General features: G+C 34.7%; 1 protein-coding gene across 1 annotated transcript; it reads right to left on the minus strand.

Annotated features, from left to right (window-relative positions):
* Window positions 1-10,257: 10,257 nt before the first annotated feature.
* On the minus strand, window positions 10,258-53,263 carry LOC145269138 (uncharacterized). The gene is made up of 3 exons (XM_080124745.1): window positions 53,005-53,263; window positions 37,136-38,469; window positions 10,258-14,801 (listed from the first exon to the last, which is right to left on the minus strand). The coding sequence occupies exons 1-3, from the start codon at window positions 53,261-53,263 to the stop codon at window positions 14,022-14,024; spliced, it is 2,373 nt and encodes a 790-aa protein (XP_079980871.1). The 3' UTR covers window positions 10,258-14,021.
* Between the last annotated feature and the right edge of the window lie 2,516 nt (window positions 53,264-55,779).

Below are 55,779 nucleotides of genomic sequence, written 5' to 3' on the forward strand. Positions count from 1 at the left end.
TCTCAACCCAGCTGAGTACCGGGTCGGATCCGTCGAATTCCGGTATCAACTTTAGATCGAACCTATCCGCCATTGAAGAAAAGAAAACTAAGTTCGGAGTGGGGGGGCCGAAATAGCTTGTAAGAGTATCTTGTGTAGGAGACGGGGGGGTCTCGTCGTGGGCGACGAAGCGTTTCACTGAAGAACCACAGCAACACACAGCAAACCAACAAACAATGACAGCCACGGCGCGAAGGTAACTAACAAAGCTCAGCTGACTGCACGAATAGAAACGGAACCCAACGGTCACTGTACTAATCGCCACGAACGTCAGAACCCGACTGCCTCGCACCTCCAATGGACCGATTTTTATTCCTCAAGATGGCCTAGCTAATTTGCGATCCTGCGAGATTCCGTCTCTAATAAAAGCAGGCAGGCGCCATCTTGAAACTCTTTCTTCCGCTGCCCCGACCACAGGATCAGCCACCACCCCACACGCCAGGCACACACGGACCCTCTTGCGCCGAGGGCTACGGTTAGTCTCACAATGTAAATAAAAATAATTCCGCGATTATGATTTGATAAATACTGAAAATTTAATTAAAATTGGTTTTCTGATTTTTGGTGAATTTTTAAGTAAAGGGAGGGGTCAAAATGTTTCTACATTTTGAGCATCGGCATTCGTTTTGCCCGTACCTGTTTCATTATCTTTACATGCGGAGTCCCATTAATGAAAACAACACAACACGTACACTTGGTATACTGCCATCTTATTTTATTCTCGCGCTATTATCCACAAATACAAGTCTGTCACCGCCAAGGGACGTTACTCTAGCGGTGTAACCTGAGATTAGTTCCTCATGCCTAGTATTTACAAATATTTTAAATGATGTTAAATATTTAAATATTTCAAATCGTACTTTTTTATGTTTAAAAATAAAATGGACCTTTACAGAATTGTCGAATTTCAATGACGTAAATATTTTTAAAAAATAAGTATTTTTGAGAATTCTTTTTTCATTGCAATTCAATGGATTTATACTATATATTCAGAAATCATTTTTTACACAATATAATAAAATGGGATTTTTCTATTTTTCAGTTCAAGAGTAAAAAAGAGTATATTTGTACATAAAAAGATTCAATATTTGAATTTTTAAAAAACTTTTCAGCTTTATAATATTTTAATGCTTAGCTTAATTTTAATATATTTTTCAGATTTTGTAAAATAAAATATGGGAGGGGGAGGGGGACATGTATCAAATGTTTTATCCCTCATATTTTTGACAAAAAAACTGCATTTTAAATCTAAATAATATACAAAGTGAATAAGTATCCAAAATTTAATGATAATAAGCTTTGTAGAGGACTAGGATATATGAATCCTAATCCCGTTACAAAAGGAAATAATGAAACGGATGGAAAGAAGGAAACAAAGACTCAATTGCTGGAATAGATAAACGTGTCGTTTATTTACTGGTGAAAGAATGAATGTTTTAGATATAACATGTTCATGTCTGTGCGGGTGTAACCATCGTTTGTTGCAGGACTGGTGGTGTAGAAAAAAAAAGGAAATGTGTGTTCATCTCACTATCGTTTGTTCGCACGTGGGAAGAGAAGTGAGTAATATAGTTTGAAATGAGAATGATAGTCCAGTGTGTAGACAAAAACAAAGGATAGAGGGTTGACATCAGTTAGCAGTCAGCTACGCGAAGGTATTTTCAGGGACAAGTTGTAGATAGAGAGAGAAAGAGTGTCAATCCAGTTCATGGAGTTAGAAAGCGTATAAAGTGTATATACTGTCTGTTAGCTCGTGCCCCCTACATAGTAGCAGGGAATGTGACGTGCGTGGGCACCCCAACAGGGGGGCGAATGGTCCGACAACCGCTCAGCTTGAGAGCTAAGTCGAAAAAGGGCTGGAAACAGCTTGTCTCTTGCTTTTAAAATTTTTTTCCAGTGGTCTTTTGCGCATGTGTGGATTTCCTTTGAAAGGGAAGTGACGTTGTTCATGCGTGCATGTATGTGAGTACATGTGTGTACGTTAGCGTGTGTGTATATACACGTGAGTGTGAGTGTATGTACGCAAACATGAATATATATACGTGTGTGGACGTGGGAGCATATGTTTGTGTGCGCGTATGTATATGACAAGTAATATAGCTTGAGATGTGAACGCATGTTTTCGTGTTGGATTACTTAAGGGGGTGGCTCATCAAGAATTTGTTTACGTTGGACTTGCAGATGACAAAATTGTAATCAGCTGGAAAGCAGAGAAATGGAAGAGAGTTCATCAGGCGTGCAGTTCTAAGAAAGAAGCTTTGTTCATGGACTCTACGTTTAGGTTTAGGCACAGATAAAGAATGATAGTGGTTTTAGCTAGGTGAGTGTTTTTCATGAAAGTTTGGTGAGGAGAGAACATAGATTGAAGCTCAGATGAGCATCTGCCATGAAAAGAACGATAAAGCAAACATGATTGCAATGTCTCTTCTGTCTTCTATTGGAAAGAGGTTGCAGGGAAGAGAAAAAGGTATCCCCCACTATGAAGTTTATTTTGAAGTTTGTTGAGGCAGAATAAAGTCTTTCTAGCAGCTCCTGCTCAGATGTAGCTACAGTACTCCATCCTTGGACGTACTTGGCTCATATATAGGTAGAGAATCGCATTAGCAGTGAGATATCTACTGGATCGATAGAAGGATCCCACCATTTTTCCGGCAACTTTGCTAATGGATTTGATGAACATGTTCAATGTTAGATCAGGAGTAAAGGTCAAGTCCAGAAGCTTGTCAAAACTTGGAGCTCCCCTCCCCAAGACGAGAGCCATTCATTTCAATTGATGCCGGATGTGGATCAGAGCGTTGATGATGTAAAGATAGAATCTTGGTTTTAGATGCATTAAAATTAATCAACCACTTCTTTCCCCATTACACCATGTGCTCAAGATCAGAGGAGAGAGAATCAAAGAAAATTTGGTCATTTACGGCCTTTGTTGTGTTGCCACAGATAGTAGGTTCGCCAGCATAAACGTCTACGAATAATCTTAGAATGTGATTTGGAAGATCATTTATGTAGCTCAAGAAGAGAGTTGAACCCAGGGTGGACCCCTGAGGAACTCCGGCATTAATACGATGAGTTACTGATTTCTGCCCACTAACCACTACTCTTATGAACCTATCAGAGAGAAATGATTTAATAATTGAGAAAATATTTCCAGCTATATCGTAGCTGGAGATCTTGTGAAGTAGGCCTTTCTGCCATACCCTATCAAAGGCCTTTGATATAACAAGAGCCCTAGAAAGGAATCCTCCATCAAGAGATTCGCTAATCCTATGATATAACCATAAGCATATCTGCTGTAGATCTAGCAGAACGGAAACCATATTGTACGTCACTAGGAAGGTTAATTTTGCTGAGGTGGTTGACTATTTAAAACAGATTCCAGCAACTTACTCATGATGCACAGAAGACTTATTGATCTGGACTGAGAGAGAGATGACCGATCACTTGAATTCTTAAATACGGATGAGGTTTTCTAAAATGTTGGGAAGCAATTCTCCTTAAGACAATGCTTAAACAGCTTTGTAAGTATGGGAACTAGTTCTAGTTTGAGCTTTTTCAGCATATTTATATTTGGAATGTCGTCAGGGTCATTTGCTTTACTGGAATCAAGGTTTTCGATTAGCTTGGCAACATCACGCACAAATATTTGTATGTCACATAGAGTAGAATTACTTGCAAAGTTCTTGACAAAGAGTTTGGCTTTGTCTGATGCTGACGAGATTACCTCAGGTCCATTGATGATGGTTGGGCTAGAGCACACGCTTCTGTTCAGGATTCTGTTTGCTATTTGCCAAAACTGGTGGGAACCAAGCCGCTGCTCAGCTACTTTGGTCTTAACGGACTGAGCATACGACTCTCTCTTATTCTTTATTACTCTTTTACAGTGATTGCTGACAGTCCTTGAAGCGGCTTTAGTCTCAGTACAGTTTCCTGTTTTTCCTTTGATCCTCTTTCCATAAAGGCAATATTATCTTTTAAAAAGTTTCACCTCTTCTGATGAGAAGCGTTTGGCTTCAAAATGCCATGGTCTAAAGAGGTTTCCCTATCCCTAAATATTGTATTCCCTTTTGAATTAATAGCATGATAAAATTTCATTTTAAATTTTTTATCCCTTTGTTAACTTAATTCATTCTATAAAGCTGGTTGAGTATATTTATCATACAAGTGAATGTTAAACGTAAAAAATAACATACATGAAAAGTAATTATAAAATGCTTACTGAATAGGTGTGCAATGCTGGTATATGGATATGCAGAATAGATTTTCACATAGTGCCAAGGAGTCGAAGTCAAAGATATCAAAGAAGTTGGAGTCGGAGTTGGCATCCTATGAATTCTAGGAGTGGGAGTCAGACTTTTACCATCCGATTCAGCAACTCTGCTCACAACACACACCAGCCTAAACCTAACTCTACCCCTTACAGATCCCACACCTACTTAACCCTAACTCTAATCCTAAACCACAACCGACATTTTGCCTTACTCTACCACTAACCTACAACTTACACCTGTAACCCTAAAGCCTACACTTAACATAATAAACTTTCATCTTTCCCCATAATTCCACAAATATAAACTTAACACTAATCCTAACCCATAACCTACTCTAAATCCAATCCTTACCTACAACTCGAGCAATTCCAAATCTAAATGTAACCCTTATCTACAAAGTACATTTAACTTGCCCACAAAGCATGTCAGCCCAACCTAACCCTAATCCACAATCCAAACTTAACCTGAGCTAACTCTACCAACAACCCACAATAATAACTCTACCCCAACCCAGATCACACACTTTAACTAACTTTAATTCTAACCTACAATCCACACCAACTTAAACCTATACCTGCCTAAATCTTACTCTACCCCTTATCCACTCTTACCTACCTCTAGCCCTAACCACACCCACATTTAACTTAACCTAACTCTTAGTGTTACATAGTATCTATATGACGTGTATATCTATGATATAAAGCTGAATGTCTGTGTGTGTATGTGTGTGTGTGTGTCTGTGCCTGGTCACGAATAGGCTCCTATATGGTTGACGATTTAAAAAAAAATGATTACATATAATGATAGATGTATCGAGACACAGGAATGCGTATGTTTGATCTGGCAGAACAGTGGTTCATTAAAATTGTGGGGTCTGCGTTAACGCCTGGTCCACAAAGTATGGAAATAAAAAATTAAAAAAGAAAAACGTTTAGAAGTGTTTTTGATATAGATGTACATAATAATACTTTGATAAGCATGTTTTAACTTAAATAGGGATGGTATAATAAAATTGTGGGGTCTGCATTCGCACCTGGCCTCCATAGAATGGAAATAGGCACAAACTTTAATAAAGACTTTTGATATCTATCTGCATAAGTATACTTTCATAATTATGTTTCAGTTTGAAGAAATATGGTATAATAAATTATGGGGTGTTCGTTTGCGCCTGACCTCCATAGAATGGAAATATGTCACAAAGTTTAACAAGGTTTTTTAATATAGATCCACAGAATATTGTTATAAGTGTTTCAGTGTGAACAGGTATGGTATAATAAATTATGGGGTTTATCTATTTTATTTTTACTTTCATTATATTTTGCTTTGGTTTTGATACCCCCAAATTCGAAGCTATCTCTTTACAACCTTTCCTTTTCATAACCTATCATACTTTCATAAATCAGAGTCCATTTTCTGTAGGCTGTTTTTGAACCCAGTCAACGACGGGTACTTTTGCTAGTATATATATATATATATATATATATATATATATATATATATATATATATATGTGTGTGTGTGTGTGTTTATTGTATAGCAGCTGTCTATATAACTGTGCATCTTAACGAGTGTATATTAGAGATGTACCAATTAATCGGTAGGTCATCTGTAATGGACCTAATCGATCACTTTGCCAAGTAATTGGTAATTGCCTGAGTTGCTAATTAATCGGCCGATTAATTACTTTTCTCTTTCCTATTATATTTAAATCATTTCATTACTATTGAGTGCCTCATCACATATTTATGACACATTAACATAGTAATTGCTAATTTTACATCTGTTAAGTGTCCGGCCACTATTATGACTTTGGCTTTATTAAATAAAATTATGAAATACAAAGAACAATTTCCAATTCTTAAATGAATATAACTACACAATTAGATAAGAAAAAAATTAAAACCAACTACAAAGTACAAATCGTAATTCTTTACATTATAAGCTGAAGTTCTGCACCTGCTGCTACTCTACTTCTTTTATTGTTGCTGCCGGCTTCGTCTGCTCTCATAGTCTCCTCATTACTTAAAGTTGAATAATTTTAAGTTGTAATGTAGAAACAGTAGAGTTTCTCCATTCTCAGGACACAGCCTGTTTCTCGTAGGTTCATACATATTACCACCTGTACTAAAGAGCCTCTCACTCTCCATAAATAAAGGAGATGCACTTAAATATGTTGAAGCTACTTTTACTCAGTTTTGTTTCATTTTACTTCAGTCGAAGTTCTCAGAAATCAAGGGGCCCATTACCTGGGGCTAACACATGGAATCTATATGAGATACACAGATATTCGAATGTTCCATTTAAGTTCTTTTCTCTCAAACACTGAGTTAGTAAAGAAATTGGGAACATAAATTTCCTCTCCCCCAATGAACCATTTTTATATGATGCAGTATATCTTTCATTTTGGTCTCTTGGTCTTACTGGATTCCAGGACAAGAATTTATCTAGTCTGGTGGAGTATCCTGCTTCGTGCTATTACTTGAGGTAACATCACTTGGAGAAAGTGCACCATTCCTCGTAAAAGCTAATGTGGGTTAGCCATAGTGAGGAGATCTTATTTGGGCAGTGAATACTATGTGATTTTGAATATTTAGTCAGGGTTTAGTTCAATGGAAAAAGTATCCTCATGCTATGTTGTTCTGACGAACCCCTGTACAGAGAGACCTTAGACACTCGAGGAAAGTGTCTAGTAGGCATTCAAGTTTTCTCCGCAGTGTAAGGTTTCCTGTGTCTTCCAACACTGAAATGGATCATCACCTCTTGCAAGTAATACATAAGGACGAAGTTCTTTTGTGCACTTTAGCATGAGAGATTTACTTTGTGCACTTAAGCATGAGAGATTTACTCCTTTTCAGTTTAGGTTGTAATTCTTGTATTTCTATTGTAGTTGCAGCCTTCAAATTTAACTCGGCTTCTATCTGCTCTGTTTTGATTTGTTACTGTAGGTTTATTCGAAGTTAATTCATCAAAAACTTGAAAGAGATAGTTTTACTTTCACTTTGATGTTTTTGACCCTCAAAAGAGATTGAAAGAATTATATCCTACTGATTCAGCTTCATTATCATCAGTAGAAGATGTAGAATCAAATTGTAAATCTTATATTCCATATCATTCTTTTGAAATTTGAATTTGAATCTTGGATCTAGTAAAGTAAACACAAAAGTTTTATCATTTACATGGGATGAAAAATCTTGTTTCCATTGTTTTATTGAATTATTCGTCAGTGATAAGGATTCCACTAAAATCAGAATTAAATGGGACAGCTTTTGAAAAAAAATAACCTCCGAGCTAAATTTGTAGATATTATCATTGATATGGCTGAAGTTTTGTGACTTGCTTCTTTTGTAGATATTATCATTGATATGGTTGATGTTCTGTGACTTGCTTCGTTGATGAACTCAGAAAACTGGATATTTTTCGAACAAGTCGCCATTAATAAGTTAAGGTATGGATCTTATCAACAGCACACATTACAAGAGATTTTCGTTGTTCTTAATTCATTTTCAGCATTTGTTGAATTCCACCATGTGGTCACATCTTGAATGAGTTTGTTTCTCCAAATTAAGCTGATCCTCTATTTCAGTTAATTTATTTAATTTGATAATTGCTAATAGAAAGCGATTCAATTGAGAGACTGTATTTCTGTTTGATGGAGTGGATGTCTTCACAGCCTGAGTTATAATGTATGGTAGTTATTCTAAACCACATTCCCTGACACCAGCAACCATATTTGCTCCTGAATCTCGCAAGACTAAAAAAAACTTTAGTGAAGATTTTATGCTCACGAATTCTTTCATTCTACAATTCTTTGCTTACTCTTTACCTGTTTGTGTACAAGGGAATGAAACAATTATCTCTGCGCTGTTCAAAGTCACTTGGAAGCCAATGACCTGTCACACTCGGAAATGGTGCATTATCTGTTGTAGCTGTCTGTCATTAAATGTTACTAATTTCCGTAAGAAACAATTGAATTTTTATTTTACTTTTGTAAATATATCGAAAATTATTTTGCAGTAAAGTCCTTTTTTGAAGGAATGCTGTAATTTGCACAAAGTTTTGCAATAAGCATTTTAAAGCCAATGTCAGATGGTATAGAATCTACAACAATCGTTTAACTTATCAAATAAAAGATCTCTTGTAATTTATGATCATTAACTTAAAATAAAAAATCTCTTGTAATTTATGATCATTAACTTAAAATAAAAGATCTCTTGTAATTTATGATCATTAACTTAAAATAAAAAATCTCTTGTAACTTATGATCATTAACTTAAAATAAAAGATCACTTGTAATTTATGATCATTAACTTAAAATAAAAAATCTCTTGTAATTTATGATCATTAACTTAAAATAAAAGATCTCTTGTAATTTATGATCATTAACTTAAAATAAAAAATCTCTTGTAACTTATGATCATTAACTTAAAATAAAAGATCACTTGTAATTTATGATCATTAACTTAAAATAAAAAATCTCTTGTAATTTATGATCATTAACTTAAAATAAAAGATCTCTTGTAATTTATGATCATTAACTTAAAATAAAAGATCTCTTGTAATTGATGATCATTAACTTAAAATAAAAAATCTCTTGTAATTTATGATCATTAACTTAAAATAAAAGATCACTTGTAATTTATGATCATTAACTTAAAATAAAAAATCTCTTGTAATTTATGATCATTAACTTAAAATAAAAAAGCTCTTGTAATTTATGATCATTAACTTAAAATAAAAAAATCTCTTGTAACTTATGATCATTAACTTAAAATAAAAGATCACTTGTAATTTATGATCATTAACTTAAAATAAAAAATCTCTTGTAATTTATGATCATTAACTTAAAATAAAAGATCTCTTGTAATTTATGATCATTAACTTAAAATAAAAGATCTCTTGTAATTGATGATCATTAACTTAAAATAAAAAATCTCTTGTAATTTATGATCATTAACTTAAAATAAAAGATCACTTGTAATTTATGATCATTAATTTAAAATAAAAAATCTCTTGTAATTTATGATCATTAACTTAAAATAAAAGATCTCTTGTAATTTATGATCATTAACTTAAAATAAAAAATCTCTTGTAACTTATGATCATTAACTTAAAATAAAAGATCTCTTGTAATTTATGATCATTAACTTAAAATAAAAAATCTCTTGTAATTTATGATCATTAACTTAAAATAAAAGATCACTTGTAATTTATGATCATTAACTTAAAATAAAAAATCTCTTGTAATTTATGATCATTAATTTAAAATAAAAAATCTCTTGTAATTTATGATCATTAACTTAAAATAAAAGATCACTTGTAATTTATGATCATTAATTTAAAATAAAAAATCTCTTGTAATTTATGATCATTAACTTAAAATAAAAGATCTCTTGTAACTTATAATCATTAACTTAAAATAAAGGATTTCTTGTAACTTATAATCATTAACTTAAAATAAAGGACCTCTTGTAACTTATGATCATTAATATCATACACTTTCTTTATCGTCAATATTGATTCTATAATCATTTGGTTTTTCTCTTTTGTAGTTGCTGCCACTTCTGAAATGTCCCAGAATATGCATTTTGTTTCTTTTTATTTTATCTGCAATTTTTGCTTCTTTTGAATGAACTCTTCTCACATAGTTTAACGTATTAAATGTTTTAAAGTTTTGGATGATTTGCCACCTTTTGATTTGATAGTTTCATTACACTTGCAGGCAGCTGTATTCTTATTCTTAGGATTGACATTAAATACTTCCAGTAGAAACTGGTTGCCATAATGGTTGATGGTTGTTGTCAATATTTTGTTAATTTTGTACGCATTTAACTTACGTATGTCTGATATCTAACAACTAATTTATCTCAATAAAATATACATTATCTAAACTAGAAAAATAAAAAAAATATATGTAATGGTAGCAAGATTCCAAAAATGAGGAACAAGAGTATGACTGATAAATAATTTATTTTTGGTTCGCATATCATCGCAGTTTACTGCACAATTCTTCATTGTTAAAACTGAAAATGAATTAATAATTTTCTTTGACAGTGATTTAAAGTACCAAATAATAATGTTAATTTGATAGGAAAAGAAAGAAAAGGAAATTTTCCATATGCTTACACCAGTGCAATTGTAAAAGTCTACATGTAAGCACGTCATGCCTGTTATTTGATAATATGGTGTAGATGATGTCTCTTTGATAACTTTTCACTAGCAAACAAAAAAGGGAGTTAACTTGTCTTCGTTTATAATATAATTTAATTAATATTAGTATCATTTATGACAACAAAATTTGCTGATACATCAACATTATAATACCTATTATTTAGCTAATTTGCTAATCGGTATATAAAATTAATTTTATTGGTGAATAACCTTTATCAGTAAATTTAATAAATCACTCTCATTGTATAAACATAAACATGCAAATCAACTTGGGATGTCATTCAGAAACTTTTGAATGATATTACTAAAGAAATACAAACCTCAAATTATAAAGGATCGGAGATACAGGATTCGGGGTGTACTAATAAACGCCACCAATACCAACATCACTTAGACAACACTAGCGACAAATTACCCATAGAAGAGCTGGTTAACACTATTTATGAAGCATCTGACTTTACATATTTTAATAAACACTAGAACAGTAACGGTTGGGCATGCAAAGAAAATTCACCGATGAACAGAATATTGACCCCAAACTGAAAATATACTAACAATTTTTTATGCCGCAAAAAGTCTGGGAAGGAAAGCGTTGTGTGGACTCACTCATCTGCAATATATACATTTTTCCGAATGGTATAAATATACCAAAAGATAAGCAACCTGTGTCTTGGAGCATGCCATATTGGTGTAAAGTCTCTGTCTCTATGTATTTTGTCTTTCCGAAACCATATCAGTATCCGGGTTAACAGTTTAATTGATTTCTATGGTGATGTTGTGCTTTGGATTGCCTCTGCTTTATCAAGGAACCAGTTTTTTCTAACAATATAGAACTCTGCAGCATATCTAACCTGATTCTTTTACTTTTTAAAAAATTTGTTTTTGTTTGAGATGAAGCATCCAGCCAGATGTCAGAGATTCACTCGCTGTATTAGAAACTCCAGCTAAGAGATGTTTTAAGATTCTTTTTAATGTTTGCGAATTTCTATTGCACTTGGTTCAATGGATAGATTTATAAATTCTTTTTCATGAGTGCGATTGCTCCTATATTTGCACAAAAGAAATCTTCCTAGGATTCCAATTTCATTTCATGTCGTACATAAAACCTTGATATGTTGATATCCTATTCCTCTCACGTCTGTTTAATCCAGCATTTTTATAAGCACTAACTTGTACCTAAATTAAACTTTAACTGGGCTTGCAATTTTTCCCCCCTGCCCCCTATAACTATGTCAGGTAAAAATGGGATAGCCATAGTGTATAGTGTATTGTGTATGATTATTTCCAACTGTTCTTTTTGGTATATGTTGCTATTGCTACACTGCTTTCTGACTCAATGTGTTTGGAGATGTCTTGTTAAATTTGATCACCCAGGAAAATTGAGCACCGCATTTCAGAATAATGATTGTTCGATATAGTAACATAGAGTTCTGCAGTATATCGAACCTGATTCAATGTTATCAGACTTTAAATACTATATTTTTAATATTTTTCCTCTCATTAATTGACTAGTTAACTATCTTAACATGTTGTGGTTTCTTAATCTTCCTGATTCCCGGACAAGAATTTGTCTACTTTTGTTGTTATCGTTACTATAGCAACAACATTATTATATGACATAATCATGTTGACGCACAGATTCTCATCACTGAAGTTAAACAATGTTAAATCTGATGCATAACCATGTGAGAATTCTAGGTGATGTATGTGCTCTCCGCTTATCTCCGCATTGTTTCCAATCATCCTGAACATATTTCATCCTTTGTCGTACATAAGACCTATGTACGACATGGTACATTTATGGTATTTAACAATGTCGACTCAGGAGAGGTGTGGTTGGAGATTGTGCACCTCTTGCCACAAAAATGGCATGCAGAGGCAGCCTGGTGAGAATCTATAGTCTCTCAAGACTGAAGGAGCCTTTTTTTTTTTTTTTAAATAGGCAACATTGCTTGAAAAAACAAAAAAACAAAACCATAGCTGGGGGCTTCAAACAAAGGCGCTTCAAATGCTATGATTTGAATATATAGTACAGATTTACTTGTAGAGGGAATATTCTAATGCCAGCTTGTCACGAAAATCCCTGTAAAGAAATACTTTAGACAATCAAAGATAGTGTATCTTATGAATTTAAGTTCTAACTTTTTTTTAATTATTACTTCAATTAATAATTAATTTAAGGAGTCAAGGGAGCTACTTCCTCCTGGAGTTAACAATTTCATTAAGATTTGGATTTATAAGGATAAATATAGTGCCAACTGCCGTTCGTTGCAACTTAGTTTTCCAGATGTTTTTTTTTTCGAGTATTTCTTATGATTTTTTTTATTAGGTGCCTATCACATCCAATATAAAGTCTATTTTTTATGTTGTTATTCTATCATGGTTTTGGTCCTGATATTATTGTTTGCATTCAGTTCTATTTAGGCCATAATCATTTGGGATAGTGACATCAATAATAAGGTTTGTTCCATATTACAATATCTGACTTAACAGCCTTGTCTTTTATGTATCTGCCCACCTATTTGTCTTTTTCATAGAACATAGCCACTTTTCCATTTGATGTTATTGATGGTGGTTTATGTTCCTAGATGTTCGACAATCTGTCAAGTTGCATCTTTTCACAGATCTTTCAAGGGATGTATTTACATACTTTGTTGTGTTGGATAGTGTAAAGACCATCTGCAAATATGATTGAGCATCCAGACATTAGGTGGCTCGGCCTCGCAATCACTGGGTGGCAAAACCTACACTGATCAGTTGCTTGTAGGCCAGCCATTTTTTAACACATTTGTGAGTAAGCTTTGATCTTGACTGGCTACAATGAGTCTTTCCTCATCAAATGAAAGTCTCCCACTCTGGAGTCATCAGAGTGAAGCATCCCTGTCTCTGTATATACTCCTAGTTAAGCTTCTTCAGGAACTTTCCTACTCTTTTATGTTGTTTCTATTCTTGTTTTATAATTTCGATGTTTAAGGATAGATCTTGTTTGCTTTTATGGTTGACAACTGTAATTTGTTACAGTTTGCTTTTACAAGAATTGTTTCCCAGTATTTCTTAAGATTTTTTTTCATTAGTTACTCCTATCACAATTGTTCTAATGTATATTTCTTTCAGAGATCATGTGATTTTAAAATTATTTTTAGGTTCTGATATTATGTTTTGCGCTGAGCTCTGTTAAGTCCATATTCATTTAAAGTGATGACATCGATAATGAGCACATTCCCTTAGGGGTCTTTTAAGAATAGACGTTGCTCACTATGACTGCTTTCTGTATTTCATGCCAGCTTCGTCTTCCAGGTATTGTTTACACATATTTTTTCAGATTTTTATTATTAGGCCAGTTGCTTTTATTATTAGGCCAGTTGCTTTTATTATTAGGCCAGTTGCTCCCATCACAACTGGTTTAATGTTGATTTCTTTAAGGAACCATGTTTTTAGATAATTTTTTAGGTCCTGATATTTTGTCATATTTTCTGTTCAGCTCTATTAAGGTCATAATCATTTGGAACTGTGACATCGATAATGAACAGTTCTTTAAGGCTTGTTCTATTTTACAATGTCTGGTTTGATGGCTTTTGTCTCTGCCCGCCTGAATGACTTTTTCATAGAACACTTACCAGTGTATCTCTTCCTGTGTTTTGTTAAATCAGAGTTGCTTGCAAATGCTGAGGAACACACTTCACAAGCAAATGGTTTTTCACCTGTGTGAATTCGTATGTGCATTTTTAATTGAATTTCTTGTGAAAATGCCGAGTTGCACACTTGACAAACGTAAGGTTTTTCTCCTGTATGTGTGCGTAGGTGAATTTTCAATTTAGATTTTTCAGCAAAAGCGAAACCACACACTTCGCAAGAATAAGGCTTTTCGCCAGTGTGTTTTCGCATGTGTCGCTTCAGGTCAGAGTTGCTTCTAAACGTTGAGCCACACACTTCACACGTGTAAGGTTTTTCACCAGTGTGTTTGCGCATGTGGATTTTGAGAGTATACATGTTTGCAAATGCAGTGCAACACACTTCACAATCATAAGGTTTTTCGCCAGTGTGTATTCGGATGTGCGTTTTTAAAGTAGCATTTTTTGCAAATGAAGAGCCACACGTTTCACAGGTGTAAGGTTTCTCACCCGTGTGTGTGCGCATGTGCATGCTCAAATAAGAGTTTTTCATAAATGCTACACCACACACTTCACAAGCAAACGGTCTTTCACCAGTGTGTTTGCGCAGATGGATTTTCAATTGTGATGGTAATAAAAATAATGCGCCACAAAACTCACAATTATAACTCTTAGATGTGCGGCGTTTTTGCATTATTATTGCTCCAAACTTTTTCTAAGATATATTTTTGACTTTCTTTTAATATATATATATATATATATATATATATATATATATATATATAGTCTCTCTCTCACTATATATATATATATATATATATATATATATATATATGTGTGTGTGTGTGTGTGTGTGTGTGTATGTGTATTTTCCTTTAAAAACTATATATCGTCTATATTATAAAATCCATTGGTTTTAATCTGTAGCCCTGTGAATGAATAAAAGAGTTTCGTTAATCATACGATGAAACAATACAATAAAACAATACGATGGTAAAAAGTTCACAATTTGTTTAGATATTTGATATATTTTCTAATTTCATTTATTCATATGAAATTGGTTTTAAAAAATTTAGAAAATTTTCATGCTTTATACGAGTGTCACAGGAAGCATAAAAATCAAAATAATAAATAGAATATACATATTATAATTGGATTCTTCTGATTATGGTTATAATCTTGAGTATCATTTTTACGTTTTCGTCTATCTAACCTTCAACCTTCTTAAAGTGTAGCTTGTGGAATTTAACAATGTTTTTCACAAAATCAGGAATTTGGACGAAATTTCCAACAGAACCTTTTATTTACATCATGGAGGTTACATTGTGGCACAATGACGTAGCCCCTTTTAAGGGAACTGGGGGCTTCTACATTAATAAACCTTGTGCCTAACTTGGTCTGTACTTGTGAGGCGCAGATGTGCTAAGCAGGTGTTTGTGATTTTGAAAATTATCTGGTATGACTCAAGCCAAGAATGACAGGTTGTTTATAATATTGAACCAAGGCAAAACGATATAAAACCTTAGAATTTTAAAGGTCAAACCCGAAAGAACTCATGGATACAAAAGCAAAACAATGTTTAAACGTTTTGTATGAATGCTCCCCTCTCTCTCTTTCTCTCTCTCTCTCTCACTCTTTCTCTTCTCTATTTCTCTCTTTCACTCCCCTTCTCTCTTTTTCAATGAAAAAAGAGAGAATTAAATATAATTCTATTATTTTAAGTAGTTTACATTTGTATTCTGGAGTCGGCGGACGCAACATAGCATGCATCTGGTTTCAACTGGTCTTTATAAAACTATGCTCCTCATTGTTAAATCTTAAATAAATTATATTTTTATAAAAATGCATTTGTTCACTATTTTTGTATAAGCATTAAATTTCAGCATGCCATTAATGCCAACGATGGGAAGATGCCTGTAACGACGCAATGAAGACAAGAAGCGACCCATGCCAGCTGGTTATAGCTGACGACATCTCGACCTGTTGTGTTGATGTTTCTATGTGCTATGGTTTAGGTATCTTACGATATCGTTTATTCCCCTGGGGAGCTGGTTGCGTTCCAAGGACGTTCCCCAATCGAGGGAAGTGAAAGTATCATAGCATGCTCTTGTTCCAGCAGCTGTTGGTGAAAGTCAGTTTAAGTGTAAAATTCAATAAAATATCTATTGAAACAAAGAATATTGCGGACTTGAAGAATTTGATGTGTTTATTAAATATAAATATGTACCTAATGACCCCGCTGACCTTTTACCAGAGGTATACCTACCACCAAGCTGAAAACTAATTAGAATATTGAATCTTTGAAATACCTTTGATAATGAACCAACCGATTTCTTGATATGAAAATACCTTCAATTTCTTTCACCCAGAGTGAAAGGATTGTATTCTTAGTCGCTTTTTGTGTCAACCATAACCAAGAGATCCGGTTGTACAATATGTCGTCATGATCATCTGCATTGTTGAATATCAAGGTTCATGTGGTCGATCTCATTGATAAGTCAAGAAAGCAAGATTCAAACTGTTAAATGCAGCAGAAATGCACTTTATTAGTAAGAAAGAGACAACCCTAAAATGAATTGGAATATTTCCAAAATGCTTCATGGAAGTGCATACCACAGAGGACTTTTTTTGACATGGACAGATTAATTTAATCGAAGGACAGAATTCATAAAGTCACTTTGTATAAAATAGTCCTGTACTTATTTCTCAGGACGACCAGCTTCCCAATCTCATTAGAATACTGCAGCCCACATATCTGTATGTTTCCTCTACTTTAAATAAGGTATTTTTATCAGAGTATTATATAGCCGAATAATATTGCAAATCGATAGTTTTTTTTGTCAGACAATGGGAAAATTTCACACCGACTGTGCAAGTCATAACTCTTATTCACGATTCAATTTTGAGAACAATTATAACATATAACATATATATTATAACATGGATGAAAATAGAATGAAATAAACATTCTAAATATATTTATTTTAATATTGCTTAAGCGTTAACTATTTTTATACCACAAATAAAAATGAAAACAGTGTAAAAACCGATAAGACCAGAAAGGAAACCGTTTGGGGAATTTTTTATTTCATATATTACATTTCGATTAAAATGTGCAGGATTAATTATGGTTTGATATTGCTGAAATGTTATGACTTATTTGACTTTGCATTGATATTTCTTCCTATTTAAATTTTCATTTGATATTCCTGAAATGTAACAGCTGCTTTATTACATTGGTTTCATATTGCTGAAAATTCACAGCCTATCTAAACTTTGATTTGATATTGTTGAAAATTCACAGCCTATTTAAACTTTGATTTTAGATTGCTGAAATTTCACAGCCTATTGAAATTTTAACTTGATATTCTCCTTGAATTTGATCTGAATTTCTATGATCATGAAAAGCAAATTTGCCCTGAGAAAAGTTAAGAAAGAATATGTAGAAATTGATAAGATATATCAACTTACATCATTAAGTTTCATATATATATATATATATATATATATATATATATATATATATATATATATATATATATATATATTATCAAAAGTTGACTGGGTACAAAAACAGCCTACAGAAAATGGATTCTGATTTATGAAAGTATGATAGGTTATGAAAAGGAAGGGTTCTAAATTTGGGTTGAATTTGGGGGTATCAAAACCAAAGCAAAATATGATGAAAGTAAAAATAAAATAGATAATCCTCATAATTTATTATACCATACCTGTTCCCACTGAAACACTTATCACAACATTCTGTGAATCTATAATAAAAAACCTTGTTAAACTTTGTGACATATTTCCATTCTATGGAAGTTGGGTGCGAACGAACACCCCATAATTTTATCATACCATATTTCTTCAAACTGAAACATAATTATCAAAGTATACTTACGCAGATAGATATGAAAAGTCTTTATTATAGTGTGTGCCTATTTCCATTCTATAGAGGCCCGGCACCAACACAGACTCCACAATATTATTATACCATCCTTATTTAATTTAAACATACTTATCAAAGTATTTTTATGTACATCTATATCAAAAACACTTGTAAAAATTTTTTTTAATCTTTAATTTTTTTTATTTCCATACTTTGTGGACCAGGCGCGAATGCAGACCCCACAATTTTAATGAACTACCATTCTGCCAGATCAAACATACCCATTCCTGTGTCTCGATACACCTTCTATCATTATATGTAATCAGTTTTTTAAAATAGTCAACCATATAGGAACCTATTTATGACCACACACACACACAGCTTTATATATATATATATATATATATATATATGCTAGCAGTTCAGCCCAGCTTTGCTTGGGTCCTATGTACTGTTCATAACTTTATGTGCATATATAAATTAAAAAGTTTGACTAAAGTGTTTAGACCTAAAATTGGCCGAGGAGTTTGGTAAAATCTGCAATGTTCAACTCTTTTTTTTTTGCAGACAAATTTTCGCCTAAAAACTGATGAAAAAACTTGCTGTATGTCTGAATACCCTTTTTGTAAAATTTCAAATGTTTAGACCAAAAATTGGCTGAGAGGTCAATTTTTTTAAAATTTGACCCCAATTTTGACCCCTTAACATTTATTGTTATGGGTTCAAATCAAGTTAAAAGTTTGATTCATGTCCAAGTAACCTACATCTAAAATTTCAAGTGTTTAAATCCAAATTGGCAGAGAAGTTTGGTAGAGTTTTCAAAGGTCAAATCGTTGAGCTTTGACCCCTTGACAGCCAAATTTCTAGCCGAAAACTGATTAAAAAGATTTTCCCAAATCTCAATATACCTTATGTCAAATCGCGAGTATGTAGACTGAAAATTGACAGAGTAGTTTGATAGGGAAATGTACACAGACAGACATAATTTCACTTTTATAGCTATATAGATATGTATTTGAAAATATTTCATATTATTTGAATTATTGGGAGTATTTGTGTGTTATTTGCACAATGTGATGTAATATACAAATTACTTGGTTGAATTCAACACTCTTCTGGGATTAAATCTTTAATCGCCAGTATGGGTGACAGAGAGATTCCTGAGTTTAAACACAATGACTGATTTTATGTTATATTTTATCCGTGGGCATCCTCACACATGAAACATGGTGATGGCGGTGGGATGTACAATAAAGAGAAGAAAAAACAAAAAGGTGGAAAGGTAGCAGAAAAAGAAAGAAAAAACAGATAAGTAACGTTTAATTTTTCGGTGTGAAAATTACGACGCCACGAGGTGGTGAGGAAAAAAATGTCGGAAGGAGACATGAGTGCAATAAACAGATCGGTAGCTGGCATAAGACCACCACCACCCCTTTGTATGGAGAAGAATCTGACAGAGAATTGGAAGCTATTAAAGCTGAAATGGCACAATTATGCTATTATTACGTATCTGACAACCCAGTCGATACAATATCAAATTGCACTTTTGCTTCATACGTTAGGGATGATGCTTTGAAAGTGTACTAAGGGTTTCACTTTTCAACGCCCGAAGATGAAAGAATGCCGACGGAAATTATTCAGGCGTTGGATAAATATGCTATAGGGGAAACAAATGAAACTTACAAGTGTTATGTTTTTCACACGAGAAAGCAAGGAGAAACGGAGACCGTGGAATTTTTTATTACAGCACTTCGGACGTTAGTAAAAACATGCAATTTTTGTGACAATTGCGTTTCCTCAGTACTCAGAGATCAAGTAGTGCTGGGAATACGTAACCCCCAGACACAAGCTGAGTTACTTAAAATAAGACAGTTGGATTTACAAAGATGTATAGACATTTGTGAGCTGTCTGAAAATGCTACGTTAAAAGCCAGTATCCTAAGGCCTGAGAGAGTGAACCGAGTGGAGTTCAGACACAAGAAAAAGCCAGGGGAAAAAACTGTGAGAGAATGCAGAGCGTGTACACTGCAACATGGACCGAACAAGGAAGACATGCTACAACTGTAATGGAAAAAAATCATTTTTCTGCGAAATGCAGACTAGCAAGGAAAAAGAAGGTGCAGACTGTCAAAATGCAACAATACGAGGATCCAGATGACAGTAGTAGTTCTTCAGACTATGGGCAGGTAGACAGTGTAACAATAAAAGAAAAAGTTAACGCTGTGAATCATGAGGTGATAAATGATGGTGAAAGGAAAGCCAATTATTTTTCAGCTTGACAGTGGAGCATCAGTAAACATACTAATGAGAAGCATGTAATGGGGAAAACACTGGAGCCTTCAAATAAGACACTGGTCATGTGGAATGGAACAGAAGTAAAGCAATTGGGAGAGTGTCGAGTCAAAATGATAAACCCCAAAACTGGACAAAAATATGCAATTAAGTTTGTCATTGTAAAAGAGCATTTCCATCCTTTATTGGGAGCGATTGCAATTCAGAAGATGGCACTCATCACAATCAACCAGGACCAGTTCAAAATGATAGCCAAAATTTCCCAAGTGGATGAATCCAGCAGCCAGAACTTTGACATCATTATAAACGAGTTCAGAGATGTATTTAAGGAGGAATTGGGTCAGTTACCTGGAGCGGTACATTTGGAGGTGGATACAGCAGTAAAACCAAATGTAGCTGCAGCACGAAGAGTGCCAGTTGCAGTGAAAGAAAAATTAAAAGTTGAATTGGAGAAACTGGTTAAAAAGAAAGTTATTGAACCAGTAAGTGAGCCAACTCCATGGCTAAGTGCATTGGCATTGGTGATGAAGAAAAATGGAAATCTAAGGATTTGCATAGACCCAAGACCACTAAATAAAGCTTTGAAAAGGGAACATTTCCAACTACCTACATTGGATGATTTGCTGCCAGAACTGGCTGACAGCAAAGTATTTTCCACCCTGGATTTACGAGATGGATTTTGGCATTTGAAATTGGATGAAGTCAGCAGTCGTTTGACTACGTTTACCACGCCATTTGGTTGGTTTCGGTGGAAGGTTTTACCATTTGGGATTACTCCAGCTCCAGAGATATTTCAAAAGGCCCTCTTTAACAATGTATGGGATTTAGAGGGTGTGATCAACAAAGCAGATGATCTTCTGGTGATTGGGAAAGGTAAAACAATGGAGGAAGCAACAGCTGATCATGACAAAAAACTGAGAAAACTGTTGCAGAGATGCTGTGATCGTGGGATTCGATTGAATGTTGGAAAATTGAACCTACGACAAACATCTTTCCTATGTCACACAATAACCAGTGATGGGTTACTTCCTCACCCTGGGAAGGTAAAAGCTATAAAAGAGATGCCATGCCCAACAGATGTTAAAGGCGTGCAAAGATTGGCTGGATTTATGAACTACTTGGCAAAGTTTCTGCCACATATTTCCGACATGATGGCCCCAGTTCGGAATTTAGTGAAGGCAGATGTGCCATGGACGTGGTCCTAAATTCATAAACTCAGGAAACTGTTGCAGAGATGTCGTGATCGCGGGATGCGATTGAATGCTGGAAAATTGAACTTATGACAAACGTCTATATCTTTCCTGGGACACATAATAACCAGTGATGGTTTACTTCCTGATCCTGGGAAGGTAAGAGCCATAAAAGAGATGCCGTGTCCAACAGATGTGAAAGGAGTGCAACGATTGGTTGGATTCGTGAATTACCTGGCAAAATTTTTACCACACATATCTGATGTGATGGCCCCAATTCGAAATTTAGTGAAGGCAGATGTGCCATAGACATGGTCCCAAATCCATGAAAAGGCTTTTGGGAAAATTAAAGGGTTAGTGAGTGAGGCACCAGTATTGAGATACTATGAACCCAACAAACCTTTCATCATTCAATGTGATGCAAGTGAGAAAGGTATGGGGGCTGCACTACTGCAGGAAGGTCAACCTCTAGCCTATATCAGCCGTGTGCTGACTGACACAGAAACCCGATATGCGCAAATTGAAAAAGAACTGTTAGCAGTAGTCTATGCTTCCGAACGGTTTCATCAATATACGTTTAGTCGACAGATAACGGTACTGACCGATCATAGGCTATTAGAAGCTATCATGAAAAAAGGGTTGGGAAAATGCCCCAAACGACTGCAAAATATGCGGATGCGATTACAGGCTTATGATGCTACCGTTCTGTACCATCCAGGTAGGAAGATGTTCCTTGCAGACACGCTATCAAGAACATATATCTACGGAGTGAACAGCGAAGATATGGACAATGAAGATGATGTCAAGGAAGCTGAATACATTCCTGTAACAGAGAGGAGGCTGCTTAAACTGCACTCAGCCACAAAAGAAGACCGAAGCATGCAGCAGTTGCAGCAAGTAAATGTGGAGGGATGGCCAGACGAAAAAATACATCTTGACCCAAAGGTGAGACCGTTTTTTGGTATACGAAATGAAATGACTGTACAAGATGGGTTAATTTTCAGGGGTAATCGTGTAGTGGTTCCAATTACCCAGCGGGCTATACTGAAGGAGAAGCTGCATTTTACACACCTAGGAATAGAAGGATGTTGCAGAAGGGCAAGAGAATGTTTGTATTGGCCAAACATGAACAGTGAGATCAGAGACTATGTTTCAAAATGCCCCACATGCAGAAAATACGAAGTAGCCAATCCAGCCGAACCATTAATGGCTCATGAAGTTCCTGACAGACCCTGGGCGAAAGTGGGAGTGGACCTGTTTAAGTTTACAGATAGAGACGATCTTTGTACTGTGGATTACATGAGCAACTTCTGGGAAATTGATCATCTTCAAAATACAGAAGCTTAGACAGTAGTAACCAAACTGAAACATCATTTTGCACGACATGGGATACCAGATCAGGTGGTAACTGATAATGGGCCTCAGTTTAGCAGCCAGGAATTTTCCACTTTTGCTAAAAAGTGATGTTTTATACATACACCTGTCAGTCCATACAATAGCAAGGCGAATGCTAAAGTGGAATCTGCAGTAAAAATGGCAAAGAACCTTTTCCGGAAAGCGATGGAGGATAAGGCTGATCCATACCTAGCAATGTTGGATCATAGGAATACACCATCTAAGGGTCTCTTATCACCAGCTCAGAAGCTGATGTCAAGGAGAACAAAAACGCTTCTCCCAACTAGAGAGGAGTTACTCAGACCAGAATTGGCCAAAAACCTCAAAAAGTGTGTCAAACGAGACAGCAGGAGACAAGAACAGTTTTTAACCACAAAGTGAAACCACTTCAACCGTTACACCCTGGAGATGTAGTACGGATGAAACCCCACATAAAGGGTCAGAGAGAGTGGAAGAAGGCAATGGTATGGGAGAGACTGGATGAGCGGTCATACAATGTAAAAGTGAATGGGGAGCTATATCGACGGAATAGGGTCGACTTGAAAAAACTGCAGAAGCACCCCCACTTACCATGCAGAGTGCAGAGTGAAATAGGAATGAAGGTAACTGCATAGAAGAGAGAGCTGACACAGACCAAGCTGGGTATGAAGATGAATTGGGAGAGGGAGTTAACCTGACACCACCCCAAATAATATCAAGCCCCAAACAAACAAAAGCAAGCCTATGGACAACACGGTCGGGAAGAGTAGTGAGAGATCCTGTGAGATTCAGGGACTATGCAAAATAAAGTAGGGAAGGGCAGAATAATCCCTGTTAGGCAGGAGGGTAGCCTGCCCAATGAATGCCTAGGTCACTTTTTTATATATATTTTATTTTAATTCCGTTCAGACATTTTTTTGTTGTTGTTTGTTTTCTCCTTTCTTTGAGAAAAGGGAAGATGTTGCATGAACAGCAACAGGTGTTACACCATTTGGAGTAACGCGCCTTGGAGGTGACCGGTGTAAGAAGAGTATGAAATAAAGATGGTTGCCGAGTAAACACAATGACTGGTTTTATGTTATATTTTCTCCGTGGGCATTCTCACACATGAAACACTAGTGACACTTGGTTGACTCAAATCTATGGATTAGTGTTACTGGGCGCCCATTGCAGTACAAACATAAAATCCAAAGAAAATTGACTCATAAAAACAGCTTTGAATGAATTATAATATAATAATGAGCAGAGAAGTTTGGATGAATTTCCTGACCATCGAAATTCATGGGTCTTAATTAATCGATCCAGATTTCTTCTAATGTCTTAACTAATGAACCCCTTGTTTTTACAAGAACTCTAAAAATATTCATGAAGATTCTATGTTTTCCTAATTTTGTAAACATTCCAATTTAAAATAAATTATCTCTTTAGTAAATTTATGCTTTCTAACCTCATTATTTTATTGCGTTTACAGTATGACAATATCTCTCGTTTTTCTGACATTTGAATATAAAACCTGCACATGTGTTTTACTGAAAATATTTCTCTGAATCCGTTTCATCCCCAAAATACTTATCTTCTTACAAAACACCTTCAAGTAAAATATCAAAAACCGGCATCAACATGTCCCTAAAATCTGATGACCGCTTCCCCAAAGATACTAACAGCTATTCATACTAGGATTGATATTAATAGATAGATAGATTGATAGATAGATAGCAAGCACTTGATCGTTCTTTCTTTTTTTCTCTTTTTCACTTTGTCTTTCTTTTCTGACCCTTTCTTTTCAATGTATCACTTTCTGTTCTCTGTTTGAATAAATACACATGAGATACATTTGAAAGCCAAATTACAATGCAATATTATGAAAAATAGACAAATATTTATTTGTTTAAAATTAATATTTTGGGGTCATACTCCTTCCTCAGAATTTTATACATAGTTTTTCTGTTTGTTTTTTCTTGACATGATATTAAGTTGAAGAAAAAATCATTTTGTATAAAGTCTGCATGTTGTCTGTCTGCCATGCTATTTTGAAATGGCAGAATGATACAATCATATTGTAGCCAGCTGAAAAGCAGGGAAATGAAAGACTTTCCACAGGCAGAAGTTTGTTCATCGAATCTATGTTTATGTTTAGGCTAAATAAAAAAAAAATATAAAAATATGATAAAAAGTGAGAGGAAATTATTGATAGTGATTTCAGTTAGACAAATGTTTTCGTGAAAGTTTGCCGAGGAGGAACCATAGATCAAAGCTCAGATGAGCACTTGCCATGAAAATAACATGAAGCAAACAACGTTTCTTTTTTGGAAACGAGGTTGCACGAAAGAGAAAAGACCATGCCCCACTAGGCTACAAAGTCTATTTGGAACTATGTCAAGGCAGGATAAGCTGCTTCTAGCAGCTCTTGCCCAGATATGGCAATAGTACTCCATTCCTGGATGTATTTGGCTCTTATACAGGTAAAGAGTTGCATCAGCAGTGAGATATCTATTGGAGCGGTAGAATGATCCCATCATTTTCCAGTGACCTTAGCAACAGATTTAAAGTATGTGTTCACTTTCAAATCAAGAATAAAGATCAGATCTAGAAGCTTGTCAAAACATGAACCCTTCCTAAAACAAGTCATTCATTTCAATTGATGACAGATGGGGATCAGAGTGTTGATCATGTAAATATAGAAACTTGCTTTTAGATACATTAAACCAGCCACCTCTTTGCCCAGTGCACCACATGGTGATCAGAAGAGAGAGAATCAGAGAGAATTTATGGCCTTGAAGTGTTGCCATAGATGGTAGTGTTGTCAGCTAAAATGTCTATGAATGATCATAGGATGTGATTTGGGAGATCATTGATGTAGATCAGGAAGAGAGTTGGGCCCAGAATGGACCCCTAAGGGGCTCAAGCATTGTGAGCTTGATTTCTGCACACCAACTACTACTCTTATGAACCTATCAGAGAGAAATGATTTAATAATTGAGAAGACATTTCCAACTATACCATAGTTGAAAATATTATAGAGTAAACCTTTATGTCACACCCTATCAATATGATATTTTTGATATGTAAAAAGCAATTGCTCTAGAAAGGAAGCCCCCATCAAGAGATTCACTAATTCTATGAGATATTACTGTTAGCACATCTGCTGTAGATCTAGCAGAATGAAGACCATATTGCATGTGACTGAGAAGGGTTATTCTTTACTGAGGTGGATGTCTACTTATTTATTTAACACAGATTCCAGCAACTTACTCATGACGCACAGGAAACTTATAGGTCTGTACTGAGTGGTAGATGAGCAATCACTTGAATTTTTAAATATGGGGCATACTGATGAGGTTTTCCAGGGTGTTGGGAAGCAATTCTCCTTAAGACAACACTTGAACAGCTTTGTAAACGTTGGAGGTTGAAGCTTCTTCAGCATTATGATTGGAATGCAGTCAGGGCCAGTTGCTTTACTGGAATCAAGGTTTTTGATTAGCTTGGCCACATCACACAGGTATTTGTATGTCACATAGCATGTTTTCAGATACAGAAGGAAATACAGATGGTTTATGGCCTTGATCGCATAGGGTAGAATTAGCTGCACAGTTCTTAGCAAAGAGTTTAGATTTTTCCGATCCTGACAAGATTACCTCAGGTCCATTGATGATTATTGAGATAGAGCACACATTTCTGTTCAGGACCCTGTTTGTTATTTACCAAAACTGATGGCAACCAAGCCGCTTCTCAGCTACTTTGGACTTGACGAACTGAACATACAACTCTCGCGTTTTTTATTACTCGTTTTCAGTGGTTGCTGGCAGTCCTGAAGATGGCTATACTCTCAGTACATCTATTACGTTGGAAGCAATAGAAAAAAGTGATTTCTGTGTGTAATGGCAGCAGCACATTCTGGAAAGAAGCACGGCTGGTTATTAGATTTTTGCTGGAACTTTTTTGGAGGGTATGAAGTGGTCTTTACCTACAATTAGCCATTTTGTCAAGTCTGATACTATAGAGGACACATCCTTTTTAAACATGGAATGTATAGGTATTTCTGATATAAATGCTATCCTAGTCAGCCAATGAGTATCAATAATGAGTAAAATGGAAAGGACTTGAAAACAACAATTATATTCTATTAAAAAAATTTTCTTCAAATTGGATTCGGCATTAAATAACCTGAAAAGGGTTGATATGCCATAAAACAAAAACAACAACAAAAAAAAAACAATGGAAAGGTACACCTGAGGATATTAGATTTTGTTTTTATCTTTACTGAAACAACCAACTGGTCAGAAGATCCCAGTTGAGACATAACAGAGGATGAACGTAGCTCCATGCAAGCTGTGAGAACAAAATCTAGGAGCCTTGCATACTGATTGTCAGTGTTCGGAACATGGGCAAACAATCTGAGTAATTGAGAAATCATGACATTCCACATTGTGAACATTGAAGACTTCATAGATGTGAATGTTAGTCGAAAGATGAGCAGACAGGATGCAGCCAATTATCTCAGAAATGCTCTTAAAGATATTAACTCCACATCATTAGCTTACAAAGATTTTAGCAAAGAGTTTGACTTTGTCCAATGCTGATGAGATTACCTCAGATTCATTGATGATGGTTGGGATGAAGTACACACTTCTGTTCAGGGCCCTAATAAGGCAAATATAAATGCAGTGGTGTGAGCAAGTGCAACATATAGGGTAGTTTAGAGTCTTCTCTGGAGATGTCTCTACCACATGGAAACCTATCTCTAATGTTGGCACATATTCCATGCCCATGGCGGTCTTGGGAGGTCAAATTTTGACATTAAGTTTGAGTATCCTTTAATGTCGAACTCATCTAGGGAAATAGTCAGTTCAACGCCAGTTTTGCTTAGGAATAATATGTCTGGTTTGGTCTCTTGTAACTATGTTTTAATCTCTGGAAGGTTGGAACGTAGACCCCCTGATATTGGAGAAGGAGACATGGTAGTGGGAGTCTATGCTGGAAGTTGGAATTCTGGGTTTAATCATGTATTCTTTTTGGAAACTTTTCATGATGGTGTTTTGGGACTTGGTTAGAACAGGGCAGAGAGGGAAAGTCAAGGAGAAAAAGAAACAAAAATACATTTTTTTGTAGCCTATGATAAAGCCATAACAATTACCCACTAGTGTGGCAACGAGAAGCTCCACCTGAAGAATCTGCATAGTTCAGAATCCATTCACCAAATGGCAATACAAATGCCTCAGTACTTTGCACCTGCTGATAGGAGGCCTTAGTGGTTAATTCAAGATTCAGATCCATGACTATGATAATGTTAGCCCAGATAAAATGCTTACCTCCAGTATCCTTATTAGTAGCTGTAGTGAAAACGATATTGATTACATTGGATACTGGATGTCTTCAAATATGGATAACTACTTGTTTGCGCAAAAAATAAATGCGATATTCTTTCTTAGCATACCCGAAAACCTATGTAAGTTGACAATTCAAAGGTGAATGCCGAGGGGTCGGTAAACTAAAAAAGATACCAAAATATGGTATTTTAAGCATATATATATATATATAAGGTGCTTAATTGTCATATTGAAAATAGTAATATATTAAAAAATTATTCATTGAATAGAACAATTGCTATTGTGATTATATATATATATATATATATATATATATATATATAAAGATCTATCGCTACAAATGTTGGTGTAATCTAAATTTTGCGTTCTGAGCTATGTTTCCTATGAGCTAACTCGCCATCGTTTACTTTATAACATTTAAGAAAAATACAATTATGCCCAATTTTCTTTAAAATTACTTTTAAATATAAATAATTTTTTACTCGATGAATTTTCATAATTTGCTAAATTCCCAAAATATGACACTCTTGGAAAGTTAAAAAAACAAAAAAACAACATAATTTAAAAATTTATTTAAAATCATGGTACTCAAGCAGTAGGTGTGTCAGAAACTTCGTGAAAAATATTGAATAATTCGACCCCCTATATTTCCAAGCTTACAACTACTCGAAAAATGTAATTCAAACCCTAATTCTTTTTTCAATTTAAGGAGCAAGGACCAAGGGTTCATTTAAAAAATATATATATAAACAACGTGGTTAAAAAAAAAAAAAAAGGTTTTAAACTTCGGACTTTACAGGTAAATTTCCAAAGAAAAACTGTTCTTTTTTTGTTTTAAATTAGAATATATTATTTATTGATCTTTTATCTTCAATTTGTGATATATAAAACTTTGGCACATAAATTAATTATTTACTTTTAATAGACATTTCGAAATGGGGGGGGCGTGAATTAATTCGACCAAACTTATAACTACTCGAAAAATGAAATTCAAACCCTATTTATTTATTTATTTTTTTTTTTTCAATTAAAGGAGCAAGGACCAAGGTTTCATTAAAAAAAAAAATACAAACAATGTGTTTAAAAAAAAAAAGGTTTTCAACTTCGGACTTTACAGGTCAATTTCCAAGAAACTGTTCTTTTTTTTGTTTTAAATGAGAATATATTATTTATTGATCTTTGTGATATATAAAACTTTGGCACATAAATTAATTATTTACTTTTTAATAGATTTTCAAAATAGGGGGAGGCGTGAATTTAAAAAAAAACGTTTGTCTAAAATATTATATTCGGTTTATTGGAAAGAGCATAAAATTTCACATTGACCCTGAAAATATCGTAAAAATAGAATCAATAGAAAAATTTTGATAGATTTTTAAAGTTTAAAAATTGAAAAATACTGAACTCGTAAAATTCAATTAATTTCATTACTGTTTTTTTTTTTTAAATATTTCTATTACTTTTTATACAACTTTAATAGTTTATTTTGGAAGGAAAATCCACAATGAAAATAAACAACCCACTTTTAAAAGAGAAATTACGAGTTTTTTTTTTATATTTTATTCGCAGTTTCGTGTTAGGGGTGTCAAAAATTCCTACAAAAATTCTGATACACCTGCATGAGTCATGCAGAAAGTGATCCGTGCTGAAATAATAACGTTAAAAAGCCATTCTTAACATGGGGAGGAGAGGGTGTTTTGTACCTATTCTGTACTTTATTACTTTAACCTTACAATTGAATGATAATAAAAAAAAACCAACATATAAAACTTTAATTAAACGTGGAAATACGATTAAAAAGCACCAAAATCAGATAATTTTATACTCACTTTGTTCGCTTGGCTTATTTTAAATAAAATAGCAGAAAAATGTATGAATGTTGTTTGGTGATTAGTAAGATGTTATGCCGCACTGCCGCAGTGAAATGTCAAAATAGCGACATCGAAAATCAGCTTCGCAGCAAAAAAATAAATAACTAAATAAAATAAATAAAATAAATAAATAAATAAATAAAATAAATAAAATAAATAAATATTACAATACAAACCTTATTGAGAAATGGTGAATATTACCTTACGCTACAACAGAACACCGACCACTCTAATTTGCTGTTTTTAGGGGTATTTGAGGTCGCTGCCAATGAAACTGATAATCAAACCCATCGCAAATTTATCGTTTGCATGGTATTAACCCCTTGACCTTGGAACTATTTTGCCCCATCTCACTGCCTTCGTTAACGCTACGGTCGGAGCGCACGGTAGTGTTTTATGCGCGTGGTAAAGTGACATTTGAAATAACAAGAAAGTTGAAAAAAAAAACGTAGTTAATCTTTTTTTTTTTTTTTTTTTGCGTAGTTTTGACATTTGAAATAACAAGAAAGTTAAAAAAAATATGTGGTTATTTTTTTTTGTGTTGTTGCGTAGTTTTTAATGCTTTTTAATTGATTTAAAAGCATATTTTTATGTTTTTCGTTCTTTTTATCGGAGAAGGTATTTCATTACTTATGCAGTTAATTAAGCGTTTGGGGGGGACGGTGGAGGGGCGGGGGTATTCAATTATCTAACTTAACAGGTGCTTAGGCACTTCTGTTTGACAGTGCCCTGAGGCGAATGTGTGTATTTTAGTTTCAAGAACGGTCGATAGAGGGCGTGTGTCAGTCGAACAAGGGTCGATAAATCGTATCACTCATTGAAAAAAACATTAAAAAAAATTATTAAAAATTTCTTTAAATTTTATAAATAAATAAAAAAAAACTTCTATATCAAAATTATATTTTGCTCTATTGGCAAATCAAAAATTACGTGAGAAAAACAAACAAAAAAAACTGTCGTTGTGTAAAAAAAAAAAAAAATTCGTAAACCTCCATAAATATTTCATGTTTTTAAAATTATATTTTGCTACATTTTGCTAATAATTATATATTCATATATTTTTATACAATCTTATTGTGAAAAAAAAAAACAAACAAACAATAATAATAAAAATTATATGTTGCTACATTTTGTACAATCGTATTTGGACAAAACAAAAAATTCTAAAAACAATAAATGTTTTATGTTTTTAACATGTATTTTATTTTCACTTATAAATCACTCATTTAAAAAAATATTAAAATATTAAAATTATATTTTTTATACAATAAATTTTTTGCTTTTCCTATATTCTTTTGTTATTTATTTCGTTAATATATATATATATATATATATATATATATATATATATATATATATATATATATATATATATATATATATTTGCGTTTTCGGAGACACTTGTTTATATTTGAGGTTCACCCACCACAGCACAGCATAAAGAACAGAGGTCGATAACTCGTCTCAGTTGCCTCATGGCACTGTCTGTGCCGGTGCTTATGCAGTTTAATTAACCGTTTATGGGGAGTTTGGGGGCGAGGAGAGGGTTTTGTTCCATGTTCCAGGGGGGTTCATACCATACAAACGGTAAATTTGAGACGAGTTTGATTATCAGATACGTTGTCAGCGACCTCGAATACCCTTCAAAAAACAAATTCGAGTGGTCCAACCAAATTAAAACCCAAATCTATTTGAATTTTATTAATGTTAATCTTTTTTAATTGCTAATTTCCTATCGACAACGTAAAACAAAATGCATGCTAATCAAATGAAAAATTCATTGAAGTAGAAAACAATAATAATAATTTGGGAATTAATGAGAAGTCATTTTGAAAACTAAATTAGACGAGTTCATTATATTTTGTAGATGAAATAAGATTTAATTTGCGGTACCCCCCGCCCCGGCCCCGCCCCTTGGGCACACACATAACCATCTTTGCCGGAAGTATTTTATACCTATTTACTATGCCTCCCCACGGGACAGAGTTAGACACCAGGGTCGTTTTTTAACGTGGAGAAAAGGTACAAAAATAAAAATTGTCTCAGTCGTGAAGGATTTCTCCTCCACCGAAAGAGAACAAGAAAATGAAGTGCAGGCAGCACTGCAGCAATCATCTGAAGAACAGATACTACACTTTGAGATATTAAATCTTTTATTCATGTTAAAAAATACAGTCAAAATTAACGATGAACAAAAAACTTAGGCACATGGCCAACTCAAAAGGGGGGATTTTGGGGGTCGTTGGTCATCCTTGTCACTCCAGAACTAAACAAAGTCAAAAGTTTCTCCTAGCTAGTATCTTCTTTCACCATAATACCGCATTCACCCTTTCATATTGGGGCACGTCCTAGTAACTCCCAATTTTTAAAACATTTTTTATTGACGTGTAAAAACAAAAAAGATAACAATAAAATGGTACAATAATTCATTTGTGCCGAGGGCGGGGGAAGAAAAAGCAAAAGGTGATTAATAGGACCCTCCCAACCCCGTCTAGTTGATAGACTGCCCGTTCCACTAGGTTTGTAAAAGGAACCTCGCTTCTGCGGGTCAGTCTCTAGGTGAGGATGCCTTCTAGATGGGGGTGAATGGAGAAAAGAAAATTTTTGTGGGTAAGGGATGGAGGTTAGTTTGTATTTCTTTTTCTCCAAGATGGGTAAAATTTAGAGGAAGGGGTGAAAACAAAAATTGCAGGTAAGAGGGGATGGGGATCTTGGAGGCTTCCTAATCGGGGAGGGATGGAACACACACTTAGCTAGCTGAGAGACTACTTGTTTAATTTTACTTTACAGAACTGCGCGTTCCACACCAAGGCGGGGAACACGTATTCAAATTTGGCTCCTCTTCGTACACACAGACTTGCCACATGTATCCATCTTCTGTCAAATGCCGCGCGATGCAGCCTTTTTCTATCACATCTGATCTTCACCCGTAGTTGGTGTTTAAAGAACACGATCAGATCTTGATCAGAAAAAGACAACACCCCCCGGCAACCTTGCAGACGTGACGTCCAAATCACCATTCTCGCCACGGCCAGGATCGTAACGTAGACCATTTGTCTTTCCCGGTCCCACGGCGGCCTCACGTTGTCCACAACATTGGATACAGTAATTGGACGAGGATGCTCAGGATCGATGCGAGCCGTCACTCTGCTGACATACGACCAGTACTGGCGGAGTTCGCGGCAATCGAAGAAAGCGTGATCCGTAGTTTCTACGGCCGTTGTCCCACAACGGGGACAATCAGGCGACTCCAAAAACCCGGAACTGCATTGTATGTTGTTGAGTAGAAATGCATTTCGGGCCAATCGCCAGGTCAGAGAGAACTCCGAATTGTTCAGATGACTCGAACCTGGCGCCCAGCTCCACGCGGAGCGGATCTCACTCTGCTGCCACCCCAAACGCGCGCATAGCGGGTCGTCAGCGGCCCCCTTCACTAGATCCCTGTGGAGTTCCCTACGGGTAGCAGTCACAAGGTCACTGGACCTTGGTAGTCGTTTTAGCACGGCTCGGCACTCTTTCATGTAGGCAAATTCTCCCCGCGGCCTGCGACGGCTCTCGATGGAAGGGTTGAGAACGAGGTCGGGGAAGGCGGCAGTAACCACGGGGTGCCACGGTTGGTCATCCTGCATATAGTGGCTCAGGAAGGCCAGCCTCTCAGCATCTCGATGACACTTCAAGTCCGGCATTCCCAAGCCTCCCTCACACGGACGTTGAATACAGACCTGTCTGCTCACCCAGTGTCTTCCTCTGTCCCAAAGGAGCGAGGACAAGAGTTCGACAAGAGCTTTTAGGTGTTGTGCAGGCAGGGGAAGTACGGCCAGTCGGTAAAGGATGAGAGGAAAGACGTAAGTGGCGCACGCCTCAGCTCTACCCTTTAAGGAAAGTTTCCTAGGAAGCCACGAATTGACTGCAGCCTCCACCTTTGACCGTACCTCCAACCAATTCTTGTCAAGCTGGAGACCCGGTCCGAACCACACGCCGAGGATCCGGACCGGGCCATCTGTCCAGCTGAAGGGTGCAGGGAGGTTTGCGTTGCCACTCCATGCGCCCAACCGCAGTCCTACCGACTTGTTGCGGTTTATCTTGGCCCCCGTGATTCTTTCGTACTGTGTGAGTGCCTCCGACATGACCTCAATGTCTCTGAAGCCCGACATGAAGATCGTGACATCATCGGCGAACGCGGATACCTTGGCAGCTGAGCCGCCAGGCAGAGCCATTCCGCGCAGGGCCGAATTTGCCTCCCCATGTCTCAGCTTGCGGAGAAGAGGCTCCAAAGCCAGGACATAAAGCAGGGGCGACAGTGGACAACCCTGACGAACCGACCGAGAGATAACAAAGGGTTTCGAGCGCTTTCCGTTGACTTGCACGACAGCCATGGGCTATCGATACATTATGGAGATCCACTTGCAAAAGTCCGGTTTAAAACCAGCGGCCTCTAAGACAGATGCCAGGAAACGATGGTCGACCCTATCGACAGCTTTGGACTGATCTAAGTTTATCAGCGCGGCTTCCATGTCGTCATCTATTCCCCCCTCTAGGATCGTGCGGATCAGGTGCAAGTTGTTCTGCATCGATCTCCCCTTCACAGCGTAGTTCTGTTCCGGTTCAACCAACTCGTCGATAACAACCTGCAGCCAATTCGACAGGACCTTGGCCAAAATCTTCAACTCTGTGTTTAGCAGAGTTATGGGCCTGTAGTCGTCTAACTCTTCCCCTCCATGCCCGTCACCTTTCTTCAGCAATGTGATCACTCCCTTGGTCACCTGCCCTGGGATGGATCCCTGAGCAAACCAATGGTTGAACATATCCGTCAGAAGAGGCAGAAACATGGGCGACAGCCTCAAGTACAGTTCGTATGGCAGACCATCAAGTCCTGGCGATCTGTCACAGCTGACCTGCTTCAGTGCAGTAAAGACCTCCCGCTCCGTCACCCGGCCCTCGCAACCAGCCGCTCTAGCCGCCTCGAGGCGGGGAGAGTCGGCCAAATAGTCGCTAAACTCAAGGACCGGAAGATCGGGCTGCTGCGTAAAACGCTTCTCGAAATGTTCTCGAAACCCCTCGCAGATCTCCCGAGTCGATTCCAGGGTGCGTCCATCCGGATGTTTGACTTTCGCAATGTATTTGTCCGAGCCACGCCTAGAAACCTCACGGCGCACGTCTGCATCAGAATTGACTGCTTCGTTGCCTATCTTTCTAAGCCTAGCGCTAACTACTTGGCCTTCGTAACGCTTGCTAGTCTCGCGTAGAAGGTCCTGCTTAGCTAGTTCCTGACTAACCCTATCACCCTCCTCCGTAGCCTGGGCTAGTTTCTACTCTAGCTGCTTCTTCGTCTTGGCCTTATCTAGTGCGAGGCACTGGGCATACTTGACGGAGAAGCTTCTGATCTTGGCTTTGAGACCTAACCACCACTTACTCCCGGTAACCGCCCCAACTAGTGCCTTTTTAATCAATTCTCTTAACTGATCTTGGAAGTCTTGTATCTCCAGAAGGGAGGTGTTTAACTTCCAGTACCCCGCTAACTTAGGCCTATTTCCTAGCTTCAGCCGGGCCATAACTAATTTATGGTCCGTCTGGCCTAGCCAAGTGAACGTGGGACAAGATAAGAAGTCTACTTCGCCTCTCCTAACTAACATCTTGTCCAAATAGGTATTTGGATAGGAGGAAACGCTATTGGTCCACGTCCACATCTCCCGCCCCGGATGCTCGAACCGAAACCTGTCGACCAGACCGCATCTAGCCATCAGATCAGCCAGGCTGGACTCGCACCTCTCCGATCCTCTAGCATCGCCTCCTACCTTATCTATCTCGGGGTCTAAGATGGCGTTCCAATCTCCTATTAGCACTACCCGCTTCCGACAATCTACAAACGCGTCAAGCTGACTGAAGAATGAGACCCTCTTACGAGCGGTGCTGGGCGCATGAACCGCGATCACCCGAAACACAGAATCTTTTACGGCAACATCGGCCACAACCAGCCTGCCCACCGCATCTCTATGGACAACGTCGACCGTCGCCGACAGGGTACGTTTAACCAGCACGGAAACTCCCTTCCCCCGCGGGCTGCCATATGCTGAGAAAACCTCAAAATCTCTGGCCAGCACCTGACAGTCCACAGAGGAAACGAAATGCGTCTCCTGAATCGCAGCCACATCCACTCCCAGGGACAAGAGGTCGTGCCGGAGGCGAGCCGCCCGGCCCGGTGATCTCAAGCCCCTCGCATTCAAACTAGCCAAATTCAAAGCCATGGTACCTACCTTAGGGTGTGTCACACTCAGCTCCGAAGTCAGCTGGGGAGAGGACGCCGACGTTATGTGCCATGCTCAAGGTGGTCAGGTTTTTCATATCCTGATCTTCTCTCGCAATGCCGCCGACGTCCAAAGGATAAATTAATTTTATGGCCCTGTAGAGTGACGGATGGACCAACACGGGGACCCTTCCCTTGCATTGTTTTGACAGTTCATCAAGAGAAGGGTCATTTTTTTTCACCAGTTCAATTCCCGGAAACGCCCCTTCAGCGGCCTGCAGCCTTGTCCACAAGTTGGTCTTGCAGGCCTCTGGACTTCTGACAAAAGTTATTAGGAGTGGGGCATCCGGGAAATTTGAGGGGATATTTACATCTTTCCCCTCTATCTGTTTGTAATCGAGCAGAGGTTTTAAGTTTTTCCTCTGCACATGGGAAATGTCTGTGGCCACAGATAGAGGGTCTACATTACATAGTTCCTCAGGGGCAAGGACCTTTAGTCTGGTTGGTCTGCCAGAGGCAGAGGAGTCTCTCCCCTCCCTCGGTTCATTCTTTTCCTTTTCTTTTTGGGGTAGTGGCTCAGTTTGCCTTGGTGTGGGGACGGGTGTTTGTGTGGTGCCTGGTGTTGGTGTTGGTGTTGGTGTGGTGTCTGGTGTTGGTGCGGTGTTTGGTGTTGGTGCGGTGTCTGGTGTTGGTGTTGGCGCGGTGTCTGGTGTTGGTGTGGTGTCTGGTGTTGGTGCGGTGTCTGGTGTTGGTGCGGTGTCTGGTGTTGGTGGAGTGTGTGGTTTGGGGGTGGAAGTGGATTTTGTTGTTAGGGGTGGTGTATGTTCACAGGGAGTGGGGCCACCTTTTCTTCCTCTTTTCTTCTTTTGTTCTTCTTTTTCATTCTTTCGAATGAACCGGGGAGAGGTGAGGTTGAGTTCCTCTCCCTCTCACTTGCGGATTCATCCTCAGAGGAGCAGTCTTTTCTCCGCTTGATCCCTGTCTCGATTGGTGTGGGGACCGTTGGTTGTGTCTGCTCCTCTATTTGCTGCTGCAGCTGTTTTTGTTGTTGCTGCTCTCGCTGGTGTCGTTTCTGCTGCTGCTTCTGCTGCACTTGCTGATTTTGCTGCTGTAGCAGTTGTTGCTGCAGTTGTTTCCGCGGCATTGGCTGCGGTGGCTGTTGTTTTTGCTGCATTTGCAGAGGCTCCTGCCTCGATTTTTGGGCTGGTGGTGGGACGGTGGCAGAAGGGATTATGTGTTTCCGCTTTTGTCTCACTACCATGCTCCATTCTTCCCCCTTGGCCTCCTGGGTGGTTTGGGTTTTCCTTGGAGCTGGGGTTGGTGCTGCAGTTGCAGGGGTTGTTGCCGCCTGTTTTGGTGCGGGCGTTGTCTCAGGGGTTGTGACCGCCTTTTGGGTTGTTTGATTAGGGGTTACCCTTTGGGGGCAACTCCTAGCTATGTGGCCCTGCTTTTGGCAGAACCAACAGTGTAGACGACGGCCCTCCACCACTAACGTTATGCTGGCGTCTTTGTATGTCAGCAGCGGTGGTATTGCTCGAACACCCTCCCTCTTCAGCCTCATTGCTATTGTGTAGCAGCCCAGGTGAGTCCCAGTTTTTGACCGTACTGGGGTCACCTGTTCTACCTCACCGTACTGGCTGAAGAGGCATCCTAATACTTCCGCAGGTATTTGGGTTGGCACATTAAATACCTGCACCCGAGTCCTTCTCTTGCCCTGGTATTCAGGTATTAGTTTGACTCTCCCATGCTTTATTTCTTGGAGGGAGAGTCTCTCCGCATCATCCTTGGTGGGTAGGAGGATGTCCCACACAGCGAAGCTCCTCTGGTACAGGTATAGTACTGGGATGTTAAGTTCGTGGAGGAGCCCCGCCATGTCTTCCTTCTTCATCCCTAGGAGGCGGTTTTCCGGTATATCGGAAATGGCAAAGGACAGGACTCTGCCCTCAATCGCCTCCCAGGCACCTGGTATGGGTTTTATATCTGCCCCCTCTATGTATTGTCTGTATTTTGTCAGGTACAGGTCTCTATACTCTTGAGGGGACAGTTGTTTTTCTATGGTCTTCCCCCACGCAGACCCTCTTGTTGGTGTTGGTATGGGGTCTTTAGTGGGGTTAGACCGTTTTTGGTCTTTTATGGAGGTCGCCCCTGCTTGTTTATTGGCGACTCTTCCTGTCTCCCCAGATGTCTTGGTCAGTCCTTTTGTGGGAGTGTCACATTTTTGGGCGGCGGCTCCCTTTTTAGTGTCTTTTTCGGGAGCAGCTTCCCGTTTTGGGGAGTCAGCCTCTTGGGGAGCATGATCTTTTTTGTTTACTTTGAGGCCATCTGCTCCTTCCTCGTTTGTGAGGTCCAGGCGGTATGCCCCCTCATTTTCTTGATCGGCTCCCCTTTTGGGAGAGCAGCTCTCTTGGGGAGCGCTGTCCCCTTTATTGTCCTTTTGGTCTGGCACCTCCTCCTTTTTGTGGTTGGGGTGAGATGCTACGACCGATTTTGGTTTTGCTCCCCTTTGGGAGGAGTCGCCCTCGGGGGGAGCTGTTGTTAAATTTTCCCCCTTCTGGGGAGCGTCCAATGGTGTCATACCCGGGCGGTACGCCACATCAGCAGTTGTTTTTTCTCCTGTTGGGGATTCGTCCTCTTGGGGAGCAGTAGCCCCCTGGCTGGGGGTATCCATATTGGTGGGCCCCTGGCTGAGGGTATCCATATTGGTGGCCCCCGGGCTGGGGGTGTCCGTTTTGGGTCCCTCTTTTAAAAAATTCACTGAAAAAAGTGACGTGGAATCAGCGTCCAAAGTGGGGAGCCGACTTTGGCGCCAAAAAGAGGTGGCGCCAAAAGGCGGCAAGAGGGGAGATAGAACTGAGAGAGGGAGTGGGAAGTTAGTGGAGGGAAGAGAGAAGGTGTTTCCGACCCTCCCTCACGGGAAGGTCGTAAATTATCAGCTCGGATCCCCCCCCCCGTGGGGGAGGGGGGAGAGTAGAGAAAGACAGACAAAGTGGGGGTGCGGACAGAACGCGACCCAAAAAGCTTGTCAGGTGTTCCGGGCACGAGAATGTGTCGCCAGAACAGCAATGCCTCGCACGATGTAGGTATCAGAACAGATACTACACTTTGATGGTATTTATTTGCTCCCCCACCGAGCAAATTAGGCACAAGGCCAATTTTTAATGTGAGGAGTGAAGGGAGGGGGAAGGGAAAAAGGGGACCAGCTCCCGAGAGGAGGGAAATGGGAGCTGGTTAAAGGTCAAGCATGTGGGGTTGCCCCCACATCTGGCCTTTGCTAGTCATAGCTAGTCCTAGCTAGTCATAGCTTGCAGTATCTGCCGGAACAGATACTACACTTTGATCTTGTCCCGAGACTTTGATCTTGACCAAAAGGCCAAGTAGCGTGAGCTTTTGTTTGGCTTTTCGGCGTAACGAAAAACGTACAACCCTAAAAACAAATTAGCATGAAAGGAAATGTGAGACTTTGTACACTTTGTAAATGTAAAAATGTAAACAAATTTTTTATGTATATTTTACCCCCAAAAAATGTAATATTTGTGCAAATTTTGCATAAAATAATATTTTTTTAAGCAACTACAATGTTTTTTAAATAAATTTTTATTTGGTTTGAATCCTAATATATTTTTTAAATGATTTTTATGAGGTTATGCTGATGAGGGTATGCTGAAAACGAATATAGCATTTAAAGTTTCCGCAAATAAGTAATTTTCCGGATATTAAGCAATTTGACTGATGCCCACTCGCACCAGCACGCACATATTTTTTTTATAGGAAAACTTGTAAAGGAAAATGATACGGTGGAAACCAAGTAAAAATTTACCGTTTTTTCAAAAATTCTGTCTTAGTATTATGAAAACATATCAATTAAATATTTATTGATGTAAATAAATGTTTACATGTATTAGAAAAATATTATTAAAAAAAAATAAAACAAAATTATTTTTAATTGTTCATTTATTTTTTGTTTAAAATGAAAACAAAATGTATTTAATTGTTTATTTATTTTTTGTTTAAAATGAAAACAAAAAGTTTTTATTGCTTATTTATTTTTTGTTTAAAATGAAAACAAAATGTTTTTAATTGTTTATTTATATTTTGGTTTAAAAATAAAACAAAATTATTTTTAATTGTTTAATAATTTTTGTTTAAAATTAAAACAAAATGTTTGTATTTGTTTATTTATTTTTTGTTTAGAATTAAAACAAAATGTTTTTAATTGTTTACTTATTTTTTTGTTTGAAATTTAAATAAACTTTTAAATTGTTTACTTATTTTTTGTTCAAAACTAAAACAAAATGTGTTTAATTGTTTATTTTTTTTAAATTAAAACAAAATGTTTGTACTGGCTTGTTTATTTTGTGTTTAGAATTAAAACAAAATGTTATTGTTTATTTTTTGTTCAAAATTAAAACAAAATGTTTTAAATTGTTTATTTAGTTCTTTGTTTAAAATTAAAACAAAATGTTTTAAATTGTTTATTTAGTTTTTGTTTAAAATTAAAACAAAATGTTTTAAATTGTTTATCTAGTTTTTGTTTAAAATTAAAACAACACGTTTTAAATTGTTTACTTAGTTTTTGTTTAAAATTAAAACAAAATGTTTTTAATTGTTTATTTATTTTTTGTTTACAATTAAAATGAAATGTTTTTAATTGTTTATTTATTTTTTTGTTTAAAATTAAAACGGAATGTTTTAATTGTTTTTTTTGTTTAAAATTAAAACAAAATGTTTTTAATCGTTTATTTATTTTTGTTTAAAATTAGAATAAAATATTTTTAATTGTTTACTCATTTTTTGTTTTTAAATTAAAACAAAATGTTTTTCAATCGGATTTAGTATTATAAAAATATATTTTTGAGAAAATAAAATACAATGTTTTTATTATTTATTATATATTTATTTTATTTGTGTGTGTGTGTGTGTGAGAGAGAGAGAGAGAGAGAGGAGAGAGAGAGAGAGAGAGAGAGAGAGAACATTATTTATTGACATTTTTTTAAGCAATAATATTTTTGATGTAACTTTAAAGAAACAACAAATTAAACTATAACAGGAACGGGAACAATTTTACATCAATAAGCGATTTTTAACTGACACCGGTTAGCGTTGCCCATGCTTCCGTTAAGCCCCCCCCCTGTTTTTTTTTGTTTTTTTTATTATATGAAGGCTTTCAAGTTCAGTTTATTTTTATTTCACCCCAACTCGAACTGCTTAGTGCTTGGCCTTCGGGACAAGATCAAAGTGTGGTGTCTGTTCTTCAGATGCTGCACTTCAATTTCTTGTTCTCTGTTAGTGGAGGAGAAATCCTTCACGACTGAGACAATTTTTATTTTTGTTCCTTTTCTCCACGTTAAAAAACGACCCTGGTGTCTAACTCTGACCCGTGGGGAGGCATTGTAAATAGGAACATATAATACATTAATCAATTATCATATTTTGGTTCAGCTTGCAGGGGGGGGGTTCTTTCAGCCTTGCAAAAAAAATTTAAATAATTATAAAAAAATGAAAAATAAAACTATATTTTCTATCGTTTTCAATCTTTTAATAATAATTTTAATAGTAATAATAATAATGATTATATATATATATATATATATATATATATATATATATATGTATATATATATATATATATATATATATATATATATATATAATATAAAGCTGAATGTGTGTGTGTGTGTGTGGTCACGAATAGGCTCCTATATGGTTGACTATTATAGAAAACTGATCACATATAATGATAGATGTATCGAGACACAGGAATGGGTATGTTTGATCTGGCAGAACAGTGGTTCATTAAAATTGTGGGGTCTGCGTTTGTGCCTGGTCTACAAAGTATGGAAATAAAAAATTTAAAAATTAATAAAAAAAAAACGTTTACAAGTGTTTTTAATATAGATGTACATAATAATACTTTGATAAGTATGTTTTAACTTAAATAGGGATGGTATAATAAAATTGTGAGGTCTGCGTTTGCGCATGGCCTCCATAGAATGGAAATAAGCACAAACTTTAATAAAGACTTTTCATATCTATCTGCGTACGTGTACTTTGATAGTTATGTTTCAGTTTGAAGAAATATGGTATAATAAAATTATGGGGTGTACATTCGCGCCTGACTTCCATAGAATGGAAATATGTCACAAAGTTTAACAAGGTTTTTTACTATATATCCACAGAATATTGTGATAAGTGTTTCAGTGTGAACAGGTATAGTATAATAATTTTTGGGATTTATCTATTTTATTTTTACTTTCATCATATTCTGCTTTGGTTTTGACACCCCCCAAATTCGAAGCTCTCTCTTATAACCCTTCCTTTTCATAACCTATCATACTTTCATAAATCAGAGTCCATTTTCTGTAGGCTGTTTTTGAACCCAGTCAACGACGGGTACTTTTGCTAGTATATATATATATATATATATATATATATATATATATATATATATATATATATATATATATATATATATATATATATATATATATATATATATACTTGTTTATTGTTATATAAACATGCTCACATCCCGCTGCTACAAATAGCCACTTCTTTCAATCAAACAACAGATATCATCAGGCAGCGACTTGACTATTCAAAAGTTCAATGAATAATGGATTTTTATTTTAGGTAGGAACTCTTTAGAAGTTGGAGTTAAAAAACTTAAAACACAGGACTTTAATTAAATAAAAAAGTAAAAAGGGAGAGGCAATTTAAATAAAGTTAAAAAATTACAATGGGGAGAGAGTGATTGAGAAGAGGAAAAAGGAATAGAGACAAAAATAGAGAAAGAAAATATAGAGAAAACAAAATAGAGAGAAAAAGAAGAGAGAAAAAAAATATATATATATACATATATATATATATATATATACATATATATATATATATATATATACATATACACATATACACACATACATACATATACATACATATATATGATATGGAGAAGAAAAGAAAAAAGAAATAAATGGTTATAATAAAGAGAATAAAAACTAGAAGGAAAAGGAAAGAATAATGAGATCTAGTTAAATAGGGAAAGAGAGAAAGTAAGAATTTGACAGTATATAGAAAAAGAAAAAGAAAAAGAAAAAACCTGCGTGTCAACCAATTTATGAACAATTATACAATTCAGTAATGAAACATATTATTACAAATACAAACAGAAGATACAATCCAAGCGTCAGAAATGAACGTGTCAAAAAAGGCAGTGAATGTATTCGGCTAGCATATTTATCGTCTTACATACGTCCACGAGTAAAATCAACGCAATTCAAACATACGTCTACCATTAATTAGGCCCTTTATGCTAAATGATATAAGTTTAAAGTTTTCGCGTTTTTATTAGATAAATATATGAATAAAAGAATAAAATAATGATAAAACAATATTAAAATTATTATTAATAACAATAAACATAATAGTGATAATAATAATAATAATAATAATAATAATAATAATAATAATAATAATAATAATAATAAAAACAGAATAAAATTAATATTTATTATCTTTTTAATATAACATATTTAGCCATAAGAGGGGATTAAATAAATTAAATAGGTCCAATAATTATAAATAAAAATCTACTAATATTTATGTATATAAAAAAAGAATACAATACAAATATATATATATATACACACACACATATATATACCCAAATATACACACACATACACACACACATATATATATACATATATATATATATATACATATACATGCACATAAGTCAAGGTGTAACTATACTATTAAGTTGGAAGTTTAAGCTATATAAGTATAGATATAAAGTCATATTAAATCACAAAATAATACATTCAATACCAGATTACTAATAACACAGATACAAGTACACTTACCTATAAAATATATTCAGGCAAAAGAGGTAATTAAATCAACGAAATACTCAAAAATAGCGACGCACAGGTAGATAGTACCCAAATTAAAAATAAGATACATATGTATATACTCACAGAGAACCAACCGACATACTAATAAGCACATATATACATATATATACATACATACACACATACATACACATACACACATATATATATATATATATATATATATATATACATATACATACATACATATACACACATACATATATATATGTAATCTTATGTATACACATACATACAAAAAAATACACAAATATATGCACACAATCATATACTAATAAACAACAACGCACACACACATATATATACTCACACATAAATATGTATAATTTACATAAATTATATATATAGAAATACATAAGAATACAAATAATTTGGCAAGGGTACAGATAGATGCATACACACATAGAAACATATAAATGGATTGAATAAACATGGGAGGGTATACCAAATAATATAGAAATAAATAGATCTAAGTACACAAGGTCATAAAATAAATACATAGACACATACATATACACATAGACACACAGGTATATAATATAGGAGAAGTAAAGAATGAAATCAGGAGAGGAGAAAGTATATTAATAGAATATTAATAAATTATAGAAATCAGTGACAATTTTTAATTTATTTAAATTTTATATTTAAACTAAATTACTTAAAAGATGGGTTTTATAATGTTTGCAATTAATTGAATTTTCGTGCTTCTTATTTAATAATTTATCTCTTTCTCTAAAAGTAAGTATAAATAATTTCTCATAAAGACATAGGTAGCAAGGCGAGTTTAAAGATGAACAGGTTTTCGCTTTCTTTAAAATTTTCCAATTTACTATTGGGGAGTAACCTTGCTCTACTAGTTCATTGTAATATTTAGACAAGGAAGTTCTATTTTTGTACTCATTATTTTCAAAAGAGCACTTGTGACCGGTAAATCTTTCTTTAAAATTGTTATTTGTCATTCCTATGTAATATTTTTTTTCATTCGGATTTTCCTTAGTAGAAATAGTTGCTTGGTACACTACAGAAGTAATTTGACAATTTCCTTTAAGAGGGCATTTTGATTTAATTCTACAGTTACAACTTTCGGTAGCAATGGGTGTGCTATTTTTGTTTAATATTTTGTTATTATGTTTTTTAATTATTTTTTCAAGGTTTTCATTACAGCTATAACTAAGTTTTATTGTATTTTTATTGAAAATTTTATGTAGTATATTATTAATAGGGAAGTGCTTTTTAATTAAGTTTAAGAATTTCATTCCTAGATTTGTTTTAAGTTTCAGATTAAAAGGGGGATTGTACCACAAGATTTTTCTCTTACGGTTTCTATTTGTATTTGTGTTTGGGTGTGTTGGTTCTATGAACTCAATTTGGGTGTTTTTGTATCCACTATCCTTAAGGGCCCTGTTATAGAAATATTTATGTTTATTAAATGTTTCAAGATTGGAAGAATTGTCACTGATTCTTTTACTAATGGATTTGGGGATATGCCTAATGATAGATTTTGGGTGATTTGATAAGGGGTGTACATAAATTGGGTTTGAGTTTTCCTTCCTATATGGTTGGTAGATGCCTTTCCTTAAATCAAAGTTCACATCCAAAAAATTTACAGTTTTAACATCTGATATAATATCCACTTTTAATTTAATTCTACGGAATTCATTTAAGATAATCTTTTTGGTTCTTTCACATTTAGGGCCGTTGGATTCCTTTATGATCATCAGTCCATCATCACGATACAAGCCTATATCCATGACATTGATGTCTTTGGTTAAGTTGTATAGTATGAATAGACCTACTAAGTCTGTCATTTCAGCCGAATCCAAAGACCCCATGGAAATGTCAAACAGGTCATTTTGATCTTTTTTCAACCACTGATCATTTCCACTAATTAATGTAGTATTTCTACATGTCCGTATAATTTCAATTTCAGTGTCTTTTATATCAGACAGGAGTTTAGCAAACTCCATCACCTCTTCGAATAGTTCCTTAGATATGGAGGGATAGTAATTCACAATATCGAATTGTAAGAAAGTACAATTCTTTTTATTATGTATATTGGAAAACCATTTAATGGTATCCGCTGTGTTAATCCATAGATTTAGCTTATATGTTGATTTAATTTGATAGTTAACTCTTTCTAGTATATTTTTACTTAATTTACCAATTTCGGGTTTCGTAGGATTAATTAATCTAGTTGTAGGTTTATTGTCAAAATTTATCTTATGGTCTTTAAGCAAAATATATGACTGTTTTTTTTGTAAAATTCCCACTCTATTACTAATTTTAAGTCTGTCAGTTATTTCTTTACTATCCTTGTCAATTTTTTTGCAAATATCTATATTTGATTTTTTGTAATTTTTTGTAATATTTTCTTTAATAAGCTTGTTATATTCATGTGTAGTTAGTTTGTAGAAATTTTGCGTCTTATCTGCTTTAACGTAAAGGTAATCCGAGGTGTTGATTTTCTTAATGGTAAAATCCAACTGTTTTTGAAAATGATTCTTTTTCCTATGGAAAGACAGGCCTCCAATAAGATCCATAATGTCTGCTTCAAAAGCATCCAATTGGTCGATATGTGGTGCCGAATCTCGATTTTTGAAACCATGGTAATCCTTATTCTTGTTGTCATTTGAATTTCTCAGGAAGAAAAAAGCTTTCCACTTCATTCTCCTAAGTAGCTCCTCAGTTTTTAGAAGGAGGGTCATCTGGTAATTCCGATTGGTGGTGGTAGGAATATTTTTCAGGGATGTTTGGAAGTTAATTTTCTCCATGTTTAGGTAAAAACAAATCCAGCGTATAATAGTGCTCAACAGTAATGGAGCGACGATACTCGGGGGTTTTTTTATATTCAAAAGTAATGGACTAATGAATTCAACGAGGTTGTTAGATAGTGCTCAATAAAAAGAGCTGATAATACTTGTTTATTGTTATATAAACATGCTCACATCCCGCTGCTACAAATAGCCACTTCTTTCAATCAAACAACAGATATCATCAGGCAGCGACTTGACTATTCAAGTATTATCAGCTCTTTTTATTGAGCACTATCTAACAACCTCGTTGAATTCATTAGTCCATTACTTTTGAATATAAAAAAACCCCCGAGTATCGTCGCTCCATTACTGTTGAGCACTATTATACGCTGGATTTGTTTTTACCTAAACATGGAGAAAATTAACTTCCAAACATCCCTGAAAAATATTCCTACCACCACCAATCGGAATTACCAGATGACCCTCCTTCTAAAAACTGAGGAGCTACTTAGGAGAATGAAGTGGAAAGCTTTTTTCTTCCTGAGAAATTCAAATGACAACAAGAATAAGGATTACCATGGTTTCAAAAATCGAGATTCGGCACCACATATCGACCAATTGGATGCTTTTGAAGCAGACATTATGGATCTTATTGGAGGCCTGTCTTTCCATAGGAAAAAGAATCATTTTCAAAAACAGTTGGATTTTACCATTAAGAAAATCAACACCTCGGATTACCTTTACGTTAAAGCAGATAAGACGCAAAATTTCTACAAACTAACTACACATGAATATAACAAGCTTATTAAAGAAAATATTACAAAAAATTACAAAAAATCAAATATAGATATTTGCAAAAAAATTGACAAGGATAGTAAAGAAATAACTGACAGACTTAAAATTAGTAATAGAGTGGGAATTTTACAAAAAAAACAGTCATATATTTTGCTTAAAGACCATAAGATAAATTTTGACAATAAACCTACAACTAGATTAATTAATCCTACGAAACCCGAAATTGGTAAATTAAGTAAAAATATACTAGAAAGAGTTAACTATCAAATTAAATCAACATATAAGCTAAATCTATGGATTAACACAGCGGATACCATTAAATGGTTTTCCAATATACATAATAAAAAGAATTGTACTTTCTTACAATTCGATATTGTGAATTACTATCCCTCCATATCTAAGGAACTATTCGAAGAGGTGATGGAGTTTGCTAAACTCCTGTCTGATATAAAAGACACTGAAATTGAAATTATACGGACATGTAGAAATACTACATTAATTAGTGGAAATGATCAGTGGTTGAAAAAAGATCAAAATGACCTGTTTGACATTTCCATGGGGTCTTTGGATTCGGCTGAAATGACAGACTTAGTAGGTCTATTCATACTATACAACTTAACCAAAGACATCAATGTCATGGATATAGGCTTGTATCGTGATGATGGACTGATGATCATAAAGGAATCCAACGGCCCTAAATGTGAAAGAACCAAAAAGATTATCTTAAATGAATTCCGTAGAATTAAATTAAAAGTGGATATTATATCAGATGTTAAAACTGTAAATTTTTTGGATGTGAACTTTGATTTAAGGAAAGGCATCTACCAACCATATAGGAAGGAAAACTCAAACCCAATTTATGTACACCCCTTATCAAATCACCCAAAATCTATCATTAGGCATATCCCCAAATCCATTAGTAAAAGAATCAGTGACAATTCTTCCAATCTTGAAACATTTAATAAACATAAATATTTCTATAACAGGGCCCTTAAGGATAGTGGATACAAAAACACCCAAATTGAGTTCATAGAACCAACACACCCAAACACAAATACAAATAGAAACCGTAAGAGAAAAATCTTGTGGTACAATCCCCCTTTTAATCTGAAACTTAAAACAAATCTAGGAATGAAATTCTTAAACTTAATTAAAAAGCACTTCCCTATTAATAATATACTACATAAAATTTTCAATAAAAATACAATAAAACTTAGTTATAGCTGTAATGAAAACCTTGAAAAAATAATTAAAAAACATAATAACAAAATATTAAACAAAAATAGCACACCCATTGCTACCGAAAGTTGTAACTGTAGAATTAAATCAAAATGCCCTCTTAAAGGAAATTGTCAAATTACTTCTGTAGTGTACCAAGCAACTATTTCTACTAAGGAAAATCCGAATGAAAAAAAAATATTACATAGGAATGACAAATAACAATTTTAAAGAAAGATTTACCGGTCACAAGTGCTCTTTTGAAAATAATGAGTACAAAAATAGAACTTCCTTGTCTAAATATTACAATGAACTAGTAGAGCAAGGTTACTCCCCAATAGTAAATTGGAAAATTTTAAAGAAAGCGAAAACCTGTTCATCTTTAAACTCGCCTTGCTACCTATGTCTTTATGAGAAATTATTTATACTTACTTTTAGAGAAAGAGATAAATTATTAAATAAGAAGCACGAAAATTCAATTAATTGCAAACATTATAAAACCCATCTTTTAAGTAATTTAGTTTAAATATAAAATTTAAATAAATTAAAAATTGTCACTGATTTCTATAATTTATTAATATTCTATTAATATACTTTCTCCTCTCCTGATTTCATTCTTTACTTCTCCTATATTATATACCTGTGTGTCTATGTGTATATGTATGTGTCTATGTATTTATTTTATGACCTTGTGTACTTAGATCTATTTATTTCTATATTATTTGGTATACCCTCCCATGTTTATTCAATCCATTTATATGTTTCTATGTGTGTATGCATCTATCTGTACCCTTGCCAAATTATTTGTATTCTTATGTATTTCTATATATATAATTTATGTAAATTATACATATTTATGTGTGAGTATATATATGTGTGTGTGCGTTGTTGTTTATTAGTATATGATTGTGTGCATATATTTGTGTATTTTTTTGTATGTATGTGTATACATAAGATTACATATATATATGTATGTGTGTATATGTATGTATGTATATGTATATATATATATATATATATATATATGTGTGTATGTGTATGTATGTGTGTATGTATGTATATATATGTATATATGTGCTTATTAGTATGTCGGTTGGTTCTCTGTGAGTATATACATATGTATCTTATTTTTAATTTGGGTACTATCTACCTGTGCGTCGCTATTTTTGAGTATTTCGTTGATTTAATTACCTCTTTTGCCTGAATATATTTTATAGGTAAGTGTACTTGTATCTGTGTTATTAGTAATCTGGTATTGAATGTATTATTTTGTGATTTAATATGACTTTATATCTATACTTATATAGCTTAAACTTCCAACTTAATAGTATAGTTACACCTTGACTTATGTGCATGTATATGTATATATATATATATGTATATATATATGTGTGTGTGTATGTGTGTGTATATTTGGGTATATATATGTGTGTGTGTGTATATATATATATATTTGTATTGTATTCTTTTTTTATATACATAAATATTAGTAGATTTTTATTTATAATTATTGGACCTATTTAATTTATTTAATCCCCTCTTATGGCTAAATATGTTATATTAAAAAGATAATAAATATTAATTTTATTCTGTTTTTATTATTATTATTATTATTATTATTATTATTATCACTATTATGTTTATTGTTATTAATAATAATTTTAATATTGTTTTATCATTATTTTATTCTTTTATTCATATATTTATCTAATAAAAACGCGAAAACTTTAAACTTATATCATTTAGCATAAAGGGCCTAATTAATGGTAGACGTATGTTTGAATTGCGTTGATTTTACTCGTGGACGTATGTAAGACGATAAATATGCTAGCCGAATACATTCACTGCCTTTTTTGACACGTTCATTTCTGACGCTTGGATTGTATCTTCTGTTTGTATTTGTAATAATATGTTTCATTACTGAATTGTATAATTGTTCATAAATTGGTTGACACGCAGGTTTTTTTTTTTCTTTTTCTTTTTCTATATACTGTCAAATTCTTACTTTCTCTCTTTCCCTATTTAACTAGATCTCATTATTCTTTCCTTTTCCTTCTAGTTTTTATTCTCTTTATTATAACCATTTATTTCTTTTTTCTTTTCTTCTCCATATCATATATATGTATGTATATGTATGTATGTGTGTATATGTGTATATGTATATATATATATATATATATATATATATGTATATATATATATATATATATATGTATATATATATATTTTTTTCTCTCTTCTTTTTCTCTCTATTTTGTTTTCTCTATATTTTCTTTCTCTATTTCTGTCTCTATTCCTTTTTCCTCTTCTCAATCACTCTCTCCCCATTGTAATTTTTTAACTTTATTTAAATTGCCTCTCCCTTTTTACTTTTTTATTTAATTAAAGTCCTGTGTTTTAAGTTTTTTAACTCCAACTTCTAAAGAGTTCCTACCTAAAATAAAAATCCATTATTCATTGAACTTTTGAATAGTCAAGTCGCTGCCTGATGATATCTGTTGTTTGATTGAAAGAAGTGGCTATTTGTAGCAGCGGGATGTGAGCATGTTTATATAACAATAAACAAGTATTATCAGCTCTTTTTATTGAGCACTATCTAACAACCTCGTTGAATTCATTAGTCCATTACTTTTGAATATAAAAAAACCCCGAGTATATATATATATATATTAATGCGATAGCGTGTATGTTCTTTTGTGTGTCACGCTTTCATCCGGGTTGTTTAATTGTTATGTTCTTCTATTTCTTGTCATAAATAATTTCATCAAGAATTTTCATAAGTTTTCGATGCCGACTATAGCCGACAGAACTGAAGTTATATATATATATATATATATATATATATATATATATATATATATATATATATATATATATATATATATTAAGTAATGTGATTTATAATTTAAAATTTAAAAATCAAATTTTAATTAAATTAAAAATCCGTTTCATAAGAAGGAACAACAACAAAATAAATTATCTGTACGATCGTTTCGGAAAACAATGCTTTTTATTGTGGTATACATCAAGTTATGTAGAATAATTATATATAGTTTTTTGGTAAGCAAGGTCTCCTCATCGGCAAATTTAGGAGGGTTTTTATTGAATTTAAAAGACACCATAAATAAACCTAGCATTAAAAGTAAGGCAGATGAATCTAAAAAATTGAAATTTAATTAAAATTTGATTTTTAAATTTTAAATTATAAATCACATTACTTAATATTGAATTAGCTCTAGGACATTTAACTATCGAGCTTATTATATATCTAAATTACAACGAGCACTTTCTATTTCCGATATTTTAATTAAACTAGTAATTTCACTGTTACATTAAAATACACTCAGCTCGTTAGACTATTGTTCTAATCTCCTTTAAATTATATATATATATATATATATATATATATATATATATATATATTACACACACACACATATATATATATATATATATATATATATATATATATATATATATATATATATATATATATATATATATATATATATATATTCACAAGTTTAAATTTCGGTTCCGATTCAAGCTTTTATATTATGGGTTGATACAGGTGAATATTAGTTAGAATCATGTTAGTAATTTGTTAGTGAAACATTCATTGTAGCGACAAAACGCATGTGGTATTGTAACGAGGAATTTATTTACACTGAATAGAAACAAAGCAGTTTACTACTAAAAAGAGTGTCACTCAACGGTAGTGGGAGGTTGCAGTCAAGAGTGACGGTGGCAGTTACTAAGTCAAAGGGAGATAACTCGTGTTTACTCCAAATGTAACATCTCCATTTTTTTTTTGTTTTTTTTTTTACTGAAAAATAAAAGTATTTTTATTTCTAACGTTTTTTTCATTTAGTCTCTGTATCGGTGGACGTTTAATTGGTCTCCCTTTCTTTGTGGAGTTTGGTATTATTTTGTTTTCTGAGCTTGTTTTTGATACCACTTGTTTTATACTATTTTCTTGGTTGAATATGTTTTATCTTTTAATGGTGAAGTCCGTAACGCTAACATTGCTAGGTATGGGTCTTGTCTACTTTCAAACGATTTCTTTAATGTTCTTTTAATTGTTTGAATGTTTCTTTCTGCTAAGCTTTGAGAAGGCGCTGGGGTTAGCTTTGACTTTTGTATCTTCTCCACCTGCAACTTTTTGCGATTCTTTTGTAGGTTAAAAAGTTTCTCTCGTTCTTTTCCAAGGTTTCTTTGCAGCGTCTGAAATTTCTCCTCCAAATTATCCTTGCGCATTTGCAAAACGGACAACTTTTCGTGATTATTTTCTTCTTTTAATGTTGCCATGTCCGTCTTATTTATTTCATACATTCTTTCATCAGTCCTGGCTCTTGTTTATTTCATACGCTCTTTTCATCAGTGCTAGCTCTTCCGCCGTTTCTGTGCCAATTACTGTGTTTGCATTTGTATTCGCCACAATGAAATGCAAACTTATTTTTATATTTTTATTTTGTAATTTATAACACAGCTCCCTATCTAGGGATTTTGCATACATTTGTAGGCGGTTAATTTTATAGATGTTTTCTTTAATTCTGGCTTTGGTTCAATAGTTTTATATATTTTTGCTGGTAATACGTTTACTTCAGCACCTGTATCTATTTTGAAGTTTATGAGTGTTTTATTGCCTCGAATCTTTACTTTCCATTTGTCCGTTTGTAGTGCGTCTACATTTTTTTTTCAATATGGCGTCCATGTTAAAATGGTTTTGCTCCACGTGATCCAAATTGTATGAATGTCCGACATTGTATAGTTTTTTCTTTTTCGTTCGACACATTCGAGCGAAATGTCCTTTTTTACCGCAATTTGTGCAGTTTTTACTGTATGCTGGACAGTTTTCTTTCTGATGTGACCCAGCGCAGTAGGTACATGTTTCAATTTATTGTTGTGTTTTGGCGGGCTTTTTTGTCTTAACATTTGAACATGACGTTGGAAGACAGCTTGTTTTTTTGGATTGCGAATTGTTGAAATATTTTCTGTTTCGCATGTAGCCATTATCTTGGCGTGTCTCTTCGTTTCTTCAGCACTCAGTCCTGCTTGTATCGCCTTCTGTAAATCCAGTGAATGTTCTCTGAGCATTCTTTCTCTCAACATGTTGTCGTTAACGCCACAAATTAGAATGTCTTTTGTTAATCTTTCAGTGAGGTCACCGAATTCACATTTGTTTGCCTTTTGTCGTAATTCCGTGACATACTCATCAAATCTCTGTATTTCTTTCTGTTTGCACGTGAGAAATTGATATGTGAGAAACGTTAGTTTTTTTTTAATCTTGGTTGGCGTCAAATTTTTCTATTAATTTTTTCAAGTTTAGCTTCTCGTCGTCATTTTCAAAGTTGAACGTATAATATATTTTCCTACCCTCGTTTCCTATACAGGTCAGCAATATTGAAGTTTTCACCTTCTCCAATTTCTTATCCGACTCTGTAGCTTGTAGGAACAATTGAAATTGGTTTTTCCAAGTTTCTCATTCCTATCCAAGATTATCCGAAGAAAAATTTCATTCTTTTGGATGTGGTAAAAATTCCATTTTTTCCGAGAAGATATTGATATACGTCTGTGAGTGTTGACGGTTGGATGTTTTATCCTGACACCATTTTATATTACGGGTTGATACAAGTGAATATTAGTTAGAATCATGTTAGTAATTTGTTAGTGAAACATTCATTGAAGCGACAGAACGCATGTGGTATCGTAACGAGGAATTTATTTACACTGGATGGAAACAAAGCAGTTTACTACTAAAAAGAGTGTCACTCAACGGTAGTGGGAGGTTGCAGTCAAGAGTGACGGTGGCAGTTACTAAGTCAAAGGGAGATAACTCGTGTTTACTCCATTTGTAACACAAGTTAATGCACCAAAGTCAAATGGATATGTATTTTTTTGAAATCGCAACTTTATAACATATAAGAATCGATTGAACATTAACTCTATAATAATAAATACGAAATCTGCAAGAATTAAAATATCATATTTTAGCGTACTTTACGACCAGGCTTTACCAGGCGATCGTGCTAGTATACTTTTGCAGGTTTAACAAAAAAAGCTACAATAATATCAGAGCGTCTCTACTTACACTGAACATCTATAGAATTCCAACATCAATATATTGCATATGAATAAGCCCCCTTTGGAATTTCCACAGGTACCTCTAGTATATATATATATATATATATATATATATATATATATATATATATATATATATATATATATATATATATATATATATATTAAACAGTTTCTACCGGTACGTATGTTATTTTAATTTATAATTCAGTCAAATTCTCTCTTTTGTTTAAAAAATCAAAAAATAATTTAAAAGACAATAGCGCAATTGAAGCGATATCTTTTTAATAGCTATGACTTTCGATCATCTGATATCAACAGCAGACATTCTGTACCGTTAAGAGTACGCTCCCTTTAAAAATGTAAACTCCTTCCTAAATCCCAAGTCGCCTTGGTCTCAATAAGCATCCTTCATCCTGTTTTGTTTCCACGAGAATAAAAGAACAAAACATGTTGTCAATATAACGGATTTACAAACGAACAAGGAAGGAATCAAACGCCTAAAGAAACGTTCAAAATGAAAATAAATAAATATATAAGTAAAATTCCACAAATAAGCCCAAGTGTATAATTGCAATGCGATCCCACCAGAACCCTTTTTGTTCGACCAACCCAAATTATACGAACGATTGATTTGACGGTTCAGTTATTATAGGACAGTGTCCAAGCTTGATGTGAAATCAAGCCATTCTCATGTACATACTTGGATTTATTGTTTGGGTGATAAAGTGGAAGACATT

The sequence above is a fragment of the Euprymna scolopes genome, chromosome 45 (assembly GCF_053919585.1).
Source record: "Euprymna scolopes isolate OS-2025 chromosome 45, ASM5391958v1, whole genome shotgun sequence".
NCBI lineage: Eukaryota > Metazoa > Mollusca > Cephalopoda > Sepiida > Sepiolidae > Euprymna > Euprymna scolopes.

Coding starts and splice junctions, on each gene's coding strand:
- LOC145269138 (XM_080124745.1), bottom strand. CDS start 53,263: ATGGCAACATTAAAAGAAGAAAATAATCACGAAAAGTTGTCCGTTTTG. Junction 38,470..53,004: donor ATTAAAGAAATCGTTTGAAA/GTAGACAAGACC, acceptor CTCCCACAAAAG/GACTGACCAAGACATCTGGG. Junction 14,802..37,135: donor TGAAAAAGAAGAACAAAAGA/AGAAAAGAGGAA, acceptor AATATATCTTAG/AAAAAGTTTGGAGCAATAAT.